This window comes from Centruroides sculpturatus, unplaced genomic scaffold (assembly GCF_000671375.1).
Source record: "Centruroides sculpturatus isolate CEXI.00-Female unplaced genomic scaffold, Cexi_2.0 scaffold848, whole genome shotgun sequence".
In the NCBI taxonomy this organism is placed as follows: Eukaryota; Metazoa; Arthropoda; class Arachnida; order Scorpiones; family Buthidae; genus Centruroides; species Centruroides sculpturatus.
In genome coordinates, this window is record NW_019385079.1 from 266372 (window position 1) to 335652 (window position 69281).

General features: G+C 30.5%; 4 protein-coding genes and 1 long non-coding RNA gene across 5 annotated transcripts; 4 read left to right on the forward strand and 1 right to left on the reverse strand.

Annotated features, from left to right (window-relative positions):
* The first annotated feature begins 5461 nt into the window (after window positions 1–5461).
* LOC111634348 lies at window positions 5462–7868 on the forward strand. The gene is made up of 8 exons (XM_023379103.1): window positions 5462–5703; window positions 5769–5866; window positions 5937–6084; window positions 6175–6288; window positions 6355–6432; window positions 6661–6853; window positions 7173–7459; window positions 7534–7868. Exons 1-8 carry the CDS (start codon window positions 5499–5501, stop codon window positions 7857–7859), a joined length of 1449 nt encoding a protein of 482 aa, XP_023234871.1. The 5' UTR covers window positions 5462–5498; the 3' UTR covers window positions 7860–7868.
* An 889-nt stretch (window positions 7869–8757) lies between these two features.
* On the forward strand, window positions 8758–58726 carry LOC111634334 (membrane-associated tyrosine- and threonine-specific cdc2-inhibitory kinase-like; the record flags this gene model as incomplete). The annotated part of the gene is made up of 15 exons (XM_023379088.1): window positions 8758–8916; window positions 9026–9138; window positions 28033–28165; window positions 29404–29501; window positions 30269–30351; window positions 31082–31207; window positions 36079–36154; window positions 36284–36406; window positions 38321–38412; window positions 38486–38592; window positions 38668–38771; window positions 38863–38904; window positions 38972–39140; window positions 39288–39396; window positions 58597–58726. Coding segments are annotated over exons 2-15 (1464 nt in total), but the record flags the coding sequence as incomplete, so codon positions are not given.
* Window positions 15254–17257, reverse strand: LOC111634340 (double-stranded RNA-specific editase Adar-like). Its single transcript, XM_023379096.1, has one exon. It carries the CDS (start codon window positions 17156–17158, stop codon window positions 15356–15358), a length of 1803 nt encoding a protein of 600 aa, XP_023234864.1. The 5' UTR covers window positions 17159–17257; the 3' UTR covers window positions 15254–15355.
* Window positions 47032–51619, forward strand: LOC111634341 (tigger transposable element-derived protein 4-like). Its single transcript, XM_023379097.1, has one exon. It carries the CDS (start codon window positions 47630–47632, stop codon window positions 49364–49366), a length of 1737 nt encoding a protein of 578 aa, XP_023234865.1. The 5' UTR covers window positions 47032–47629; the 3' UTR covers window positions 49367–51619.
* Window positions 58727–58755: 29 nt separating the features above from the next.
* Window positions 58756–59170, forward strand: LOC111634344. The gene is made up of 2 exons (XR_002758188.1): window positions 58756–58903; window positions 58970–59170. It is a non-coding gene; the product is annotated as an uncharacterized LOC111634344 (long non-coding RNA).
* Window positions 59171–69281: the final 10111 nt, after the last annotated feature.

Here is a 69281-nt window from a genome sequence, read left to right on the forward strand (position 1 = left end):
CATTTTAAAATTTTCACAACTCAATATTAAAAAATACACTATGATCTTGTATAAGGACTGTATATGATCATTTTATTACCTATAATCAAAATATTTTTGAAATTAATGAAAAATGATATGTTATCAAGTTACATCTTATAATTTATATGTTGAGAAATTGGCAATAATTTATTTTCAGAGAATTTAATAGTAGCAAGTTGATCTATCAATAAGACAACAAAATCTTGTACTCTTTTTCAGCATTAGTCTGTAAAAATAAGATTTGATAATATGATAGGTATTTTAAAACTTTCTCTTAATTATGATCAAATATATACCTAGACTGATATTTCAGCTACATGCTTTTTGCATTACCTTGTGTTTTTTACTTTAAAAATACTTGCAATATTTCCTATTATGAATTTGATAAGAAAGAAAAGGAAATTCTTCAATATTGGGCTTCTTTGAGATATAGTTAAACAGTGTGACTTGCTTGTTAAAATAATTTGTTATAGAATCTCTTTTTTCATTCTTAAGCATGGAAGAAATGAAACAAGATTGAGAGATAATTTTTTATGATTAAGCAATATTTCAATTAAATTCAAATGTGGAAAAAACACGAAGGTGTTCACAATTTTCCTTTTGACACCACAGTAACAACAATGTTATATGATAGAGTTGACCTTCAATTTGAAGCTCTCCTATTTCTTACCAAAAATGTCTAAAAAGTTCTCTGACATTAGGACAATTGTGAAGACCTTTGTTTTTTTCCATGTTAATTTTGTAAGTGAATTTATCATCCAGATTTATTTTTCATAAATGTAATTTTATATTGTACCACCAACAGAGAGGTTTTTAGACCACTTTTGCATGTAGAGACAAAAGAGAGCCTCAAAATAATGATAACTCTGCCATGTAACATTGTTAAGACAGTTATGAAGGAATATGGTTATTTTTTCTACATGTGAATTTTTAAATAATCCTGGATGATAAATGAATTTATCATCCGGTATTATTTTTAATATGTCAGTTATTTAGGCATGAAAAAAACAATTGTTCTAGTTCAAGTTTCTTAATTTAACATAACTGACTTCCTAAAAATTGACTACAGTATATTTGATCATAATTCTAATGTTTAGATCAGCAATTCTTAACCAGTGCTCTGCAAATCTGCCTTAAAAAAAAGGTTGTTTTATTGCATATTTATTCCAATGTATTACAACATATTACCTTATTCATAGCCAATTCCATATTTCTATTTTATTCAGTACAATGAAGTTTATTAGTTTATTGCTTCATTGTTTCCTGAGAATAATAAAGGTGGAATTGAATATCTCAATGCTAATGCTACAGGTAATAAAGTGAACAAATGGTGTTCCACGGCTTCAGAAAGGCCGAGAACCACTGGCTTAGATAGTAACGAGTTGTTTCAATATTGCAAAATAATTCAATTACTGTCATTCTATAGAGATATTACTGCAGTTTTACATCAACAATGACAGATTTTTTCTATAATAGAAACGTTCCTGAATTTCTTATATAAAACATTAATTCTATATGTAATTACAGAACATAATTGTTTAACTCACTGATATAGTAAACGGTAAGATTTTCTGATAGAATTTATTATTTCAATCATAAGACATGATGAGACCATACATGGAAGAAACTACTTTTCTAGCAGTCACACTTAAAATGCAAAACTTAGTACAATTATGAATATATTTGAATACTTGTTGTTTTGAATTAAATTATAAAAGATAAAATTATTTACATTAAAGATTTCTATTTACAATAAAAACAAAATTGATACAAATTTCTTTAAGTATATTAACTGTACATCTTAATTTTTCCTTGCTCATTATATCATTTAGATTTGAACAGTAATTCAAATGAAGAAATTTAGCATTTTCCCCATTTCACTGGGTGGAAATATAAGCACAATAATTGTAGAATATGTTCTACATGTAGAAGGATAATATAGCTGTCACCATCTTTTGACAATTGTTTCATAATATTTTTACAATAACTTGTTGGCTGTGTATATTGCTAATTCTCATAGTCTTTTAGAATGTCAGTTTTAAGTAAAAAAGTACATAAAATTTTTAATACCTACAGAATATTCTCTCATTAGTAAATTAATGATATGCACTAAAATAAGTTTGTGTTAAACTGAAATACTGTAACTCGTTTTCACTTCATCTTTATCATGTAACTTTTATTTCTTTAAGAAAATCTTTCTAGTTTTAATCAAAATACAAACAATGCTATTGCTAATAAATAGCACAAAATATTAGTATCACTACACTAGCAAAACAAAAATATTAATAAATGCACTGAAACTTCTACAGTGACTTTCAATAACAAAACCTTCAAATCCAGAATAAGCAGGAAAGAACCGGTTAAGAGCAGTATGTTGAAAAGTATTTTAAGTTTCCCACTGAGGGTGAGTAGTTTGTGCCTGCCACAAGGGAAAAAAAACATCTGGAGAAATCTTGTCATTCAAATTACATTGCCATAAAGTATATACGCTTAACCTCAACATATTGAATATTTTTTAAAAATTAAAATGAATAGCATAAATATACAGGTATCCTCGGTATTTTTTACTTTAAAAACTAGATTACTTAACTGAAACGTGGCGTGTTTAGTTTCAACTACATTGTAGTTAAGTATTAGTTTAATTACGTTCTAGTGCCTAATTTAGGGTTTAATGTTATGCGGGCTGCTAACATTTTGTGCCCCCCTTTACAAAAATATTTTCATCATAACGTAATAGTATTGTACTTTTATAATAAGAAATTATACAATTTTAGTGGAATTAATTGTAGTAAATTGTTGCAAAAAACCTCCTCTACTTTATCAACAAACTTTATTTATCAACCTCTTAACGTTTTTAACAAAAGAAGAAAAAGTTAAACCAAAAAATGGTCTGCCCTAGGCTATAGCTTTGTCAGCCTGTTTGGTAGACACTGATTACATTATTTGTTGACTACTATTCATTTATTGGTAACAAAATACAATATACACTCATATCTAGAAGTTATACATTTTACTTATTGGATTAAATAACAGAAAATAATTGGTTTATGTAATTTAGAATTTTACGTTTGGAAAAAGTTTTATTCTTTATCAAATTCTACTCGTACTTTAAAACTCATTTTTAAAAACAATTTGTAATTACACTCCTAGAAATGACATTGAATTTATAAAAAAAAAACGTAATGGCTCGTTTTATATGCTGGTTTACCTGAAACAATTAAATCGTAACAGCGAATCATTTCAATATTTTTCTTTTAGAAAAGAAATAATTCAATCGAAAACTTTGCGATATATTCCCATGTCCGCCTGTCCTTCCTTAAGCACCTTTCTACCCACGCTCGAGTCTGACTCGAGCAAGTCCCATAGCGTTACGAAAAATCGGTCTTTTAGGCCCTCCTGGAAAATTTTTTTTTCAATTTTTGGAATGTATTTTAGGTCTTCAAAATTTTTTCCCGCGCGAAAAAAATTTTATCGCGTTTTTAATTTACCGTAATGACGCACGATTCACGCTTTATTGCGTTTGAATTGTTTTTTAATGGGACTTTTTATCAAATTTAATTAATCGTTCTAAAGTTGTAGTGCACGGATTTGACTTCGGTAAAGTTATTTAAAGCTAGTTTCTGATATCAAAAACGACCTCCAATAGTTTTTTAATTTTTTAATTAATAGATTTTATTATATATAAGTTTAATTAAGTCGGGGGTCGGAAATCGCAATAAAAATTTTAATTTTTTAAAAATATTTAAAAATATAGGTCTAGCTAGTATTCACCCTACTTTAAACCCTTCTCCTCCCGAGACGTCTATGAGAATGCCCCGGGAAATACGACTCCAGCTGTGTAAACAATGACTCATCGGTGTCAAATTTCGCAGAAAGGCGAGATAAAGGATGTTAAACTTTGAAGCTTTTTCTTCAAAATTAACGCATTTCTTTCGTTTTTTTTCAGTTTTAAGTATTTTTTTATGCTTAATTAAAAATTCTAAAACAATGAGCGGCTCAAAAAGGGTTAATCTCGAGAATGGAGTTAGGCAGATGAAATTCGAGACAAATGTGGATAGCTTAGAAGCAGGATGCCCAGTTTAACTACACGTGTGCTTCCGGTTTAAACTGGAAATCATGTTATTTCAATTCAAACATTTTTCCCTGATTTTAGATAGATAACTAGCACGACTCTATTGCTAACAAGAAAAGTATTATGTACGGGAGCAAGACACTACTAAGAAAATTGAGAACATTGTGACGATGTCACAATAAATAATCGGTCATTATTATTTGGCTTTATATAACTAGCTATTAACCATCTTTATAGCCTATAGTTAAAAGTAATTTTATTAACAATCAACGAAAGAATTGCTAGTTAACGTTATTTCCAGTTACTTTGATTACATAATCATGAATTAAAACTAGCTGATAAAGCAAAATCAAATTATTTTGTAACTTTATAGGATTACAAAATAGTATTATTAATAATATGTTTTGGTAGTAGATTTTAATCTATTTTTATCCTAAACATTTCAAGTAAACATAGATTTCATTTTCTAATTTTCATGTTTAATGAATGGGAATGAAATGACAAATTTTTTGTAAAAAAAATCGACAAAGTCTTTATTATATATTTAATTAATTATAAATTAATGAGTGAAAAATTAATTATTCACAATCTAAAATTTAAGTAGAAATATAAGGTATACAATTATTTGTATTTTACAAAATCTAACAACGAGTTGCATAACTTTCCTGGCTGTTATAAGATTTTACTTTAAAAAAAAACTTTTATATTTAACTTTATTAAGAACCCAAAGAAAGGAAAAAACGAAGAATGTGATTTCATCTCTCTAATCTCAAAATGAAGACTTTTATAACAGTAATCCTCTGTTAACTCAGAATAATAAGGGGAGAAGGTAGCCGAGTTAGGAAAGTTCGAGTTACATGTGTGTTTTACAGGTAATTTATTACGATTAGCTCTATATACAGTCTTAAGTAACCTACCATGGCAATATAAAATATGGTATCTCAAAGACTTCCGAATATAGAAAACACTTAATTGCTCGTTAATTACAATTATTCTATTTCAAGAAATTTTAAATTACTCTATAATTTTTTGAAATAATTTATCCGAGATATTCGAAGGTTAAATTAACGGATCCCGAGGGTTTACTGCATTAAATTTAATCTTAATAGTAGGTTCGACCATAAAAATAACTCTCACGTTTATCTAAAAAAATTGATAGAACAGCAAAAACTGATTTTAAACTATAAACCAGGTTTCTCGATTTTTATATAGACTAATTACTATTATATTTTATACTGTTAGAATGAACTGAGAAATAAGACTCAGTATCTAACTTTACAGTAGTCATTAAAAAATTCAATGTATTTTACGGTATCTTGCTCCTAGTTTTCCTAGTTATTATTTAATGCTTTATTGTTACAACGCAATTGTTGATCATTTACTCTGAATGTGAAAAACGATATACATGGCATTAATAATGAGTTATATATTGCTTTTCTTTTCAATATTTTTACCTTTATCCGAAAGTGATGAATTGTCACATTATTTAGCTTATACACTTCGCATTGTAATGGACTGTGAGGCCGGTTATGATTTAACTGAACCAGTGATAGCATTTTCTCCATTGATGTTCATGAGAGCTGTGGCTGTTTTAAGAAGAATTCAAAATGGTGAGGGTAGCGGATAATACTTTCTATTTTGCATGAAACCTAATAGATTAACCATTTTATTTCAGCTTATAATTGCATTGACTTCAAAGTTTATCCTGATTTTAACGCAACTGATAAACGTTCTTGGAAGTTCTGTGTGTTAGGAGTGTGCAGTATAATGGGGGTATTTCTCTATCATTCTCAATCAATATTGTGTAATTAATTTTAATATTGCTATAAATATCTTAACACAGTTTTGCAGGTGTCCTAAATATATTTCTGGTGAAAACTGTGATACCTTTGACAGAAAATATTGGTTAATTTATTGTATGTTAATGTGTACAGAGAAACCATCATTAATATGTTTGTGTGATTCATATTTTTATAAAAAGTCTGTACAAAGTAAGTATTAATTATCAAATTCTTGCAAAAATTGAATAAATTGAATTACATAGAGTATTTAAAATTATTATAATTTTTAAAATTATTTAGCCAGTATATATTGGTACGATGAAGGATTGGAGTCTGCTTACAGACCAGCTCCTCCTGATTTTAAAGAAGATCCTCCTCTACCCGAACATTTGAAAATTGTAGCAGAAATAATGGGTAATTAAAATATAATTGAGGATATTAATGATAAAAATCGTTTTAATTATTGTAATTAATTTATAGATGATATTCAAGATTATCAAATTAATATGGAAGGTTATAAAGGAACGGATGGCATAGGAGATTTAGGACCATTCACTGGTAATGCTATACATATATATAATGAGTGTGTGTGTTATTTTTAATAAAATTAATGACTATACCTAGAACGATATATTGCATTTTCAAGTACTTTATTACTATTTTTAGTGAATGGTAGCAAAGTGCCTGAAAATGCTATACATTGTTCTTGCTACAAAGTATCTATCTCATTAAAACTGCAAAATTGCTATAGATTATTATTTTAATTACAGTATATTATATTTTCAGGTACTTTACCACCATTGGGTAAAGCAACTAAAGAAAAATATATTCCTACTACATTTTCTCGATTGCAATTTTTCACAACTAAAGCATTAACTTCAAAATATTTTGTCACGAAAAAAATACCAGAAACAACAACAAAATCTATATCTAGTACTATTAGTTACAGAAGTACTTTAATACCAACAACCACAAAAAGGTAAATTAACATGTTATCGCGCTTTGGAGCCACACTGTATTGTGACGAATTATTTCTGTAGGAAGAACATCAAACGATCTTTATTTTAACAACTGCCATAGTCGTGTTTTGGAACTTTTTTCTCATCTTCAAATGAGCCATATTGAAGAGGGAAGGAAAGTTTCTAAAAATCGTCTTCTACGGCAATTGATGAAATTGCCGTAGAAGACGAGAAAATAATGATTTGACGAAGCAAGCGATGATATAGATTGATATAGCTTTCTACTGAAATAATTCGTATTTTATAGAAAAAGTTCTCAATTTAATATTACATTTCTAGTCCTACCATAAAAACTACGTCTACTGAATCAAGAAGGCCTCATGAAAAAACTATCGAACACGTGACAACATCAAGATACAAAAATAAAACGGAACACGGCCCATCAGAAATAAGTAAATTAAATAAACAGTGTCCGCCATACTGCACTGCAATTCCTGGTCCCAAAGGACAAACTGAAACCGAACTGCTGTTCACCACTAAGAGAAATTATATTTACACTATTGGTAAAACATGGCCTTCGGGAAAATTAGTAAAACACAATTGCCTGAAATCAATTAACAGAAATGGTAATACAAAAAGGAAATCTTCAACCGCATAAACATTAATGAGAAAGTAACTTTAAGAACTGCGACTTTTTCAGATTTCGAAAAGGAAGAATTTGATATTGAAACAAACGAAATACCACAAGAAATGAAATACGAAAACAAATTTGTTTATAATACATCAGATACTGATCAAATTGACGCAGGTTCGGCCGAGGAATACTCCGAAAATGATGGATACGAATATGGAGACAAATATGCACAAATAAAATCGGATAGAAATAAGAACGACATCCGATACAGAAAAGAAAGAAACGAATTTCATTATTTTAACATTAAAAATAGCAGTTCTCCATCAAATCATATCTGGTATTATAATTTTATAACGTTATTCATTCTATATTTTTGTGTAATTCACCTTTAAACAATCAATACGCCTTCAAAATTATATCTATGTAGAAAAATTTGATTTGAATAAACTTATCATTTTTTTTTATTCTTTAATTTGTTAGTATTTTAATAGAGCTAACATTTAAAAATATTGCATACACAAGATATAAAAAATTGAAATACGCTTTGCGATATCTTCTAAAATGTTTTTCATCTTAGACACTTTGCTCTTATCGCCCAGCAAACAACTAAGAAGGCCTTTTTCTGTGTTGTGAGTTCGGCTATTAGAAGCATCCGGATGATGGAGTCCGTCATCAAACCGAGTCGTGAAAATTTGAGCAGATTCCGGCTGATTTTCACTGTTTGGATAGGAGATTCGAACCCGGATCTCCAAAATAACATAGTGGCGCCTATACTGTTGCAGCCATCCAGCCGTTTAATGTGTTAATTAAGCATTTCTTTTACAATACCGTCGTGATTTTAATTGACAGGCTTACAGCAAGCAAATAGAAGTTCATTTAATAAAACTGTTTTTGGCAATTAAAAAAGAGCGAGATCCGCAAAGATTCACTTAAAATTCCTTGTATCGTAGAATGGTTTTATTTTCAATGAACGATTCGGCATATCAAAGCTCCCTCGTTGTATATTGTTCCTGTTTCGTATATTCATTATATTATAACCCTATTTATTATTATGAGTTTAATTTATTAACCTAATTTGAATGCCATGTACAGTAGTGATCGGACACTCAATCTATAAATAAAAGTAAATTTAAATGGTTTAGATTCGACGATTCAAATTTGATATTATTTATAAAAATATTTTTTGAACAAAATTAATATATAAACTCGAAATATAAATAATAATAAAGATTCCTTAAATTTTGGCTAAATAATACGGTAACACTAACAAGTGTTTATTTAAAATTAAATATCGATGACGTAACACGAGCTTCGAGTTATCGAACCAATGAGAAGATCTGTCACATGTAGCGTAATGGCGGCCGAAGTCAACTTTTGATTCGAATTATGAAGTCGAATGGAAATTGGTATTGTTTTTATAATTATACCAATTAATTTCCACGACCGAAGGTATGTCCTCTACAATTCTCGAACGTAATATAATCGAAAAACCTTGATCTTTTTTAATGTCAACACTTTTAAAATGCGGCATCGGATAAAATATAAATGAAAATTTCAGGTAGAGCCTGTAGTTATTGACAAGTAAACATCTCTTTTCAAATGGCAACTTTGAAGTCTCCTCGACCGACTCCACGTTTTTTCAACGAACCGCAGACTTTTTCAACTAAAAAGGTTAAGAAAATTTCTTTATTTTTATTCATTTTTACAATTATTTCGTTTAAATTCAAATTATTCATTTGTGTCTGTAATTGACGAAAACGTGTTGAAAAAAATGTGTCAATTACAGAATGAGACAAAGTATAGAAATTTAGGATTTGTTATTTTATTTTATTATTTTTTGGTGTTTTAGATGAAAATCATATATTTTGGCCTTTGATTATATTATTAAGCTTTATAAAACTTTTTAAATTTTTAGAAAATAAATATTTGTAAACAATTTTAAAAGGATTTAAATCATAATTTTGAAATTTGCAAGTTATTAACAATGGTGAATCATGATTAATTTCCTTTTTTTATTTTGTGATATTCAGATGTAATAAAACATGACAAAAACTTAATTGTAGTGGCAAAACAACATGGTTTTCCTAGTTTCTATAATTTATCTTTCAAAATAAACTGTTATATTGTTACTTAAAAATATGAAATTTGTATGGTGATTCTGTTAAACTTTTTTGGGCGATACGTGTACTATGCCCAAATATCTGGTGCATTAACAGTTTTAAAAATTGTGCAGTTAATTGATGCGATCTTTCTCGCAACTTTTAAGGTTTTTACCATAAATTTTTCTTACGTGTTTACTTTAATATTTTATTACTCGATGGACCACCAGAATTTGACTTATCGTTTAAATGAAAATTATCGAAATTAATGTTCTTAAATTTGCTATTTCCAAATGTAACAAATATTTCTTAAACAAGTTATTGTTCATAGTACAGTTCATAAGTTTCAAAAGAAGGTTTATATAAGAGAAAACACCAGAAATAATTTTTTTATTTAAAATAGACTCCATTACAGTTGATACTGCTATGATCTGTTTTCTGATTGTTGCTTCACTGTTGAAAATTTCTTTTCTATATCTTTTATTATCCTCTTTTACATTGCTGCTGTTACAGAATTTATTAAAAATTATTGGCAAATTGCTTTTTGTATAATAACAGAATTGAAAATATCAAAAACTGTAGTTCTCCACATTTTACAAAACAGAATATGGGTGATGATATGAAATAGTTATAAACAATTCAAACAAACAGTTTAATATATAATAATACTGTCAAACTCAAAATTAACTATACATTATTCCACTATTCTAATAAATATATTTAAATATCAAGTTCAAATTAATTAATTTGTTAGTCTGTATATGTTTGATTTGTTTTACATGTTTAGCAACCAGTTTAACAAATATTTCATTCTATACTCTGGATTTATTTATATTTTTCACTTTTAATTATTTTTTCATTTGAAATATAAAAGCTGTCATATGTTAAAACTGCTACATTCAATGATATAATATCAGTGACAGTGACAATTTTATTTTCAGAAAACATTTTTTTTTTTTTTTTGTGCTTTTTAATGTAGAATGATAGTTTCAGTGAAATTTGAATATGAGCATCCAATCCTCAATTTCATTGTATGATGGCATTGAGGAAGTGAACTCTGTACATAATTAGGATTTTTTGGTACTTTTTGGTTAATGGGATGCCAGAAGACCATTGCGAAAGACTATTGTGTTTACCAATTTAGCCCATGTGACTGTGCCAGCTTCGAATATCCCACTTGATTGTTTGTGGAGTACTTGACGTTATACAGTTTTAAGGGGTGTGGGGGGCTTGCTCTCATTTGGGCATTGAGGTGCGAGCAATAGTTAGTACTGAGGCGCATGTCTATATGTGAACCATTTAGAATAGGCAGTAGTATACTGATACGTGTTAAAAACTGACCATTGGAGATGAATATCTCACAAAGGTTTAACAATTCTGAGGGTGATGTGAAACCCTCCATTTAGAGGGTTGAATCTTACCCATTGCTATATATATATTGGCTGGTTTCCTGCTAACTGAAACATACCAATTTTTTTTATACACTTTTTTTTTCTTTATTCGTTTTATCTGTAAGTTAACAAAACATATATTCATGCAGTTGCATATAATCATCATCATCATTAGCTTCAGCTTATTCTGCCATTTCAAATTATGGTGTAGCCTCCCTTACATAATAGTCCATCATTTGTGCCCATGTTTGCCTATCATTTGCTTCTCTCCACCATGTTGTGCCTGCTTGTTTCCTTATGTCATAGTCCCATCTTAAGTATGGATGTCCTTTGGGTCTCTTGATTCCCCGTGGATACCACATTGTGATTCTTGTGGACCATCTGTTGTCAGTCCTCTTTGCCAGATGTCCTGCCCATTGCCATTTGAGAGATTTAATTCTGTGGATCACATCAGTTACCTCGTTCTTTCCCTAATCCACTCTATTTTTTTGTGATCTCTCTTGGTTATTCCTAGCATGCATTGCTCCATTGACCTTTGACAACTTGGAGTTTCACTGTTATTTCTTTCTTTAGTGTCCAAGTTTCACATCTGTAAGCCATGACTGGTAGTATGCATTGATCGAATGCTCTTTTCATCAGGTGGATTGGCATTTTAGACCTGAAGATTTCAGAATTTTATCTGAATGTAGACCATGCTAGTTTGGTCCTCCTGTTGATTTCTGGAAGTAGTGAACCAGATTTGGATATTACTTGTTCCAGGTATATATATTCAACTACCATTTCTAGTGTGATGTCATTTATTGTTATTCTTGACTGTCTACTAGTTCATTGTACATGACTTTTGTTTTTGCCAAGTTCATTTTAAGGCCAATTTCATTGCTAACTTTGTCTAAATCACTGACTACTACTTGTAGTTCTGCAGATCTTTAGCTATCAGGCTGATAACATCAACAAATCTTAGATGGTTGAAGTGTTCTCCATCTGTAGATATACCTTTCTTCTTCCAGTCTGTTTTACGGAATACATTTTCTACGGTTACCATGAAGAGCTTGGGTGATATTGAGTCTCCTTTTTGAANAGTTACCTCTGTTCTTTCCCTAATCCACTCTATTTTTTTGTGATCTCTCTTGGTTATTCCTAGCATGCATTGCTCCATTAACCTTTCACAACTTGGAGTTTCACTGTTATTTCTTTCTTTAGTGTCCAAGTTTCACATCTGTAAGTCATGACTGGTAGTATGCATTGATCGAATGCTCTTTTCTTCAGGTGGATTCGCATTTTAGACCTGAAGATTTCAGAATTTTGTCTGAATGTAGACCATGCTAGTTTGATCCTCCTGTTGATTTCTGGAAGTAGTGAGCCAGATTTGGATATTACTTGTTCCAGGTATATATATTTAACTACCATTTCTAGTGTGATGTCATTTATTGTTATTCTTGATTGTCTACTAGTTCATTGTACATGACTTTTGTTTTTGCCAAGTTCATTTTAAGGCCAATTTCATTGCTAACTTTGTCTAAATCACTGACTACTACTTGTAGTTCTGCAGATCTTTAGCTATCAGGATGATAGCATCAACAAATCTTAGATGGTTGAAGTGTTCTCCATCTGTAGATATACCTTTCTTCTTCCAGTCTGTTTTACGGAATACATTTTCTACGGTTACCATGAAGAGCTTGGGTGATATTGAGTCTCCTTTTTGAATGCCTTTGGTTGTGGGAAATTCTGGAGTCTCATCATAAATTTTCACTTTAGCTTTTGCTTCTCTGTATATGTTGGCTAGAGTTTCTATGTATGGTTTGTCAATGCCTTGGTTGGTTATAGCCTCTATTAATTCTCTGGGTTATATGAAGTTGAAAGTCTTTTCGAAGTCAAAGAAGGCCATTGCTAGTTGTATTCGATATTCATTGGTATGGCTTAATAATTCTCTATGTTTGTATATGATCTATTGTACTGAAAACACTTCTAAAGCCAGCCTGTTCCCATGATTGTACAGCATCTAATGTGTTTTTTAATCTGTTGTTGATAATCTTCGTAAATATTTTGTAAATAATTGGGAGTAAGCTTATGAGTCTATAATTTTTAATGTCCTCTTTGCTGCCTTTCTTATGGGTGAATATTATATTTACACTGTTCCAATGATCTGGTATGTGTCTTGACCTTAGTCATTCTGTGTATTTATTTGCCAAGATTTTCCATGTCTTTCTGCCAGCATATTTCAACATTTCAGCTGTTATTCCGTCATTACCACCTTACCATTTTTCATAGTTTTGAGCACTGATTCTATTTCTTTCGTTAGAACTTCTGGGATGTTTTCTTCATTATTAAGTGCTTCTTCTCCAAGTGTCTCTGGGGCTTTGTATAATTCACTGTAAAACTTGGTTACTTCTTGAATTATTTTATTTCTGTGTGTGGTCCTGGTGTTTTTGTTTATCTGTGCAATTATTTTATTTCTTCCCCACAATTAGTGCTCTTTTTATCGTTTTATAACTTTTTCTATTTTCATTGCATTCTCAATCAGTTGTTCATTGTATTTCCTAATATCTTCTGTAATCTGTTCCTTAGTGCTTTACATAATTCTTTGTATTCTATCCTCTATGTATTAGTACTTGCTTTCATTTTCCATTTGTGTTTTAACTGATCTTCAGTTTTGTCGGACAGTTTCATGTGTTCATTTTTTTGCTGCAGTCCTCCTATCGTCTTAGCACAGTCGAGAATGATTGTCATAAGACAATCATTGGCGACTGTGCTAAGCTATTGACTTGGTCATGTAGACTTTCGTCTAGTGCCCTTTGATACTGATCTGAGTTTTCCATTAGGTTATTGATGTTGATTCCTAATATTCTTGGTTTTTTGACTAACTTAAGTCTTTCTAGTTTTAAATCAAGACAATTCTCAATCTGACTAGTCGATGGTCACTGTCTGTTTGGAATTTATTAAGAATGCTGACATCTTTAATTGTGTGGGTCTTGTTGGTAAGAATGTAGCCAATTTTGTTCTTAGTCACTGCGTTTGGTGCTTCTGATGTCCATTTCCTGTTGGGGTTCTTCTTGAAGAATGTATTTGATATATACATGTTCTGGTAACTTGCAAATTGCACCAGTCTTTCTCCTGTTTCGTTCCTTTCACCAAATCCAGTTGCATATATTAAATTATTGTAAATAATTANGATCAATTTGAACTTAAATTATAAAGGTTTAAAGAAAAGCGTCCCAAAGTAGAAGGATCTCCCCTAGATGAAAACCTATTCCAGGAAATTGGTTTGCTACGGGATTTGATTTTGAATGAAAGAGATGTAAATAACACACAAGACATATGCAATACATACTAAATAATAATTATAATGAGTTATTTCTAAATGTATTAACTGTGTTAAAACTTTTCTTTGCGTTGCCAGTTACTATAGCAAGTGCTGAGCGCTCTTTCAGCAAATTAAAATTAATAAAGAATTATTTCGATCCAGCATGTGTGCAGAACGCTTAATGCAATTGCTATATTAAGCATTGAAAAAGAAATTGCAAAAATTACAATTTTCCTTAAGTAATTCATGTATTAGCAAGAACAAAATCACGCTTTAAATAAACATGAATTAATATATGTTTGTGTTTGTAATTTTTTTTATTTTACAAAAAATGTAGGACCCAAATAGTTTCTTGCACCCGGGCCCCTTTATAGAGAAGGCCGGCCCTGACAGACATACACCACCATCATACAGAAACAACCCTCGAATGTTATTTTTTGTATTTCTCGACGTTTGGAGGTCCCGAATACGAAAATGGAAACCTCATAATGTACCCTTAAAATGGCCACCTTTCGGAAAGGCCTTTTTAAGGGTAATTGGCCCTTATTCGGGCATTACAGACTCGGAGAAAACACGGAAAACTCTACGCGACCAGGCACCAACCCACCAACGAACTCCCAGTGTTCGGGGAACGGAACCGCTCGGACACTGGTGGGCGGTAGGAATTTAGAAGAGATAGAAATTGTAACTCGTTAATGACGTTTTTCTATTTGCACCGTAATAAATAAAATCTAACATTAGTGTTGATAACGAGATAGCTGGATATCGGGCCTACAGAAAGTCGACAACATTCGTTGTAACGAACACAACTTTGAAATTTCGGGAATTAGTAGACCTATTCTCTGAAGTCGATTTCGACTAATGATTTTTCGGATAATCGATGCTCTAAGGTAAATTATTACTGTAGCTTCAAAAATTCTTATATCTGTATTAATACCGAATGAATCACATAATAGACGTCACAAATATACATATTTTATACATAATATAACGAGTAAAATGTTTTGAACAACTTTAATTCGTAAATTCAATTTCGAAGAAAAAGAACAACATTCATAAATGTAAATGAAAAAATACGGTATTTGGTAAAAGTTCCTTTAAAATGACAAGACGAAATCGTCCGGATGGGAACGTTTGGTCACCCACGTTCCTAAACCCGCATTTTGAAACGCTTCTTTCAAAATCTTTTTCGCTGCTTGATGATCGAGGGAAGATCGTTTCCAATCCAAATACGACTCGGGGTTTCCATTCGACCGTCCATCGGACACATTCGGAACTCTGTCGCATAAATTCCGAAAGCGATAAAAGAGTGCCGCCTTACTCAATCTGGAAATGTTTCCACCCGGTAATTTGCCCGTACTTGGATTTATAATTTCCGGTGTTTTAAATTCGACCGACCAATTAACGACGGAATCCGGAAGATTGGAGGAGTGGTAGTATTCGGGCTCTTTCACCCAGCATATTTTAGGTTTTCTTAAACGATAAGGTTCGGGCAATATCTGGAGCGATTTCTCGAAACGGCCCCACATAGCTCTGAATATATATCCGGGGTAAATTTCTCTTCCGATAATAATACTTTCCAGATATATCGGTTGTATAAAATGACTAAGCAGCGAGCCTTGAATTCCCAAAACGTTCCACGAGGCGATTTTATCGGAACACGACAGGGTGGTAAATTGCCGTTTGTTACGTTTTATTACTTCCACCGTTTGAATTCCGTCGTTACTTTCGATATAAAAAGATTCCTTTTGGAATTTATTTTTCCACCTCAAAACTCCGTAAGCGCCCCGCTGTAAAGATCGACCACTAAACTCTTCGGGGAAACACATTCTCGCATCACCACACGGTGGTTCGCTAACGTAAAGATGAAATTTTACGTCGGGTTTGAGTCGGTAAGCGGGCGTTCCGTCGCATTCGATAAAGATCGAACGGTTCTTCCGTCCGGTGGCCATCGATTCTAATTGTGAATAGAGAAAACTTGTCAAACATCTTCGTACGAGTACTTCGGCGTGACAATCGTTCAAAGACGTACCGTCCAAACTTACGTCTTTTCCAACATCGTCTTTTGTGCCGGCGCATACGGCAATAATTTCCATCTCCGAATCGCGGGTCATGGCGATTCCGGCCAGTACATTCCGTTCGGCGTAGTAACCCGTTACTTTTCGAAAGGTTTCGCCAATACCGCCGCATATTCTATTCGCCACCGAATAAAGGAGTACGTATTTCTCGGGCAAAGGTTGCCGATTCGTATTATTTTTCGAAAAATTGATACCGTACAAAGCGTACAAAGCCGATTCGGCAGCCGCGGCTTTGGCTAATTTTTTGCTTCGACCGGAGCCTTGGAATATCGTGTCGGCAATTTCGACGCTCATCCTGAACCTCTCCAAAATAACCGACTCCTTTTCTTCTATTAAATTAAATTTTAAATCCGGATGAAGTTCGTATAATAGCGCAACCGGATTTCTCCCCTTCGAATCGGTGTTGGTTACGACCCAATCCATTTCCTCGGAATATTCGGAGGACATCTTATCTGTTTGGCTTCGGAGAAGTCGAACTCGGTCAAAGTAGTCGACGTTCTTATTAGGAATATCTGTCGAATTACGAACGTAACCGAAAGCGGCTAATGCATTCTCCGTGGCTGCGTGTTTTGCCATTTGTTTAGAATGACCTTGGCCCGTGAATTCTTTATTATCGATTTTAATAGTTACCGTAAATGTGGGACGATGCGCCGGCCCTTCCATTTCCGTCGTAAACTGAAAATCGGGTTTCAATTCGTTTAATAGCCTCGAAGCATTTCCACGGCTGCCGGTCGGCGCTTCCGATCGTCCATCCAGCGAAGAAATGTCTTTTCTCTTTAACAATTCTGTCGAATTAATGTCGAAACCATCGCCGGCTTCCATTTTTATCTTGCAAATTTCAAAATACTGCCCGAAATTAAATTATTTTTATGTTCGAAATATTCCAGAATGTTCGATATAAACGCTTTCGTAATCCTTGATCGTGTTGCCAACCAAAAATAAAACGATAATCTTTATTGTTCTTATTGACTTTTTGACTTATCCTTATATATATTTGAATCTTGAAGTTGCTTATAAATAAAAACTTAAATATTAATATAGTTTAATTTAAACGGATTGGTCGTATTAGGTGGAAATATTCTCACGCGGCTGCCGCCGCATTTTGTGGTGGCGTTAGCGGAGTCGATTGATATATTGGTCCTCGCCCTATCCTCTCCAGCGGTTATTATTGTCCTAGCTGCAACCATCAGCTCTCACCCAACACCCCTTGAAATCGGGTCACGTTGGCATCAACATAAATGAAGAGGCAGACCAAGCCGCTAGTCACGACACTCCCATCGGCTTCTGGTGGAGACCTTACATGGCACGCCACCTCATATGCCAGATGCGGGAATCGATCATCCGCAACTACACCGATACCTGGCCTACCATTCATCGGGGAAAAGGTCGGAGATGGTCGCGACCTTTTCCCCGAAGACCTTTTCGCCCCTTGGATATACCATCACGTTTCGTCTCGCCACACAGAAACCCTATTGGCTAGACTTCGTACAGATACGGCCCCCCTGAACAACTTCCTCTATTCTCGACGCCAAAGCGCCTCGCCAGATTGCCCCCACTGTGGCTCGCCAGAAACTTCTGCACACTATTGGCTTGTCTGCCCGAAATACACACGGGCCCGCCAAGAGCTAGGCCGTCTTTTAACCGTGGACCTGACGATCGTCCGTACCTTAACTCCTATATACTGGCCTCATACCGACCTTCCTCCTCGCCAACATATCGAAATCTTGGAGCGTTTCGTTCACCGCACCAACCGCTTTACCTAAATTCCAAGCGGAGTAATTCGGAGAAAAAGCCAATAGGCTAGAGTCTCCATATTAATAAGATAGAAAGAAAGAAAGAACAAAGATCGGTGGCAGAGTGAACTCCGTCCCAGCACTTCGCGTGACCAGTACCTAAACACTGGGAGTACGGTCGTGGTTCGCGCCTCGCTCGGACGGGCTGGCCGTTTGGAGTTTTCCGGGTTTTATCTACGTCTGTAACGCCTAAATAGGGGCCAGTTTCCCTTAAAAGACCTCCCGGAAGTCGTTATTCCCGCGCGTAATAGCCAATTACTAATACTATCCACTGAATTTTCACTTTGCACGGAGCAAAATAACCGTTGTAGCTGACGCCCAACTTGTTATAACCAATATTGGTCCTTGCGTTATTCTCTCGAGTTGCCAATAGCTGGCGTTAGAGTCGCACTATGTCGAGAAGAAGTTGGTTTATCTAGTTAGTTAGTAGGTAGATTTCGAGCATTTTTGTAACTACAGTAGGCCCCCTATAATACGGTAGATACGTTCCGTTTTATATTAATTCCATGTTGTACTAGTCACTTAAATACACGAGCCAATCACAGCTCGGCTCGTGTGCAGTTTACGGACTACGGCTGTTTGAAAGGTTTTCTTTCATAAAATTACTCGATTCTAGACTAATTCGACTCAACCTTTCCAAATCACGTATAATTTTTTGGGAATAATCCGTATAAACTACGCTATAAACAAAAAAATTGTAGGATTACTTACCGAGTGCGCACCGTTCGACGACGCCATTGCTTAAGCTCGTTTTCGTGGCGGAGCGGCGCATCGAACGGCTGGCGCGTGTTTTCCGATAAGTTATTTTTCTGCGAAAAATTCTCTGAACTTTGGAGACATCATTAATATAAATATAACTTTTATGGCCGTTAATTAATTAATTAATAATAAATGGTTTTTAGTAGGTCCGCCGCTCGTTTAAACTCGACGGTTTGCGCAATATTCGCTATTGGTCTAGATTCGACCAATCCTGTGGCGACACGATTCGGCGATGACGTTTTACCGTATTATACGAGTCTCTTTTAGCGTGTTTACACGAATACGATCGCAATTTTTTCACCGTATTATATGAACCCGTTTTATAGGAGGTGTACTGTAATTATAAATACAAGTTAACTTAAAATGCGACTAAATATAAAATTACATTCGTCTTTATATTAACGCAGTTATGTTATGAGTAATGGAAAGATTCACACGAAGATACGTACCTTTCCTACAAGCAAAATTAAATCATTACGAACGGCTCTCGATAAAATATGGCCACGAATAAATTCCCTTGTCAAATAATTACGAGCATGGAGTGACTTGTATGCCTTCGTCCGATCCAGTGTGACAGCGTTAGTTGTTAGTTGTTAAAACCTAATAATTTACGTTCTATAGTTGGCCACGTGGTTAAAACGTTGGATGAAAAATCCATTTGTTTCATTTCGTATGGATCCCATCCGATAAAATAAGTTTTCTCTTTATATTTTATCAAATCATTACCTGTCAAATCGGCTGCAAAACCTGGTAAAATTCCTTTCTTTCGCGTTGACATAATAGTGATCGAGCGAGATAACGCGAAATCAGTAACTAATATGGCGCGCGCTTCTTTGCGCAGTCTCCGTATATGTGAGCGGAGTCGTGTGACGTCACGCGCACCCCTCTATAGAAAACTGGTAAATATTTGACGAAGACGTTTGCGCGGTGCACCAACGAAACAGTATTTAAATCTTACATTTATTAAACAATAAAACTTTTACTGGTAAATACTAAGTTGGCGCCTTTAATCGCTTATTTTCTGTTGATAAGGATAAAAATAGCCTTAATTCTATAGGGGTTTGCTACCGGCGTCTAATGTTTCTACGTTGACCTATTTACATACAGGGCCGGCCATCGGGGGGGTGCGGCGGNTATTTCTTAAACAAGTTATTGTTCATAGTACAGTTCATAAGTTTCAAAAGAAGGTTTATATAAGAGAAAACACCAGAAATAATTTTTTTATTTAATATAGACTCCGTTACAGTTGATACTGCAATGATCTGTTTTCTGATTGTTGCTTCACTGTTGAAAATTTCTTTTCTATATCTTTTATTATCCTCTTTTACATTGCTGATGTTGCAGAATTTGTTAAAAATTATTGGCAAATTGCTTTTTGCATAATAACAGAATTGAAAATATCAAAAACTGTAGTTCTCCACATTTTACAAAACAGAATATGGGTGATGATATGAAATAGTTATAAACAATTCAAACAAACAGTTTAATATATAATAATACTGTCAAACTCAAAATTAACTATACATTATTCCACTATTATAATAAATATATTTAAATATCAAGTTCAAATTAATTAGTTTATTTGTTAGTCTGTATATGTTTGATTTGTTTTACATGTTTAGCAACCAGTTTAACAAATATTTCATTCTATACTCTGGATTTATTTATATTTTTCACTTTTAATTATTTTTTCATTTGAAATATAAAAAAAAGCTGTCATGTGTTAAACCTGCTGCATTCAATGATATAATATCAGTGACAGTGACAATTTTATTTTCAGAAAACATTTTTTTTTTTTTTTTTTTTAATGTAGAATGATAGTTTCAGTGAAATTTGAATATGGGCATCCAGTCCTCAATTTCATTGTATGATGGCATTGAGGAAGTGAACTCTGTACATAATTAGGATTTTTTGGTACTTTTTGGTTAATGGGATGCCAGAAGACCATTGCGAAAGACTATTGTGTTTACCAATTTAGCCCATGTGACTGTGCCAGCTTCGAATATCCCACTTGATTGTTTGTGGAGTACTTGACGTTATACAGTTTTAAGGGGTGTGGGGGGCTTGCTCTCATTTGGGCATTGAGGTGCGAGCAATAGTTAGTACTGAGGCGCATGTCTATATGTGAACCATTTAGAATAGGCAGTAGTATACTGATACATGTTAAAAACTGACCATTGGAGATGAATATCTCACAAAGGTTTAACAATTCTGAGGGTGATGTGAAACCCTCCATTTAGAGGGTTGAATCTTACCCATTGCTATATATATATTGGCTGGTTTCCTGCTAACTGAAACATACCAATTTTTTTTATACACTTTTTTTTTCTTTATTCGTTTTATCTGTAAGTTAACAAAACATATATTCATGCAGTTGCATATAATCATCATCATCATTAGCTTCAGCTTATTCTGCCATTTCAAATTATGGTGTAGCCTCCCTTACATAATATTCCATCATTTGTGCCCATGCTTGACTATCATTTGCTTCTCTCCACCATGTTGTGCCTGCTTGTTTCCTTATGTCATAGTCCCATCTTAAGTATGGATGTCCTTTGGGTCTCTTGATTCCCCGTGGATACCACATTGTGATTCTTGTAGACCATCTGTTGTCAGTCCTCCTTGCCAGATGTCCTGCCCATTGCCATTTGAGAGATTTAATTCTGTGGATCACATCAGTTACCTCTGTTCTTTCCCTAATCCACTCTATTTTTTTGTGATCTCTCTTGGTTATTCCTAGCATGCATTGCTCCATTAACCTTTCACAACTTGGAGTTTCACTGTTATTTCTTTCTTTAGTGTCCAAGTTTCACATCTGTAAGTCACGACTGGTAGTATGCATTGATCGAATGCTCTTTTCTTCAGGTGGATTCGCATTTTAGACCTGAAGATTTCAGAATTTTGTCTGAATGTAGACCATGCTAGTTTGATCCTCCTGTTGATTTCTGGAAGTAGTGAGCCAGATTTGGATATTACTTGTTCCAGGTATATATATTTAACTACCATTTCTAGTGTGATGTCATTTATTGTTATTCTTGATTGTCTACTAGTTCATTGTACATGACTTTTGTTTTTGCCAAGTTCATTTTAAGGCCAATTTCATTGCTAACTTTGTCTAAATCACTGACTACTACTTGTAGTTCTGCAGATCTTTAGCTATCAGGCTGATAGCATCAACAAATCTTAGATGGTTGAGGTGTTCTCCATCTGTAGATATACCTTTCTTCTTCCAGTCTGTTTTACGGAATACATTTTCTAGGGTTGCCATGAAGAGCTTGGGTGATATTGAGTCTCCTTTTTGAATGCCTTTGGTTGTGGGAAATTCTGGAGTCTCATCATAAATTTTCACTTTAGCTTTTGCTTCTCTGTATATGTTGGCTAGAGTTTCTATGTATGGTTTGTCAATGCCTTGGTTGGTTATAGCCTCTATTAAATCTCTGGGTTATATGAAGTTGAAAGTCTTTTTGAAGTCAAAGAAGGCCATTGCTAGTGGTATTNGGTTTGTCAATGCCTTGGTTGGTTATAGCCTCTATTAAATCTCTGGGTTATATGAAGTTGAAAGTCTTTTTGAAGTCAAAGAAGGCCATTGCTAGTGGTATTCAATATTCATTGGTATGGCTTAATAATTCTCTGTGTTTGTATTCAATATATGTTCTATTGTACTGAAAACACTTCTAAAGCCAGCCTGTTCCCGTGGTTGTACAGCATCTAATGTGTTTTTTAATCTGTTGTTGATAATCTTCGTACATATTTTGTAAATAATTGGGAGTAAGCTTATGAGTCTATAATTTTTAATGTTCTCTTTGCTGCCTTTCTTATGGGTGAATATTATATTTACACTGTTCCAATGATCTGGTATGTGTCTTGACCTTAGTCATTCTGTGTATATATTTGCCAAGATTTTCCATGTCTTTCTGCCAGCATATTTCAACATTTCAGCTGTTATTCCGTCATTACCACCTTACCATTTTTTAATTCTGTGGATCACATCAATTACCTCTGTTCTTTCCCTAATCCACTCTATTTTTTTGTGATCTCTCTTGGTTATTCCTAGCATGCATTGCTCCATTAACCTTTCACAACTTGGAGTTTCACTGTTATTTCTTTCTTTAGTGTCCAAGTTTCACATCCGTAAGTCACGACTGGTAGTTTTGAGCACTGTTTCTATTTCTTTCGTTAGAACTTCTGGGATGTTTTCTTCATTGTTAAGTGCTTCTTCTCCAAGTGTCTCTGGGGCTTTGTATAATTTACTGTAAAACTTGGTTACTTCTTGAATTATTTCATTTCTGTTTGTGGTCCTGGTGTTTTTGTTTACCAGTGCAATTATTTTATTTTTTCCCCACAATTAGTGCTCTTTTTATCCTTTTATAACTTTTTCTATTTTCATTGCATTCTCAATCAGTTGTTCATTGTATTTCCTAATATCTTCTGTAATCTGTTTCTTAGTGCTTTACATAATTTTTTGTATTCTATTCTCTATGTATTAGTACTTGCTTTCATTTCCCATTTGTGTTTTAACTGATCTTCAGTTTTGTCGGACAGTTTCATGTGTTCATTTTTTTGCTGCAGTCCTCCTATCATCTTAGCACAGTCGAGAATGATTGTCATAAGGCAATCATTCTCAACTGTGCAAAGCTATTGACTTGGTCATGTAGACTTTCGTCTAGTGCCCTTTGATACTGATCTGAGTTTTCCATTAGGTTATGGATGTTGATTCCTAATATTCTTGGTTTTTTGACTAACTTAAGTCTTTCTAGTTTTAAATCTAAGACAATTCTCAATCTGACTAGTCGATGGTCACTGTGTGTTTGGAATTTATTAAGAATGCTGACGTCTTTAATTTAATTGTGTGGGTCTTGTTGGTAAGAATGTAGTCAATTTCGTTCTTAGTCACTGCGTTTGGTGCTTCTGATGTCCATTTCCTGTTGGGGTTTTTCTTGAAGAATGTATTTGATATACAGTAGAGCGTCGGTTATCCGAAGGAATTCCAGTCGACAAATTAAAATTTTCTCCAGTGCTGTGGCGCTGTAATCTTTGGCTATGTCTTGGACTACTCAAATATTTTACGTTTTTGATACTAAATTAACTTCTGAAGTATAATTTTTTATTGTTTTTATATTTTTCAATATATTTATTTTGTTTGTACAAAATAAAAAAATAATTTTTAACGATACAATAGTCTATGTTAGGCTTAACATCGACGAAAATTCAATGCGAAGCGACATGCAACGGAGAAAAGTTTCAACACAGGATAAATTAATATATTTTTTCGTACATAATTGGTTATCCGAAAAATAAGTTATCCGAACAACCCCAGTCCCCAATTGATTCGGATAAACGACGCTCTACTGTATACATGTTCTGGTAACTTGCAAATTGTACCAGTTTTGTTCCTTTCACCAAATCCAGTTGCATATATTAAATTGTTGTAAATAATTAAATCATTCTTAAGTGTTAATTGCCATAATAAACTTCTAATAATAATTTAATAATTAAACTCTGTTTACAGATGATCCTAGTTGAGGGAATAAAAATTGTCAAATATTCCATTTTTCAAATTAGAAAATAAACTTCACAATATTTTTGTCTAAAATAACAACACTATACAATTTTTTCTAGACTTTCTACACTCTTTCATAATGTAATAACACATAGAAGTATCTTAAATGAGTTTTAAATAATCACTTCAAGACTATTCTATTATTTTTATTTTTTCAACTATTGAGCTTAAACTTACTGTAACCTTGACTTAGATACATAAATATGTAATTATCATTCTTTTATTAATAGCTATCTTGTGTTTCATAGAGAGAAAATTTTAAAATGAAATATGCGTTATCATCATCATTTAGAAATTCAGAACATTTTAGTAAAATCATATATAAAACTATTGTTGTATTTACTTGAATAATGTGTGCACTTCCTTTTTTAAGATACTGGTTTAAAAAAAAATCTAACCATGTTNATTTTAGTAAAATCATATATAGAACTATTGTTGTATTTACTTGAATAATGTGTGCACTTCCTTTTTTAAGATACTGGTTTAAAAAAAAATCTAACCAGTTTACCAGTTTAATGTAATGCATATTTTACAAATTTTGCTATTTTATGGTTGTGACACAACAGCATGGTTGCTCTTGCTGTTTTGTAGCATTCAATATTGTGGCTCTCAGTTTATAGTATTAAAACAAAAATACTGAGAGAAAAAATATTATTCATATATCAGATAAAGATACATTACTACAAATTGCAGATAATGTTAGTTTATAATAAATTAACTTATTAATGAAACTAAGAGATGATATACTGTCGGTCTCAGATATAGATTTAATTTACTTTATTTAGCTTTATTTTCACAAAATTAGCTGCACATAAACATTTAATATTATTGCTCATAACTATCAACTATATTTATCACTAGCAAAATAAGTAAAATGTTTAGTAACTGAAAACTGGAAACAAGCTGAATTTCATGGATTGCACAGTCAGATTGCCATCAAAGTTGTTTCAACAATTTTGTGGCAATCTGACTTTTGATGCTGATTATTTTTTATATTTTTTTGAAAATAGTGTGCAGATTATCTGACTAAATATGGTAATATAATCAATTGCCAAACGATCGCCTAAATATCGGGCTATAACATGGCTAATTAAATGATTGGATTAAAATAAATTTACTTTAATCCAATCATTTAATTAGCCGTGTTATAGCCCGATATTTAGGTGATCGTTTGGCAATTGATTATATATTACTCGGGCTGTGAGTTGATGTTATTTATGGTAATATAGTTCAAATCAATTATCTAAGAAGAATTTTATAGAAAGAAGCATGTGCAGATATTATTCAAACAGAATTATCTCAATTATTATTGTTTTTTCTCTATCAGACTTTTGATGCTGATTATTTTTTATATTTTTTTGAAAATAGTGTGCAGATTATCTGACTAAATATGGTAATATAATTCAAATCAATTATCTAAGAAGAATTTTATAGAAAGAAGCATGTGCAGATATTATTCAAACAGAATTATCTCAATTATTATTGTTTTTTCNATAAACAAATGATCAAATTTATCAGATATGAAGTTTTGGAAAGCTTTCTAATAAATAATGCAAATATTATACTCTTGCAAAGTTTGAGTTTTTACTTTTCTGGATTTTTTTTTTATAACAAAGGGAAAGTATGGTGATCAGTCAAAAAATTACCCATGGATTTTACATTTTTGGACTCACGACCTTGAATTGCTGAGAAATATGAAAAATTTTGGAGATTTTTGTGTGGGGGAGCATGATTTTGTTCACTTATTTTGAAGCTTAATAACTCCTGTTTCTTTTTTTTGAAAATTTCTTAAATTTTTCAGGAAGATTTATGTATTAAGGCATTGATGCTATTAAATCAAATGATTAAAAATTGAGGGTATGGGGTAACTTGTCATATCTTGAGTGGTGGTTGATGATTTTACTTGTTATTAACATTTACAAATTTTTTTTTTTTAGAACTCATTTCTACTCTTAAAATTAAATGTTTTACCATTTTACAATAATTAATAATATGAGATTTTGTTTGGTGAATTGCTTTTTTGTTCTTACATTACAATATGAAACTATGAGCTCTAAATTTTGGCTCTGTGGAGGACTTATCACACATAGTCCTCCATATAGCCAAAATTTAGTGCTCATAGTTTCATATAAGATTTTGTTATAAAAATCTATAACAGTTGGTGCCACATATAATTTTAACTCTTTCCAGGAAAGTTACACAACTTGTTGCTGGATTTTTTTAAAAACTGTTAAAAGTTCAGTTTTGTAATTATCAATGAATGAAACAACTTTTTAATATCCAGCACAAGCTATTTGTCAAATTAATATTTTCAGGTTAGTTTTTAGCTCTTCATTGGGTTTAAACTTAAATCCAGTGAAGGAATGCCAATGTTTGGAAATGTTTAATACAGGGTAATTAAATTAATTTAAATAAGAACATAACTAATGAACTTAAAAAAATAAGAAAACCATACACTACAACATGGCTATACTGACAAAGTAACATCCAATGAAACATCCAAGTCCATCATTTTAAGTCCTGCAATAAGGATATGTACTTTTTTAACAAAAACTTCCATGTGCTGGAAATTAATCCAGTTCTTTTCCTATTGATGTATTCACTGTGTGGTCTTGTTTCTTTCAGAGACACTTCACAAATTTTGTCAATTCCTTCTCTTTATTAGGTCTTATGATTCTTTTTAATTATCTTAACAGTTCTCAGTAGTTAATAAATGATTAAACATGATGAATAAATTTTTAATAATTACTAAATCAGTAATGTTGTCATAAAAATTATATAGCAAATTAACATTATACTTTCAAAGAGAATTTAGCAATCATAATGAATTTTAATTGTTTAAATAGGAATGTAAATATTATATATTATATTTACATAAAATATATTAGAATTTGCAAATATATTAAATATAGTTAATATAATTTTGTCATAAATTACAGTAATATTAATCACAAAAGTGTAAAATTATCCAATAATATCACTCTTGTTTAAATTGTTTGTGTGAACTTTAATATTATTCAAATTTTTAAATATTGATCAGATATGTAATTCATTGTACAGTATGAATTACATATCTGTAATTCATACTGTACAATATGAATTACATATAATTATGTTTAAATTAATTATTTAAACATAATTAATTTAAACATTAATTATGTTTAAATTAATTAAACATGAGTTTAATTAATTTAAAGATGTCATTTGTAATGTAAATAAGAAATGTATGTTTAATGTAAATTTCTATTGATGATGATGATGATTTATGAAATACGAGAAAAAGTGATTGAATCTTAAGTAAATTAAATTTTTTAACATTAATTTAAAAAAAAACAATTATATTACCTCCTTAAAATATTGTGTTTATATATAATAATTTATAGTACAGTAATCATAATTATCCAAATTAAATTCTAATGTATATAAATCACTTTTAATATAATAATTTTTAATTTTGAAAGTTTCATATTTTGTAATGTTGTGTATATTTAGATATATCATATCAAAAATGATCACAAATGTACTGATGATTTAATTTATAATATTTTGTCTTAATTCTATATTGTTTCTTTCAAATTTTTCAGGCTAGAGCAACACCTAGAGAACAGTTACCTCCACGTCCACCTGTAAAAAGTGCTCCTCCAATAAGTAGAGTGTTTCCTCATAAGTATCTTGATCAAAGAGCACATGTTGTTAGCTTTAAGGGTTCAGATTCATGTATCCTTTTTTTTTAATTAATAAATATTGTTGTTAGTGAAATAATTATAATTCCAAAGGCATGTGCATCACCCAAAGTCAAAAGGCTCTAGCTCCAAAAAAAATTGAAAATCAGGTTGCAAACTTATCATACCTACTTAGTATCCTGTCCCAAAACTGTCCAATATCTAGGATGGAAAATGTTCTATAATAATTACAGAACATTTTCAATTTTTTATAGCTAGAGCCATTTATCTTTTGGCAGTACATATCTCTATATAATGCAATAGTTAAATTAAACTTATCATTAAGCATTTTTTCAATTATTGTTAATAAGAAAAAATAAAAATAGTTTCCAATTACATAGTTTAATTGTAAAATCACAATAATTTGAATAAATAGTTTAAATATTTATAGAAATATAATTTAGAAAAATACATAAATAAATAATAACAAAGTTTTAATAATTTTCTTTATCAAAATCTTACTTAAAATATTACTATTTAGTTTTCTTGCTGCTGTTTTAAATTTGTTCTGTAGAGCATCTTAATTGTTTCTCTCTGCACTCTGCAAAATTTTAATTAATGTTTAATGTTAATTTATATTAAAATAATATAAGAAAAAGAAAGTTTGCAAAAGTCACATCTTTATATCAAGTTGTCCAATAGAACAATATGTGTAAACATGAGTATTCATTGAACTGAAAAATTTGCTTTTTCTTTTTTTTTTTTTGTGTAAAATTATTTTAACATTTTTTTCTTATTTTCCAGTTTTTATTTTAATATTTTCATATAACAAATATTTTTCTTTGTGATAAAAATTTGATATTTTAAATTAAAATTTTATTATGACATTTTTCTACTAAAGAGATCTTTTTTTGTCAACTATGAAAATTTAAGATAATGAACAATAACAAAAATGGAATGGAAAATGAGAAAATTTTAGATTATTTCCATTAAAAAATGTTGTTAAAAGATTATAGTGTTCAACTTATTAATCATTTTAAAGTCTTATTGCAAAGTGCAGTCTTATTGCAAAGTATATTGTGTAAACCCAAAATTTATTTACAATATTGATATCAATGTACTAGAATGATTTGCAAAATTAAATTGCAAGCAATTTAGAAATAATAATAATTTGAAGAATTTTGCTGACATGATAATGATTAGTGCTATACTTATGAAATTCTTATAATTTGATTCTTTTTTAAATATTTAATTTCATATTGATGATATATTAATTCTTAATTTTACTAAAAGGTCTTTCCAATAAACATTACAATGAAACTAGTAATGAATTATATTTCGATCAATGTTTTGAAGTAGTTTGTAAATTAGGTGTTGGTTCTTTTGGTGAAGTAAGTATAATAATAATTCAAATCCAATTTTTTAAAATAAAAACTTTAGTTTTTAATTAAGATCCACTACCTCACTAACTGGTTATATGTAATAAAGACACTCAAAATTCCAAGACCAGTTAAAATTTCCAACAGACTTTACTCATATGACTGTTTTTATCCATTTAAAAACAGACTTTTTATCAATTTTTTTTTCTATTTAATAAGTTTTGTTTGGTTCTGCATTTGATATAGTTTACCTGATGTCTGTTTTTAAATGAATGGAAACATTCATATGAGTAAAGTCTATGAGGATTTTAACTGGTCTTAGTGTTTGTGAGTGTCTTTACTTTAGTTTTTTTTTTCTGTTGATCTAAACAATATTGTTTTTTTCTTCAAATATGTAATATTAATTATTTTAACAATACTTATATAACAATTTCTAATATTCAAAACTTTCAGAATAATAAATCTTTTATAATTTTTGAATAAAGCATCTAATTATTTGATATAATTTTAATGAAATTATGAGTTTTGTTAAATGACTTTGTATTTGAAAGTACTTTAAGAAAATAAGATATTATGGATTTAAATTAGTGATAACTACATTATAATCAATAATTTTTAATGTAATATGATTTATGCAATTGTAGTTATGTATTTAATTCAAAACATTAACTAAAACATTTTTGAAAATTATTTTCTATGAAATTAATACTTAGTTTTATTGACAATTTGATTAATGAAATAAAATATCATCATCTTTTAAAAAAATATTATAAATTTAGGTTTTTAAAGTCAGAAGTAAAGATGATGGAAAATATTATGCAGTAAAAAGATCAAGAGAAAGATTTAAAGGAGAATCTGATAGGTAAAAAAACAAACATAATTATTAATAACTTTTCTGTAGTGTGTAAAAATTTTATTTACTTAATAAAACAAGTTTAAAAAATTGAAATAAATTTATTTTGCAGTTTCATAAATGCAGTAGAGCATCGTTTATCCGAATGAATTGGGGGCTGGGGTTGTTCGGATAACTTATTTTTCAGATAACCAATTATGTACGAAAAAATATATTAACCTATCCCATGTTGAAATTTTTCTCCGTTGCATGTTACTTCATGTTGAATTTTCATTCATGTTAAGCCTAATGTAAACTTTTTAAAATAATAATTGTGGNTTTAGAAGTTGATCTAGTATCAAAAATGTTCGATTCAGCATGACACACAGTCCTCAGAAAAACACCACACAAAAGTGCCATGCTGCCAGCTAAAACACACACATCAACAAAAAAAAATATTGGAGTAGCCCAAGATATAGCCAAAGACTGCAGTGCCACAGCACTAACAAAATTTTAAATTTGCTGACTGGAATTCTTTCAGATAAATGACGCTCTAATGTATGTAAGAAAATAACAGAATTTTTTTATTTTGAGTAATTTTTTAACAATTAAAATAAATGAACTCATAATATATTCATTTTAAAATCTCATTTAGAATGAATATTTTTAATTAATCTGAATAAATATTAGGATGAAATCATAACTTTTTAATGTAATTTTATAAATACTTTAATTATAATATTAAATTAAATAACTTAAGACAAAGAAAGCTAGAAGAGGTGAAAAAGCATGAAGAACTTCCCAAGCATCCTAATTGTATATATTTTATTAAAGCATGGGAAGAAAGACAACATCTCTATATTCAGACTGAATTATGTGAAACAAGGTAAGCTGAAAAAATGAAAGCCACTAACATATAATGGGTGTCCAGAAAAAATCTGCACAAAATATCTCAGGCTTTTACTAATAGCCAATAATTTATAATTATGCTGCACATGTTATAATTTTAAAGTGCGTATGGAATGCTGAAGAACATTCTAGAATCTTTTTCTTCATTCAATTTTTCTTTCAAAATAGCAATCAAAGATGATGCTTTATGCCAAGAGTGTACAACTTTTATACATTAAATAAAACATTAGGGAAAAATTACTGTAAACCATTTTGCAAGTGAGGGAATTTCAAAATGGGTTATAAATAACATTGTCCAACATTCCAAGAGTGAATTACCACTATAGAGAAGAAAGGGGGTCTGGTAGAAAAGAGAAATTCTAACATAAAGGCAAATCGGGGATAGAAGAGAACCTTTTGAAGATTGCAACAAGGTTTCAAATTGATCTGTAACCGTAAAATTAAATCTTACACATTAATAGTTAACTTTGTGAGGCTTTGGAAACAAAAACACACATTAAATATCTAAAGAAACGGGTATTTCTGTATAGAATGGGGACACAACGATCACTGGAAAAAAGGAAATGTGGAAGTTCTCTGAAAACATTCATTTTGAATTGAATCTTCCACTCTCTCAACTTTACAATCAATGGTAATATTGGATTTTATCCCAGTGATATATTCTTAACACCTGCCAATGTAGTTTTCCAAGAAAAGGAAATTTGAGGGCAAAGTTTTGGTTTGGATTGCATTGGAACTGAAAGGATTGAGTCAAGCCCTAATTAGAAAATCAAGTTTTGCTATCAGTGTCCAGAAATATTTAAATGATTGTATATGATGTTACCTGATTCCTAAAATAAAGAAAAAACTATTCTGTTCTCAAGTAGAATGTCTTCTGGCTAGACCAAACAAGTTTCCATATACCAAAACCATACTGGATTATTGTGAGAGGACAACCTGAAAATATGCCAGAAATTAGGTCAATTGATGATTTTTGGGCAATTCCCAAGGCAGCTGTTTACAAAAAGAATAGAAGGCAAATAAACATGAATTAATTGATCAATTGTGTAAAAATACTGTCTGAAAAATTTAAATCAGTCTTATAGATAACTTACACTGCACACTTGAAGTTGGATTAATCATATTCAATAACATGGACTTGTAGAATTATAAAAATAAAAGATGATAATGTATAGTTTTTCATCATCTTTTCAAATGACTAGTTCATAGAGAATTTTTTTTACCAAGATAAAAACTATGTTACACAAACTTTTTGTGCAGAGTTTTTCCAGACACCTGTTAAAATATATACAGTGGAGCACCATTCATTTTATAATATTTTACATTTGTAAGTAATTTTTTTTGCTGGTTCCAAAACATCCCCATTCTTTTCAGTCCAAAATACAATATTTCATTTATACATCATTCCCTTTCTCATAAAGATAATGGATATTGCAATATTCTTTTAGAAAATATACTCAGAATTTCTAGATAATGTTTTTTTTTTGTTCTATTCTTATACCTCTCTTTACATTTCTGGAATTAAATGTGTGTAATTTATCCCAATGAATGTATTGTTTCTGAGAGAAGAATCAGAAAGTGCTTCACACCCATTAGCCTGGAATCTATCATTATATTGGAGAAATTTACATATTCATAGTAAATAGTTTCTAACAGGAAGATTGTTTATGAATTATGTTCCATTAAAAAAAATAAGTTTATTTCAGAAACTTTATTAGTTATAATTCTTAATTTTAATATAGTTTTTTTAAAGAAAATTTTAAAATTATAAAAAAAATTCTTTAGAGTGGTAAATGCCATTGCCAACAAATAAATATAAGTCTTGAGTAGACAAAAATCTTTTGAAATTTCTTGTAAACAATTAGCAACAATAATTATGCCTACTCCTATTTGACACTGATTTTTCAAAAAGAAAATGCACAATAAAAATGTATTATAGTTTCTAATAATAAAAACATAAAGTAAAAGATAAAATATGTTAAAAGTCATAATACTATAAATTTACTATAAGTAAACAAAAACTTAGTTCTCTAATCTTTGGTTATATCTTGAATTAATTTTCAATTCTACATCTTTTTCGGTTGTATGCCTCTTTGAGGGTCAATCTCTTGAAAGATGAGTAGATAAGTAAATGGTGCTCCACTCTGCAATAATTATTAATAAATAATAAAGTTCATATTTTAATTTATTTTTTAGCTGTGTTTATATATATACTTTTGAATGTTTTGCTAAAATAAGATTGCTTTGAAGAATATATTTTTAGATTAAAGAGATTAAATATGTTGACTCAAATTTGTCTATTAAATTAGAAACAATAAAATTAAAAACTAAAAGTTTGTTTTTTAATAATTATGTGTTTTAATGATTATTTAAGAAGATAGTATTATTAGTATAATTATTTAATTCTTAAAATAATTTGTCCTTGATATTTATGCAGTTTTTATCACTGCATAAAGCTTATGCATTTACTTTTGCATTGATTGTTTTCTTTATTGTTTTAAATTGTACACATATACAAAGAATGTAACTTAACCTGAGTAGAGTGAAAAATTTAAGATTCTACTTGCAGACAAATAAGTAAAATTGCTTCTGTTTATAATTGTCATTGTAGAGTATAACAAACTGTATTTTAAGAATGATATGGATCCTTGTCAGAAAAATTAAAGTAATTTGATAAGAGAACATACAGAAACAAGGTCTTTGCTGGAGTTAACCAGAAGTAGAATTAGTTCTTTGCTGCATCACACTGGCAAACTAGTGTCCTCAGATATGGCTCCAAATTTAAATTTAGATAGTCTTACTACAGTAATGAGTTTATAAAAGGTTGGTTTGGGGCCCTGTACATACTACTGTTTTGCTCACTCATATACAATATCACATTTTTCATATTAATGTGTAAAGATGAATAACCTCAATTTTCTGCTGAAGCAACTTGGTGCTTCAGCAGAAAATTGACACATCAGGTTTATAGATCACATCTTCTAGTTTAGAAAATCAGTTCCATTTTCTTGCAGTGATGGAATCTTTTTTAAATTGTATAGCTTTGGTGAGAAAGCTCCAGGTTTTCTAAGCAAACATAGCAGGTAAGTAAGTTCCTGCCACTTCACACTGTAAAAAAAAACATTTGGTGACTGATGGTATATATAATCTCTACATTTCTTTTAAAATTTAATATAGTATATAGCTCCAAAGACTATGTCAAAATTCAAGAGAATAATTATTTCCATTGAACAAAAACTTTAAATAGTAAACAAAATTGAAAACAGATCAATGCTAAAGTTTATAATGAATGATTATAATTTCAATACCATATTTTATCCAAAACAAAAAAAAACTTTTTTAATATTTAAATTAAGCTACTTTTTCCTTTTAAAATATGTTTTTTTTTTTTGAGAAATTTTGAATTATTTTTTTTTTATTCAACTGCTCTATTTTTATTCTACTGATGTTTTAAAAGCAACTTTTTGCATATCTAAATATTTTATATACAGGTAGCCCTCGGTTTATGCCGATTCACAATAATTCTGCTTCGCAATTCACTGTTTTGCGGTGTAATTCCCTGATTTTCCCTATGCCAGACTGATTTTCATTTCAGTGTTGAAGTATTTACTGAGCTGACATTGTACATTCATTAAAACAAAGATTTTTATTGAATATATTTATTTTTTCTGTTTAATATTATTGGATATGTATACATTTGCATTAAATATTAAAATGCTAAACGTTTAGGTTTTCACAAGTCAAGTTATTAAACTTAATAGTCCAATAAATGTCATTCAAATCTAGAGTGCTAATGAATGCGAATAGTTTGTATCCCATATCAGTTTGTTCAGGAAAACACCTTATGATACAGTAGCACTTTCGACAATCACAAATTATCGCTAGTGAGACGAAATCTACTTCTCATTGGCCAGACGATATCTAACTCTTTAGTGAGACAAAATCAACTTCAATTTTTCCGCCCAAACTGACCTTATATATGTGCTACAGCAGCTGGCAGTTGACCAATCAGCGTCTCTGCTCATCTGTAGTTATATTTTGGGTTAGCATATCCTTTCAACTATGGAAAGTTTGACAGATGAACTTTGTGAGTTAGACAATGATTGGGAGCAAAGTGCAAATGTAAAAAGGAGCATCATCGCACCCATTCGGCCATATTCCAAAATTATTGATGAAAGAAAACAAAAATCTAAACAATTACAAATGGATACTGTTTTCCAAAAAATGTAAGAGATCCGAAACTTTGAAATATCATTTGTTTTTCTTAAGATTTTTTAATAAAAACATTTTATTTTATCATAAAATACATTTTAAAAAATTAAATTTATAATATATGTATTTTGTATTATATTGTATTANAATATATTAATCTAATATAATTTTTAAAGATCTTAGTCCAGAATTAAGAAAAATCATTTGTTTAATGATGATGCCCAATTACAAAAAGAGACCAACAGCTGATGATATTTTAGCAATGCCAGTAATTCAAAAGGTAGGAACAGTAATCACAAAAATACATAGCTACAATTTCTAAAATAATGATTATTTAAAACAACTTTAAATAAAAACAAAAAAATTTTTAGGTTTTGAGGAGGAGACATATGTACATAAAAGGAATGAAAATTGTATGTATTCTAATGAAGTAATTTTAAAAACTTGAAATTCCATTAGTCTAATTAAATAAATTTTTAGCTGTGCAGTTTTACAAGACTATTTCATTGGTTATTTCTACTGCTGTTGTCGTTCTTGTCAGTAATGATGTATCCATTCAAAAAACTTCTACATAAGAAACGAAAGAATAAATTATGATCAAACTTATTATCAGTTAATAATAAATTTATATTACAGTCTCAGCAATTATACTGAACAAAATCATGATATTCCTGAATTAGTAGTGTGGAATTATTTAGTTGATCTCATTCAAGTATGTATTAAAGTATAATTAATATAGAAATAATACAATTCTTTAAAATAAGAACTTTATTAAAACTCTTAATATTATTAAGTCAATAAAGTTCATAATATTAATGTATTTTTATATTCATTTTTTTAGGCAGTGAAGCATCTTCATGATCATGATTTAATTCATCTAGATATTAAACCAGCTAATATATTCATTTCAAAAGATAACATTTGTAAATTAGGTGATTTTGGGCTAGTATTGAATTTAAAAAAGGTTTGTATTTCTGTAATAATTATTTTATTGAAAAATCAGTTGTTTGATAATTGTTTTATAAAATAAACATTGCATGCAATCAAATTTCTTATTTGTAACTCTTCTAATTTTTGTGTGCAATAAACTTGCATATAGCTGGAGTGTTGAAACTATTTTACAAGAATTTAAGTTGAATTACATAAGTTAATGGCACAGAAATCAATCCGATTACATTGTGGGATTTTTTATGTTTAAACAAAAAAAAAAACAAAGAAACATGTTCAGGCTCTATAAATTGATTGATGTTATATAAAAATGATAAATTTAAACTCATTTGTATATAATTTAAAATATTACATTGTGTAATTGTATGATAAATTATTGCATAATGTTTTCAAAACAGTAATAGGATAAATGAAACAATTTCAATATTCTGTTTGGATGGTCTGATGATTACAATTCATCAGGTCTTTATTTATAAGAAGCTTAATTTTGCTATAATTATTACAGTAAATCTTAGCTAACTTAGCCAAGTAGAGGGTAAAGATTGTCTGAGTTTATGAAAGTCAGTTAGTGGAATGTTCTCTCTGATAATATGGATATACAGTATACAATACAGTAATTTATTATGATAATCTCTATACATTTTTGGTGAGCTGGGAGTACTATTGAATTTATTATTACAGGATGTGAACTCAAAAGATTTCATGACAACACAATATACAACAATGTATGGTTTTCAGTAATTTATTTACTACAGTAAAATATTTCATGGTAATGCAAAGACTTCCAGAAATTGAAAATACTTGTTAATAATAATTTTTCTATTGTCAAGAAATTTTAAATTAGTTTCAAAAAAATTCTTTAGAGTTATGTAAAGTCTGAGTTAGTGGGGATTTACTGTGTTATTTTTGAAATTTAATGTATTTTAGGTGGTTTTGTTTCAAATATTTCATTTTTTCTGTTTTTATTTTATAAATTACATTTACAATGTATTGCTAATGGAAATAAAATGAAAGAAATGGGAGGAAATAAAATACAATGTCTGAGATTATGTCTTCTAAATTGCACATGGTTAAATTGTATGCTTTCAATTGCAACTTTGGAGGTATCTATGGCAATACAGGCTATGTAACATTATTATCAATTTAGCAATTTTGTGCAGAATATATGTCACTGAATGCTATATGCCAGAAATTATGGGAATCTTTGGAGTAGAACATTATTTATAAAGGTTGAAACCAGTTTTTAGTTAGAAAAGTGTGTACTTAAATAAATATAGCAAAAAATTTATTATTTTATTCTCATTAGATTTAATTTTGTTTAATTACAGTGTGTCCTATTGATTTAAGTAATGAACATGACTTATTTGTTTCCAAAATTCTTTATCAATTAATAATTATTTAAAATAAATATCTGTAAAGAGATGGCAAATGCTACCAAGTAAACAAGTTTTTGGTATATGTGTACTTTGTGCTGCAGTATAATTTTATAACAGTTTTGCAATAGTTTCATAAGATAATTATGCTGTAACAAAAAATTTTATATTTTTTTTATTTAACTAGAAACACATGTAAGAAAAATAAATTTACAGCTTTATTTAAAGTATCATTGTTTTACATTCAAGATGAGACTTGGCGCTCATTTTATCTTGAGCTTTCTGATGAAATGATCCTAAAGTAATAGTTATTGAAATCATAAAATAATACTTATTGTTTTAGAAAGTGTCAATCTATAAAATTAAATAATTTAGTTCAGTATTAATTTTTATGAGCTTAAATAAATAAAAAAAATTAACTTTCCTTATCATTCTTCCAACAATAATTTTTATCTTTGACTTACAAGTTAGTCAAAAATAGGAAGAATGACAAAACAAACATATCAAATTTTTTTTATTATTTATAAATTTTGCATATTTCATTCAAATTTTTTAAGAATGATTTATCTGAAGCTCAAGAAGGTGATCCTAAATATCTGGCCTTAGAATTAATGGAAGGAAAATTTTCAAAAGCGGCAGATATCTTCAGGTTGGTTGACTCATTTTCAAAGATTCTTAATAAATTATTTAGCTTTTTAATTAAATAATTTTATATTTAATAGTCTTGGAATAACAATTTTAGAGCTAGCTTGTGATTTGGATTTACCTCGAGGTGGACCAGGATGGCATCAGTTAAGACAAGGAAATATACCTAATGATTTTTTAAATTGTAAGAATTATTTAGTTGAAAACCTTCCACTTTAAATATTCTATAGAATATATTAATCTAATATAATTTTTAAAGATCTTAGTCCAGAATTAAGAAAAATCATTTGTTTAATGATGATGCCCAATTACAAAAAGAGACCAACAGCTGATGATATTTTAGCAATGCCAGTAATTCAAAAGGTAGGAACAGTAATCACAAAAATACATAGCTACAATTTCTAAAATAATGATTATTTAAAACAACTTTAAATAAAAACAAAAAAATTTTTAGGTTTTGAGGAGGAGACATATGTACATAAAAGGAATGAAAATTGTATGTATTCTAATGAAGTAATTTTAAAAACTTGAAATTCCATTAGTCTAATTAAATAAATTTTTAGCTGTGCAGTTTTACAAGACTATTTCATTGGTTATTTCTACTGCTGTTGTCGTTCTTGTCAGTAATGATGTATCCATTCAAAAAACTTCTACATAAGAAACGAAAGTTCTTCACTCCTCCATTAGATAGAAATCCTCATCCGTTGGAATGGGATCATAGCTTTTCTGATGGTAAATATAATTTAAAAATTTAAATGAAAATGTTTTTTTTATTAAATTATGATTATAAGGCTTTTCATTATCTAAAATTTTATACTTTATCTACAGTTGTAATTTTTAAATTTATATTAATAAATAATATAATTAATAAATTTATAGATGAAGTATTTGAAGAAGAAATAATGAATGCTTCTCAAAATTCTATGGCAGTTCCTCTATCAGATTCATCATCTAGTGATAGTAAAAATGGTAGCTTTTTAAATTCAAGGTAAATATATAGTTAAATGGAATTATTTATTTAATGACTAAATTTGCATATATAATATCTTATAGTAATAGTAAGACATTATCTGGACGTAAACTTTTATATCTTTTTTGTAATACAGTAATTATATTATATTAGATTGTACAGTACAATCTAACAATATCAGAGCAAAATAAAATCTACAATAGCTTTTCTTTCATTCTAACTGTGTTAAAAGATTTTTAATAGATTAATTTGTAGCAATGTATTATGAATTGTTAATAATTCACACCGGGGTTTGTAAAACTTATTATTTTTGGCAACTCATCATCATCTCAGTCTAAATTAAGTCAAATTTGCAGGACTATACTGTATTTATAAAAATATTAATTTATATCAAAATATTTATAAAACTTTATTTGTGAGTTATTTTCATGCTAATAAATTACTTATATCATGGAAATGGCTTTGGAAATGAAAGTACTAATATCAGTACAGTAATAAAATATATGCAATACACTTATGTGTATTGCATATATTTACAATATTTGCATATTTTTTTTTTACTTACATGATAAATGGAAGGAAAGAATTTATTCTTTTATTATTTTTGTTTTCATTATATTTGTTTCTTCAGTAGTTTCTTGTCGTTTTTTTTTAAGTCTTCATTTTTCTTAATATTCTTTTATGATAATTTTTGCAAATGTTTCTTCATCAAGTGTAATTTTTTACCGGTGTTTAATTCTTCCTGGATATGTATTTCATGAAATGTTGTATACTTAAGATATTTACAGTTACAATAAATATTAGAGCTTACTTTGTGAAGGCTGTGCTCATGAGCATATTGGGAATTTAATTGTTTCCAAATGGGAGGAACACTCATTTGGCAAGAATTAAAAAATTTAATATAAAATTCAACTGTATATTAAATATTTTTGTTCTTGCTTAGTTTCTCAAAGTCTGCTGTATTATATTACTCTATATAACTATATTGTAAAAATTTAAGCTGTTACCTATTAAATTTGATCTTAAATCGTTCATAAAAAACATTATTTTGTGTAGTAGTAGAAGAAGAAGTTTCATGATATAGATGGAAAAAAATGGAAAAAAATTGTGTGTGTGTGTTCTTATGTGACTATAGTCAAGTCCACTTAAAGCACCCTTAAGATTGCAGCATGATGCTTCCTTATCCAAATTGACATCACCTAGAGAGGTATTCATAATGTTGAATCTCTTCATTTCTTCATGTCTTATGAGCTCTATATATCACACTTGGAAACATTAAAATTCATTATCACATAATTGTACTGTACTTACTTATTGGTTTCCATTCTTATATCATCAATTTTATCATTTTATTGAAAATTCAGTAAATATAGGTATATGTATAAATATAGACATAAAAGAATGACCAGTCATTCTCATATGTCTTCCCAGAAATACAATAGGAAGCCTAACTGAAAAGATATGATGCACTTGCTTCAAAATTTCTTAATGTTCTCTATTAGGAGGGCATTAAGAAATTCATGTTTAGTATAAAAATAAATAAGTACAATACTGCAAGACTAAAGTTATTTTTTATCAAATCCTATTATGATAATTTACATAGTGCATGTAGTTCACTTCTATATATCATAATTATTCATATAATAAAAACCTAAACAAATTTAAATAAAGAAATCCATGATGTTATTTTGATACAATTACTTGCAGCTTTCTTTTTAATTAGTAATCAGTAAAATTTTCTTATAAATATTTTCTTGCTCTGCTTGGGTGAAATAGTGCATATTTATGAGAAACAGGTTTTGTTGATTCATGAACAGTTTCCATTTTGTCTTAATCTTGTTCAACCACTGAATCTTCCTCCACTTGCTTTCTTTTAACCTAGAGGTTCCCAAATATCTTTGACAGTCAACCCTTCAAGAATTTCTAAACTTTTTATCTACACTCTCTACTTTACTATTACATAATTATAATAGGACAAGCAAAAAGACACTTTTGTGATTTTTGTGACTTTTGTGAATTTTATTTAGTAAAATTAACTGATGTTGTCAATGTGACGGGTGTGCCTGGTGACTTGGCACTATTGGGTTTAAGATTAGTGAGTTTTAGCTTTAAATCTCCACAAAATTCTCTATCTAACCTGTTTCTCTGTTTTGTTAAGATGGAAATAATATGGCTGAAAACAATTTCAATTATATGCGAGATTGGAAATGCAAGAAAAAGGGGAAGTACCACATCAGAAAGTTTTGGATATTTTTGTACAACATTTATATTCATTCAAAAGTAACTTAGTCACATTTTTAAAAAGCATTTTAGCTTCAAGATTAACCGACAATTCAATAAGTTCATCTTGTAAGTTACATTTGATGTTTTCAACTTCTGCAGAAAATGGGACAATAACCCAAACTGGGATGTGTATATTTCTAAATCATAATTTATTTTCAATTGCTGTAAATTCAAAAAAGTATTGAAAATCTCTTCATAACAATAAAGATTTAAACAAGCCTAATTTGACTTGGAGGCATGAAAGTGTTGTCTGAGCTTGAATAATCATGACATAGACGAGTCCGAGTATCATTAAATCTTGCAAATAAGTCCACCAAGTAGAAAATATGGTTCTTATTTCTCTTCAGTTCATCACTCAAAAACAAATTAACATCTGTAAGAAACTAGTTGAGTCAAACAACTCAGCAAGTCTTTGTAAACTCACCTGTAGACAACCATCTTACTTCAGCTTGTAAGGGTAATTGGTTTGATAATTTATTGTTTTTTCACAAAATTTGCAAATAATTGTGATTTAAGAGGATGAGTTCTAATTTGATTAATAGATTTAATATACATCTTTAGTGTATCATGCAGCTTGTCACTGAGAATTTTTGCCACAGATGGTTGCAACACATAACGAATAGTATGTATACTGGAAACTTTTTCTTTAAGAAATGTAATGAACCACCATTGCAGTTGTGCCATCCGTTGCTGCTACTGTAATATTAGTAAGTGGAATATCATAATTATTTAAATATTCCTCCAATCACATGAAAATTGTCAACCTTGTTATATCACTTTCAAGATATTTTGCAAATAAAAATTCATCAATAATTTGATGTTTGATTTTACTGAAATATCTTATATAAGCCATAAGAATGGAAGAACTTCCAAAAGTGGATTAATCAAGTTGGATGGAAAACTTACTATGAGGCTCTGATACTACGTTTTTTTCTACATCTTCAGCTATTTCATCAATATGCCTTTTAATGGTATTCACACTCAATGGTAAGCATTTTAAAACAGGACCAGAGTCTTTTTTCATTATAGTTTCAATTACTACTTTAATTGCAGGAATAATAATGATCTCTGCAATTTTATATGGTTTTCCCTTTCTTGATATATTAAGAGAAATATTGTACAAGGCTGTTAATCCTCATCCATTGTAAGCTTCACCAGGCTCTTTCATAAATGATTTTATATTTGTCTATGTGTGCATTTTTTTTTTTTCAGTTTTTTACAAAAGTCCACATCTTTGTCCTTATTAGGATGGGCTCTTGGAAGATGATCTTTCATTTTTGCTGGTTTCATTGCATCCTTACTGAAAGGTTTTTCAGAGAAGACACATTGACCTCGTTTGGTTTGTTAATGAAGGAATAAATTCAAGGTTCATATATTCTAATGAAATTTGTATGCATTTCTTTTCAGAATCTGAAGCTACAATTGCAGTTACTGTAGCTGTAACAAAATAATTAAAATTGAAGTTAGTAAGTAAAAAGTAATGTCTCAATAATATACTCATGTATTTCTATATACCTATATGATATGCAAAACTAAACAGCTATGCTCAACACTTCAACACAGAGATGTGTAGTTTATGAATGAATAATTAAACTGAATGACTAAAGTTAGTAGTTCAGTCATAGCGGTGATCAACTCTTCACTTGCCTATATTAGATATTGTCCAGCTGTGAAAGTTGTGAAGACAAATTCAAATGTGAAAGGGGAAGAATATAGAAAGATAAGCAGCTGAAAATCTGTCTGCTCTTTGTTTCTGTTGATTTCTTTTTTGATAATAAGTAAAAAAAATAATATACAATGCAGTTATCATTTATACATTATTTATATAATACTGGGTTATTTATATAGTACTATCATTTACACTTATAATAATGTATTTATGTTATGTTATATACACTGTTGTATTTTATAAGTATATATGCATATTAGTTTCTTTTTAATGCAAAACATTATCTGTCTTGTTGAAATTTTTATTGCTTTTAGCTGATTCTAAAACCACTTATAACTTGTAAACATCCCCTCAGCTTTGCAGCTGTCACCCCTATTTTGTCACTAGACTTGTTCAGTTAGCACATGTGCATTTGCACTGATGGTCACAGTTATGGCAAATGGATTATATTTAGCTATTTATTACTGTATATTAGGAATTTTTTAATCAACTTTTTCATATTGACCCCTATTGACCACTTTGGGAATCCCTGTTTTAACCGTATTGCATATTTCAACAGATACTCAAGAAATACTGTAGTATAGAAAACTGTTGTGTGCATTAGTGGTGGTGATATATCACACAAGATTAAAAATATAAATGTTCTTTAGAATAATACTCCCTTATGTGGACTTCTGCTCTAAAAATTCTGTCAATATGGTACTTATTTAAATTGGACGTAGCTGTTCTGCTATCTAGTGCTCTGTTAACAGAGCCATTACATGTGAAACACAGGAAAAAAATTGGAAAAGTGATTTTTTAAGTGAACTGCTTTTTTATTCAATGTTCTGTTAAGTAAACTTGACTTTAAGCAAATTTTACTGTATTAGATATTGTAATCATTTTATACTTGTCTTTACTGATGATGATAACTGAACAATAACATTAAGTGGGTAAGTAAATAAGACTATATATTATTAATATGGGAAAATTTGTTGATTGACAATTACTCCTAAAGGGATATGTAAAAATTGATAAATTTTTAATTGTTGTTGTTATTAATTAACTATCCAATGTTGCTGGTTTTCCAATACCATTTTAACACCACTATATAATTGAAATGCCAGAAATTTAAACTTTTGTATTGTAGGCAAGTAGTGATTAAAATGATTAATGTTCTCAAGTTAATGTTCTAGTTAAGATTGATAATGCACAATTGGTATTGGTTATTGCCACATATTGAGACTGATAAGCTTTTTTTTTTTTTTCTATTTACCTGAAGATAAAAAAAATTTATAACCATATTCTGATTATAATAAATTAAGTTCTATAAGTGTATTTTAACTTGTTTAGGGATGTGTTAATTCTAATAATTAATGTTCTCAAGTTAATGTTCTAGTTAAGATTGATAATGCACAATTGGTATTGGTTATTGCCACATATTGAGACTGATAAGCTTTTTTTTTTTTTTCTATTTACCTGAAGATAAAAAAAATTTATAACCATATTCTGATTATAATAAATTAAGTTCTATAAGTGTATTTTAACTTGTTTAGGGATGTGTTAATTCTGATAACATTAAATTTACAATGAATGGATTCTACTATATTTTGAATAATATAAATATATTAGAACTGTCTGAATTTGTTCTGTAAAGTTTAAAGAACATTGTAATTGTAGTTTAAAGTCTTTTATTTTATGATCATATTACAGTACTTTGAAAACGGATGTAATTTTTTTAATATAGTTTGATAATTAAAGGTAAGCTAATTATTTTAGTTAATTATTTAAGTTAATTATTAAGTTAATTATTTAAGTAGAACAAGTTTAAATTACAATAAAATTTTATGAAGAAGGAAAGAAATTATTTCTGGCATTAAATATATAAGATAATTATATAGAATGCCAAAATGGAAATAAAATTTAAAAAAGTATTATGTCCATTTATTTTAATATTGTTATCTATTATGAATTACAAGACTAGGGAAACTATTCTGTTAATAATTAAAATACCCTGAAAGGAATAACAGATGTATTTCTCATATAATATAATTTTAGTTCTTATATTCATGTATTTAAATTTGGATTTATTTGATTCAAAAATACAAATGTTTTATTAACATGTTTTTTATATGGTTATTACTATATTGTGTTTTTGTAATTTGGCTAAAAAATGGGCTCATTGGCTATATTTTGGCTACTTAAATTATTTCATCGTTTATTTCATCCTAGAATGGCAAATCTACTGGTGTTATTTTTTTCACACAGTTTTATAGTTTATTTATTATTAGTAAAAATGGGCAAAGTATTCTCGGATATAAAGAGATTCTTAGTCAACTTTCAACTTAAATAGTTGTGGTTTGATAAGTACTTTTGGAATAGTAGCAAATTAGTAGTCATAATAAAACGGGACAAGAAGCAAACAACAATAATAATAATGAATAAAGATTGCCTAAACACCACAGCACAGTTGATTAGAACAAATTAAAAGCAGTACCAGCAGAATCTCTCTTTAACGGATCGCGGAACCACGATTTCTCGAAATACCGAATTTGTTTCTAAACCCATTTATTGTAAAGCGTTTTTTTTACGTTCAGTTAATATTTGGGTGTTTTCGGGAATTGGTAGAGTTCGTCGATGCACTCGAAGAATTGAACGAACAGCGATTGAGGAGGAAGGAGCCACCTAATAAAAATTCTGACGCTGGCCCAAATGTAGTGCCGAAATTTAACGAGGCCATCAGGTTTTTCCTTGTGAAGACCTTCCTGACGAGTTTCATCGTAAATGAATAGGCTGTGCTGTACAGTACTTGACATTGCGAATATCAGGCGGTCGTATTCAATAGTCAGAAAAGCGGCATAAAAAAAAGAATATAGACGAATTTTTTTAAGACGACCTAGTAAAATCAAGTAAGTGCTAATGTGCATACGTAATTTGCCTCTTTTTGTGCTTACAGTATATAGTTTCCGTCAGCTTCGTCGTGCCACACGTATGGCGTAATATAAGACCTTGTAACATAAGTGTTTCTATAGAATAAAGAGACTAATAATTTAAAATACAGTTAGTTTTTACATGTAAAGGGTTAAAAATAATTTTTGAATTACTGATATTGTCCTGGGTATGCAGAAAATCCATTGTTTGCGATATTATGGTTTCTCGGAACAACGGATGATTTTAACGACCCGATAGAACGAAATTCTACTTGTATATGGTATTTTGGATGATAAATTTAATAAATTAAAACACTTGGTTTGTTTTTTCTTTGTTATAACCAAAACAAACTGATGAAGGGTATTGATGTACTCGAAATGTACATATTGGTTTAATGAAATCTTTGTCAACTTTCAGATTAAATAACTGTTGTTTGATAATTTCTATGGAATAGCAGAAAATTAGAAGCTGTTAAGAATATTAGGAAAATTAGGATATTAAATAGGAAAATTAATTTCAATAGTCCATCTTGGCGAGATTATTTGTTCCATTTTTTTGCATATGATTATGTTCTAGACCAGTGTTTCTCAACGGGGGCAGTAAAATATTATATTATATAAGAATAATTCGATATTTTATTCGTTATATCGTACGATAATTAAACAAATAACATTATACTAGTCACTAGTCTATTCGATGCAGTACGAATTTGGCGTTAGCCTTGTCCCTCGGCATCGGAATTTTGTAGCGAAGGGGGCGATACTACGTAACAGTTTTATTGAAGGGGGCGACGATTCGTTAGAGGTTGAGAAACACTGTTCTAGACATAGCAGTGAATTACATTTTATGCATGTAGTTTGAGTCTTGGATGCTTATGTTCAAATCAATTTGTATGCCTGCTTCAAGCCTGTAAATTTGGCAGAAAACGTTAGTTCTGTGATTTATTGCTGGAAAAGTACGAAATGTGTGTTTCATGATTTTTATCGTCAAATCTCAAATTATTAAAAAAAAATTTTTTTGAGTTGGCTTCTAAGTACTTTTTAGAACGTTTTGGCTACAGAAGCTAGAAACATCTGGCAACGTGGAAGAAGTCGATTCAAGCGCCATCTCTATTTTATTTAAAAACGTGTAACTATCTATTTGGAAGAAAGTTTAATTTTTTTTTGCGTCTTACTGTCGATTACTATTTTTGTGTATGTTGACTAAATATTGTTTATGTAAAAATTGTAATAAAACGCAACTTGGACGTGAATAGTCTCCGAGGTACTAGATTAAACTACCGAAGGCAATCGGGACTAAACTATATTTTATAGAAATGACTTCATTCAGAATTCTAATTTATTATCTTCAGGTAAATAGGCATTTAAGTATCTCCGTGTTATCAGCAACATGCGCAAATTCATTAGTTATCAATTAGTGCTATCGGACTTGCCTCGAATTCTAATCGTTATTTGTTCGCCGTGCATTAGTTCGGTTCAAATTTTTGGAATTGTTTTGCTTCAGTTATTTGCCGTTGTTCAAATTGTTGACGATAATCTGTGTTTAAAACCTACAACGTCCGTCGGCATAATGGCTAAACAAGTTGTCAAGCGCAAAGATTTGTCTGTCAAAGAAAAACAAGAAATTTTACAACGTTATGACAAGTTGCCAGAAATGAGTCAACGAAAGGCTGCCGGACAGTTACAAATCTCGCAGCCACTTTTATGCAAGATTTTGAAAAACAGAGCAAGTATCGAAATGTTGGCACAGAAAAATGAGAACATAATTCGTAAGAGAAATCGAACCGGAAAAGATAGACAGGTCGAGTTGGCTTTAAAGAATTGGTTCAGTAACGTTCGTGAAAAAGATGTGCCCGTTAACGGGCCTCTGATGCGTCAAAAGGCGGAAGAGCTGGCCAAGGAAATGGGAAAGGACGATTTTGTTGCCACGGACGGTTGGTTTAGCCGGTGGAAGAAACGGGAGAATATCGTGTACGGACACGTTCCTGGCAGGGGAAAGAGTGCCGATTTCGAGGCGGCCGAGACGTGGAGTAAGATGGAGTGGCCGAAAATTATCATTAAATACGCACCAGAGAATATTTACAATGCGGATGAGATGCTGCTTTATTTTCGTGCAATGCCCGATTACGATTACATGATTAAGCGTGAAAGCGACAGAAAATTGGACTCGCTGAAGGAACACGTTACGGTTCTCTGCTGCGCTAATATGCGAGGTCAGAAACGAAGGCTTTTGGTGATTGGAAAAAAAATGAAATCTCTGTGTTTTAAGAATGTAAAGCATTTGCCGGTGGATTATCGCTCGAGTGCAAATGCTTGGATGACTACTACTATTTTTAACAACTGGTTAGTAAAATGGGATATGTGTCTGAAACGAAAAATTGTTTTGTTAGTAGATAACTATACGGCACATAGGTCTGTAAATACATCCTTAAAAAACATTAAAATAATCTTCTTTCCTGCAAACACGGCATCGCTGATTCAGCCGTGTGGTCAAGGAATTATAAGTAACCTAAAGGCTTACTATAGAAGAGAATTACATACGAGAATTTTAGAAGAATTAGATGATACTGAAAGTAAAATGAATGTAAATGATATTGCTAAAAGAATTTCTTTTCTTGATGCTCTACATCTTCTGGCAATGTCTTGGAAGCAAGTATCTAAGCAAACCATTGAAAACTGTTTCAAAAAAGTTATATTTTTTAAAATGGGTACAGAAACATCTGCAAACAAAGCTGATTTTGTTCAAGAAGAAATTGTAGATAAACTTCCAAAACATATGTCAAAAGAAGAGTCTGTTGAAGAAGAAATCATAGATAAACCTTTGCAGGGTATGTCGAAAGAAGAATTTGAATATTGGTTGGCTATTGATGAGGAAATTCAAATGATAACGTCAGGAATATGCCAAGGTGTTAATAAAGATGCTGAAGAATTAGCTGACGAAAATGAAACCATTCGGCAAGAATATAGTGTGGAGGACCCTCCGACAAATGCTCAGATGCGAGCAGCTCTTCGAGTACTTCGTAGTGGTGTGCAACACAGAGCTACTGAATTTCACAAACATTATGAATATGAGCTTTTTATTAATGAACTGTTGCAGAAAAAACAACAGACAAACAAGACTGTTTGAATTACTATATTTCTAGTAATAATTGTAATGTATTATTTGATGATTTATTAATTGTTTTTAGCATATTTTTTTTTAATATCAGAATCAATAAAAACAAATTTCTGATAATTGTAACCTTCTATATTTAACTGATATCATCAAGTATGCTAGCATCATCAATATTTGCAAATTTCAAAATGATTTACAATAAGTAATCTACTGTATTTTGGTATTATTATTGTTTGAGTGTTTCCTATTTGGCATACATACTGATGCCAAGTAGGAAACAAGTGCTATGCTGGATTAAAATCGAGACATAACTACAGAAATAAGTTTTGTTTGTGCTGTTTTTGTATGTTTATTAGTGAAGTATGTCTTGACATGAGAAAAACTAATCCCTACAGTAGACTGTCTCCACATTAGACTTTATTTTTTGTTTAATTATTACTTCATTTTTTTCCCAAAAATGTTACTTATGCAAAAAAGTTTTGATAGAAAAAAATACATTAAATCAAGCAAAACTGATGAGCTATCTCATCTAAAATAATATTTAATGGGAAATCAGCAAGCATATTTTTATTTAAAAAAATTAAAAAATAAAATAAAATTCTAATGTGGAGAGACAGTTCACTGTAGGGATTAGATATTTCTGATGTGGAGATATTAATATATACATACAAACAGTATTAGTATGGTATATGTTTAAGGATTTCTTGTTTGGTATGGAAGTCTTCTGTAGTATGATGTAGGTGCTTTTGTGAAGCTGTATGTTTTAAGACCAATATATATGGTATGCTAGTGCAAGAAAGGAAGGATTATTTTCACAATCAGTATTTTATCCATTCTTCACAGGTGCTTTAATTAATTCATGGGAAAGTTTTGAGTTTTACTAATTTGTTTAATGTATGTAGTTTGTATGTTGAGTGTTTGGAACAGCTATATAATCACAGATAAAACAATGCAATGCAACAGACTAGACATCACATTTATAAACAAACAAAACAAAGCCACATATGTAATATATGGCTTTGTCATTGTATATTGGGTGTTGTTTTCTACAATTATCTAAGCTGTGTATTTGTAGTATGGTACATGGCTGTAAAATAGTTTATCAATCTTTTGATTACTTCATTGTAAGTAGTCAATTTGTGTTAAAAGTTTACAATCCGGTGTGATGTGGAATTTTCTACAAATGATGTCAGTGACTGTTGTCTTTTAATGATGTGCTTATAGTAGTTTCTTGTATTTATTACCTGGTTGTTTAGGTAATCATAAACCTTTGTATTTCATACATTGATAATCTGATCACAATTTGGAACAATTGCTCAGTAGAAGACACTTCAAGACAATTAACAGCAATAAAGTGGGCATTACTCTGAAAATGGATCAAAAAAGTTTATCAGATAAACTTTATGGACATAACAGTGTAGTACAATATTGCTTTTTTTGCTACAAAAAGTGTACAGAAAGCCAGGTAGCATTGGCTCATATATTCACTGGTACTTCAAGGATTAGATGTCTCATAAACTGGCAGTTATAGGGCACTACTGAAAACAACAGTCACACACTCAATCTATCCTGGATACACAAACAAGAAATTGAGTTGATGATTGATGCATGCATGGGTCCTGCAAAAACTGATAGAGATTGGTTACAGCTTGTTGAAATTCAAACCGATAGACAAAAAAGGTAATCTATAAGTGAAATAAAGAAGTTAAAGCAATAACATGCAATAAAGCATTGCGAAACTATAGTAGAGATGATAACACTGTTAGTAAAAAATTAACATCCAAGTATTGATTAAAAGATTATCTTCAATTTTACAGATAATTAGAACAGATAGAGGTTGTGGAAAAAGTTAAAAATCTGGGAACCTATGCAATTAGATTAAGTAAAGGGAGTAACAAATTTTCTACATAGGATACATTTACAGATCTGTTAATCTCAGGGTCAGAGCATTTCAAATCCATTACCTGAAACCCACAAATGGTACAATTTTAATTGAGGGGCCCTAGATAAAGAAGTTTGTTAGAAACAATAATACTTAGCTGGTATAACACAAAGAAGTTAAGAATTCTGGAGCAATTTTTCATTTACATATTAAAAAAGCATATAAACATCATTAATGCACAGGACTTGATAGAACTGGACATCAGATGGAAACAAGAAATTGGGAGGATTTAATTGTTTATAGGACAGAAGAATAAAGGAGGAAGTTCAATATAAGGAAAGGGTGAAAAATTAGCACTTTTAGCTGATCTGGGAAGCAAGGTTAATACTCCACATATGTGGGATTGGTTTTTACAAATTAGAAGAAAAATGCGTTATTTCAAATATTTTTCAATTCTCAAAAACTGAAAGTTCAAATTTGGTTGGAATAGTGCTTAGATTTGTTAGGAAGCTGAAGCTTTCCTAAAAATATTCCTTCCTGGTATATTTAAACAGTTCACTTGAAATAAACATTTAATACAAATATTACCTCATGGGTTCTGGTTCCATATTATCATAATATGGAACCAGAACCCATGAGGTAATATTTGATAAAATCACCTGGATTCCTTTTTATTCTATTAAGTGTTTTGCATTTGAAAAATGTTGGGAACATTGGTCTCTAGACCAGATGTTTCCAACATTTTTCATGTATTCTTTTAAGAAAAGTTTTTCCATTGACTCTCCTCTCTTACATATACACAATGTGATCCAGACTACTCATAAACACCATTTTAAAGTAAACATAAGTGAGTTTCATCAAAAATTTTGATAAGTAAATCAGATATACTGTCAAATGTGATACTCAATTTTCCAAAATGGGCTATTCAGGCCTAAAGTTGAACTTTTAAATGCAACATGGTATTTTTTTAATTTAGATTTGGATTAAAAGCAAAAAATTTTAAATTTTGTTTTAAGCATGTTTTTTGAAAACACCTCCATTAAAGATTGAAAAATGATCTTGCAAGTGTGATGCACAGAGAAAATAATACTGCAAAAATAAGAAAATATCTCACAACAAAATATTTCTGTTAATACGTGGTACGATCCAAGTTTGGGACTGCAGTAATGTATGACAACAAAAGCATGTATTTGTAGTTACTGCATATGAAATGGATTATATCACATCATTCCTACGTATTCAGGTTGGTTTCGTCCATGTCACGTGATCAAACCGTGAGCACTGTTGTTTACTTTCAGAGATAGTTACCTTTGTTTTGCGATGTAATAAAATTGGAGTTTCAAGAACAGCTCTGCAACGTTAAATTTTGTCAGCATTTAGATAAAACACCTATGGAGACTTTAAACTTGCTAAGAAAGGTGTACAAATGGCATTGGTATTTTAAAGAGGACTGAGAATCAATCTGCCATCGCAGATTGATTCTCGGCCAGGTCAGCTAGAGCATTCATCAATCTGCGATGTCAGATGATGAACGCTCTGGCTGACCTTCGACTTCATGGAACAAGGAAAATGTTGAGTTGGTCTCTCAATGTGTTCTCAAAGATCACCGCCAAACCCTTGAAAAAATCGCTGCAGCTACTCGCTTATCAAAGACTAGTTGCCAGCGTATTTTAATGGAAGATCTTAACATGCACTGAGCAAAGAGAAAGTCATAATGGAGGTGTTTTTTGATTCTGAAGGAATAGTTCATTCAGAATTTATTCCTGAAGGAAGAACAGTAAACAAGGAGCATTATCTAGACATTTTTATGTCATTTGAGGGAATCCATTTGTTGTAAACAGCTACAGATCTGGCAAAGTGGAGACTGGTACCTTCTGCATGACAACGCACCTGCACATCAGTCCCAAATGGTCACACAGTTTCTCGCCAAAACTCAAATTAATGTGCTTCCACACCCTGCCTATTCACCGGACTTAGCCCCATGTGATTTTTATTTGTTTCCATTAATGAAAAAGCATTTGCAGGGACGCCATTTTGTGCCATCAGATGAGGTGAGAGCAACATCACAGGGAGCCTTATGGGAGGTTTCAAAAAATGGCTTCCAGCAGTTCTTCCAGAAGTTATACGAGTGCTGGCAAAAGTGTATCATTGTCCAAGGTGATTACTTTGGTTGTGCATTGGCAATATAAACTTTTTAAGGTAAGGAATTTTAAGACAAGTCCCCGAACTTTTGGATTGTACTACGTATATTGTCAGTTAAACAAAACATAATAAAGATATTGGCAATCATGTTTAATTTAATTGATGCTGAACTACCAAAAATTATTACAACTGCTACATATTACGTTTGTTTACTCTTAGTTCATAAGTAGTTCTATGAATTTTTTTCTTTACAATTCTTTTTATATGGGTCGTCAACAAAAAATTTTGTGTTTTGGAAATATCTATCAAATGTCTTTAAAAAAAATTAAAAATGCATAATGGTATGAATCTAGAGATTCTTACCATTACACATTTTACCCCAAAGTGGACTTAAGGCTTGGGCACCTAGCAGCTAAAGAGACTCATTATATGTATTTGGTTTGTTTAATACATGTGTTGTAAAGTCTGTGTAGTATTGTGTTCTAGTATTTTACTATGTTTCCTAAAAACTTATTGTATGTATTTTGTATAGGTGTGTATGCAGTAATATGTAGATGCTGTCACATGCATTCCTGTAATCAATTATGCTATGAGTAGGTTTATGTGCTTATTGTACAGGGTCTGTGAAAAGGTACTGTGCAGTGAGAAATTTGTAATAATAATAAATTTAGATGTTTAGCATTGCATACAAGGCCTGCAAGTTGTATGTCCCATGTCTCCACTTTGCAGTAGATGGCATTACTGCTTGCACAGATGTTCTGGTTTTAGACTACAGCTTTTAGAAGACTGCTGATTGGATAATCTCTCAAGGAATCTGGCCTTCTGTGTCTCAGCACCTCACTTCTGATTTTGCGATTGCTAGGGGTCAGTTCCAGTATTTGGTGTAGGAGAAACTGTAATAACTTATGTAAAACTTCACTTTAATTAGAACTGAAACCTCATATTAAATAATTCTTTAACTCTGCAATCTTACCTTTGCATGTGTATGAAAATACACTTGCAATTCAATGATCAAAATAGAATTATAACTTTGTCTTATTGGTTGCATAGATTGTCAAATGCATTTTGAACCAACTTTCATTTTAAGACCCCTCTTTTGTGTTGCAGTAACCATACATTTAAATACAAATATATGTAAATATATAACACAAAATTTTATTAATGTTGATACATAAAAAATGAATAAAAATTAATACCAATACATTAACCCAAAAATGCTTTGAACTGACCAAAAGAAATATTTACTTAAGCCTTTTACATTTCACAGTAACACTTTGGACACATTATATATGATATGATTAAATCTATGAGTAATTGTTCTATATATGCCATGTAGTTTCTATAACAGCCTTTTTTGTTACTCTGTGAGAATGTTGTTGTGTTCTATATGTTGGTATATTTTGTTTGTGATGCATGAAGTATTTTATAGTATATAAGAAAGCATATGATTGGTCCATATTGTATAGTGTCTCCATTAATCACAACAGAATCAGAAACACTTATAATAAGCTGAAACATATAATGGATTTTGAATAAGTTCTCATCAGACTATTGAGCACTTATTGAGTATTTCATTTATACAAGTTATATTTATATATAAGAATCCAGTGAGAAAACAGCTTTCCCACTTGTTCCACTTAAAATAAATTTATTTTACTACTATTACATTTAATACATGTGCTTGTAATCTGATTTTCCAAATCAGAAAATTTGGGTGAATCAAGAATAGTAAGTTATCCTGATGAAATGATTTGATATTTTATGAAACATATTTTTTGGTGTGGACAAATGCTAATTTAAAGAAAAGGGCAAAGCTAAACAATTATTAGGGAATTATGGGTTTTTTTGGTATCAGTTTAGGAAAATATTATACAGTAGTGGTAGCTTGACTTATGAGTTTAATTTGTTCCTCGACAGAACTTATAACTCAAATTACTTGTATGTCAAATCAATTTTCCCCATTGAAATGAATTGAAATGCCATTAATCTGTTCCAGACCCTCAAAACACTACAATTTTTTTGTTACATGTTTTTAAATAAGAAAAATGTACTTATAAATAACGAATATTGTATAAAAACACAATAGAATGTACTGCGATAAACTAGTTTTGCAGATGTGGCATTTGCTGCATAGATAAAGAAAGAAAAGATGGAAAATTTGAGAAATGAGAGATGATTACATCGTACATGACATGCAAGTGAACTAATGCCTATATCACTCAATCACATGTTTTTCTATAAGCTAGCCTGTCAGACATTGGAAGAGTAATGAAACTGACAAAATTTTGGTAGTTTTCCATCTTTTCCTTAATCTATGATTTGCTGTGGCATTCACTGCGCCAACTAGCGGTGGGGTATCTGAAGCTGGCTTGTAAGCCGAATTTTAGCTCTCAACTCAAAGCAAAAAATTGCCCAAGAGACTGCTCATATCTTGAAAAACTTGTAAGCTGGGACACTCGTGTGTCCCAGCTTACAAGTTTTTCTCTTCTTTTAATGTACAATGATACCTTGACTTATGTCAAGGTCCACTGTACATTAAAAGAAAATTTTTGAGATGAACTGGTATGGAAACAAATGATAATAAAAAAAGCTTGACATTTTAGTTTGTAGAGTTATTTGGCATAAAGTCAAACATGTTTCAGGTTGAAATATTCTCGATCACATTTTTAATGAAATTTCTATAAAATTTGATTGTATAATTTATAAAGGAGTTTGTTGTGGTTCCAGATAAGTTTATCTGGATGCTTCCTCCTTGTGCAATCCTTTTTTGAGCTTTGAAACTTTTTGTGAAAAATAGTTTTCTATTGCTTTTTCTCTTAAAACCTCACATCTTTATAGCTGAAAAAATAAAATGAATTAAACTTTACATTTTTTTCAATGATTTCTAAAAGAATGCATCATCAAGACCTCTAGGAGTGAGTGTGTACTCTTGAATGCATCTGTCTTAATTCAAAAGAAGAAAACATCGAAGTCCACAGCACACTTCATGCTCCAAAAAATCCCACCAAAACCTAATTAATAAAGCAACTTAAATTTCAACAATCAAATATCATCACTTCTGCTTAAAGATTTGAGAACTCATTATTTCAAAGTGTAAAATATTTCAGAAGGTTGAAAATTTCACTTAGCTGTTAAAATCACAAGATTTAATTTTAAAATTGAGTAAAGAAACATTGAGTTTACAAAAACTCAGATTTTCTTTACAAATTCTGTGTAAAATGAAACAATATTGCTACAAGTAAAAAAATTAAAATCTGTACTCTGATGCTGCATACTCTTATTTAATCTTATCTTATATAGAATGCTAATAAATTCATAAATTATTCATTCAAATAAAATTATAAAGCTTAGAATAATAATTATATTATATAGTAATATGACAGAATGCAATAAAAGTACAGTAATACTTATTAAAAAAGTTATCGTGGACACTTATACTAATATTTTGCACTGGGAGTAAAATCATAAAATAAAAATTCAAGATCTGAATGTGGTTAGTGTGTTTTAAGTCAGCTTGATGGCAAAAACTCCTATTTGCGCATAGGGATTTCTTAACATTGGAAGACATTTAAAGCAATAGAATAGTCCTAAAAATAATAGCCAGAAAAACAACTTCGTGGTATCTAATTAGTTGTTATAGATTATTTTATAAAATATAAATAAGTTATTTACTTATAAAATCAAACAAGATATGAGTAATTCTTGGAGGAACTTGAATAAAAATATTTATGATGCAAGTAATCTATTAAAATACTTAAACCATTATTTTCATCATTTATTATTTTATACATAAAATCTGGAAATTAATCTCACTTCTACTATGCATGGATCTGTATAAGGAAGATGACTTATGATTTTTAAATTAACTGCTTCTGAGATTTTGTCTTGTAAAGTTAGTGCAACTATTGGGCAAATAATAATCAATCAATGACTAACTTTATAAAAAAAAGGATGTCAAAACTGGGCTTAAGGATATCAAATGGTAATGGTACCATATCTATTCATGTTATGTATGCCCACAATACATAAGTCATGGGACATTAGTGCTTCACACACAAATCACACTATAGAAGGCAATCATACTTATAAATCAAACATTATATATGTTTCAGAATTTCTTCACTGACATATGTTTAGTATGACTGCCTTCTATAGTGTGATTTATGTGCTATTGTGAAGCACTAATGTTCCATGACTTGTTTAGTGTGGATATGATGCCTGTACAAGAAAGGATTATTGGCACAATATGTACAGTACCTCAACCATTCTCCACAAATGCCTTAATTCATTATTATTTTTTACTGTTTTTGAGGACAGTAATCACAATGTTATAAGTATTACTTTTATATTGAATAACAAATGTAGATAATGTTTGACAAATGTTTGTATATTTGTCTTTATGCGCATATATATATATATATACAGTATAATAAATGTTTCTTTATTTTTAGAGACTTTCATTTTTAAAGATATGTTTCAATATTAAGTTTGAGTATTTATGAAATGTTATTTGAAAATTACTTTGTTAAACATATTTAGAGTAAATGCCTAGTTTTAAAATGATTTCTTTTTCAAAATTAATATTTCCAGTTATGATATAAATTTTTTCTGTTCTAGTCATATTTTAATTTTAAAGAGTAATATATATTTTTTAATACGTTTTAGTAATAGTTAGTAAATGCAATTTTCCTGTTTTTTTTAAATACTCAAGTCTTTTATTATAATTTAATTAAAAGCAAAAAGGTGTAATTAAAATGGAATTATACTTTAAGAATATTATAATAAAATTGAAAATAATATACAGCTCTTCTGTTATTTCTATAGTTAGAAATAACAAAATGAATTAAGTTTTTTGCTCATACTATACTAATAATGCAGTGTTATAAAATTGACTTTGTTCAGAAAATTATTGACAAGTTATTTGATTAAATAATACAGGTGTTAATGACTTGATGACCATGATTTTTAAAAAGTACAGAAAATGATTTGAATAATAATATATGCCAAAACTTATATAAAATAATTTTGTTTCATATTTACAATAATGTCTTATTATATTGCCTTAACACAAGGAAAATAAATTATAAAGAAAATAATTGTGTATTGACAGTGATTCATATCTGAATTTTTTGTAATTATGGATGGTATTTAAAGATTGTTAAATTAAATTAAGTCCTGTGTATCAAACATCTAAACAATTATTTAAATATATTTTTAGTTTTCATGGCAGACTTTTAAATTCAACTCCAGCCGTGATTAAAAGGCCATCTCCTAACGTGTCTACTCCTTTTTCCGTTTCTGCCTATGAAATGGATTATATCACATCATTCCTACGTATAGCAGATGTTATATATATATATATAATTTTTCTTAAATATAGGAACAAAATGAATGAATTCCCTCTAGCTAGTCCTAGTTATAGAAAGATGATGGAAAGATCTGCAAAAAAAATCAGAGAGAACAGTTCTTTTAATGACGAGGAAGAAGTTTTAAATTTTAGTATCGGACCTAGAAATTTAATGAACGTAAGTAGAATGTTGTTCACAACAAAAATTTTATTTAAAATAAAATTAATTACAAAATATGTTTAGGTTTTCGAAGCAGCATCCGAGGAGACATGAATTATGTACAGATTAGTCAAACGCCTTTTTTTTTAATTGATCAAATTATGATTCTTTGGAATTGTATAGTCGTCTTCAACAATAATTTTTGCTGTATTTGTTCCGGCATCTGGCCAGACAGAAGCCAAGCAGGCTTGTGAGACACATTAACGTTTTACAACTGTGATTTAGATAGATTCTAAATAATAGCGCAGAGGTTTGACTGACATACGCACTAAAATAATAAGAATTTTAAATACTCTTAAAAAAAACTTTTTTTAAAAGACCTATTATCTTGTGCCTTAAGAAAATAATAATTACAATTGCTGAAAGGTTAAATAATAATTTAACCTTATTAAATCTTTTACACAAACGAATATCGCGATATTATTATAAACCAAAGTGTATATTTTTTAATTAAAATGTAGAGTGTAAGTCTTATCAGTCAAAATAAAGAAATAATTTTTTTAACACGGAGAAGATTAATTAATTAATTAAATTAATTGTTAAAAGCTGTAACGAGTAAATACGTGAAAATAAAAGCTTGTCAGTATCAATAAATGACGTTTGTGCAATTCACGGCTTCAAGGTTGAAACAACCTTCACCCCCTAGAATCGGAGCTATCTAGCTCTACTTCCCACTGTCAACAGACCTTGTCCCACATCCAATGTTCCATATTCCACCGATTTGACCTTCCACTGCCCTTGAATGTTACATTTCCACAGTCATGCAACACGACTATCCACCAGGTGCTCGTCCATTTTGGTATCGGGGGTGATCTAGCTCCGTATTAATAGTTAATAATAGGTTACGTAAGCTCGTTCGACCCTGTAGTTAATGTGTGTGTTTAAATATACATAAGCAGAAGAAAATCAATTTTTAACGCATCTAATTAAAGACGAAGGTACCTGAACTTCAAGGTTAGCTATATGTTAGGTCAAGGTTAGGTGTGACGTTCGGAGAGATCTCCCCGCGTAGTTGAAATCATTGATTTCATAATACTAGGGAAGTGGTTATATATAACTACAGAATGTTTTATTTTTCACATATAGGGATGTTTTGCGGTTTGAAGAACGCTAAAGTAACTTGTAAGATCGAACGCAAATCGATTTATTCCTTCCGGGCCGATGCATTGCTCCGAAAAATGCTTCATTTGAAAAGGTTAATCGTCGTTTTTATTTACTTTTCTTATCAAAATTTTTAAATTTAAAGAAAGATTTAGTTAATTGGTTATATTTTAGCATGCGAGTATTAGAATAATTGCGTTGGGCTTAAAGAGAAACTGAGTAGATAAATTATTGATTAATAGACATGATTTTTTAAAGCTTTGTCGAGGGATTAGAAAGGTACCTTTTTAAATAAGTTTTTCGGCAAATTTGTTGTTTCGAGAACGGGGTAAATTTTCGTCTTTTTATTCATAAAACCAGAATATATCAAATGTCTCAAATAATTTGTAAAAACCAATAAAAATGTAAATAACGTTAACGTCAGTGGTTGATCTCAATTAATTCTTGCTTCATAAATTTGAAAACGAATTGGCGTAATTACCAGTCAATAGATGGCGATATATTGTTCAATTTTATGAATGTAGCGAATTCCTTATAAGGGGCTTTCCATAAACGACGCCACACTGAAAGGGAAGTGAAGTTACGACCACTCACTCGAACAAGGGGAGTCGAACTTCAGTGGACGTTCATTTATTTCATTAAATTTTATACAGTATTTCAAAATTCTTGTATGTTTCGTTTCTACCTATGGTATCTATCATTCATAAGGTGATAAAGATTTTAAGGGGGTTGAGTTTTATCGGATGTCCGTTACGGTAGTAGTGGCCTGTGGTAAGATAAGTTCAACGAGGAAAAGCGCTAATCAACACTCGTCTTGTATTGACAGCGCATTGTTTTTACCAAACGAAATGATTAACACGTACGGGAGTTTCTTTTTAACACGGTCGATAACGTGGATAGCAATATAACTCTTATGATAAAGTTTCGTTGATTCATTGATTTGATCCTTTTTTTTTAAGAACTTGCGAATTATCTCATCGGAACTCTTCTGCTTGACACACAATTTTTAATCGTACTTTGTAAAATTGTACGTTTGTCAAAAGAGAAATAAATTCTAATATTATTAGACTAATAAATTTTATAATTATATAAATAGAATATAATGGATCTTGCATCATAAGCATAATATACATTATTTGCAGTCGATGAATATCGTAAAAAAGGTTATCCAGTGTACAGTACGTAAGGACTGCACATAAGAATGTTTAGTTTTTAAAACAACAATGTTGAAACAATGATGTTCTAATTAAATTTATTAGATTCTAAAAGATGCTATTGAAGGTTTATTGAAGGTTATACGGAACAAAATAGAATGAATAGTAACAATATTATAAAATGTTACCAATAATGAAAGTTACAAAAATACTGATGTTTTATAACAAACTTTTAAATCGGACTTGACTATACAGTGGTACCTCAGGTTACGAACGCCCCAGCATACGAAATTTTCAGGATACGATATGAAATTCGAACATATTTTTGCTCCACGATACGAACAAAAACTCACCATATGACATTACATTAGTTCGTATTTTTCATTTGTTTTTCTTACTACAGTTATCTTTTTTAATGTATTACTTGGCTTTAATTTGAGTATGTTTTTCGCGTTGGAACGAATTATTTGGTTTTACATGTAATCGTATGGGAAAAGATGATCCACCTTACGACATTTTCATGATACGATCTCAGTTTCGGAACGGATTAATTTCGTATCCTGAGGTACCACTGTATTAGTTTTTTCACGTTTGGCTGCCGTTTAAGCAATATTGGGAAGGCACGTTATGCATGTAAAGTGCATTAAATGAAATAAGCTTCATTGTTAAGTTTTAAGAATGATTAATTATGACTCGAAACCTCGTCATAGACAACATTCAAATATATAGAAGTTACATTCAACGAATTAAAGCCTCGAATATTTACTCGAATTCCCCAAAAATTATCTTGTAAGCTATTCGTTGTTATAATAATAACAACGAATAGCTTACAAGATAATTTTTATCTTGTACAATTTCTAGTTATAATAATAACTAGAAATTGACGGACCACACTATGAAAAAATAGAGATTGAAGAATTGAGAAGAGTAGCTAATATTTTTATAAATTACACTGTATATAGTCAGCTCAAGTAGAGTTGGCCCATTTTAGTATACTGTAGGGGAGATAGGACGATACGTCTCTCTTTTTGTTAATTTGTAATCAATAATATTTAATAGATGATGATAATACCGATATAATTAATCACAATAACTAAATAATCACGCTCGCTCGACCGCTTTTCGAGACAGAGTGAAGCCCTCGGAAGTTTAAGCGCATTCATAAACAATTCTATCACCCCTTACAGACGCAAAAATAAACCGATCCGAGAGCCAACTCTGGTTGCTCCGACTATATTTTATAGAAATATTATATATAAAAAATACAAGTAGCCTATACTTTTTATCCTAACGTAAGAATATAACCTCAATTTCACTTGGATTGGGCAAAAAATAAAAGTTAGAGAATATTCACAATATTATTATTATGTCAATTACACAGATATTATTATTAATGTCAATTACACAATCATTTTTGCAATGTAAATGTACTTATATCTGTCCAAATCATCAGTTACGTCGCCAGTATGTCGCTGGCAAATACTAATAGCCACGAATCCTGTATAAAGACAAAAGTTTCGTTGATATCCTGGCTTTTGGAATATTTGATTAAAGTGCTTTAAAAACGCCGAGTTTAGGAAAACACGAAATTTCGTATTGTCTACATGGCTAGATATATACTGTGCGGCCATGACTTACACCCTTTCTGATTGGCTACGCCATATTACTTCCACTTTCGAATTGTTACCTGCTTGTGTTTGTGGAAAATTATTCATTAACTCATTTTGTGCATTAATTAATAACAAGTAGTCATTGAAACTGTTATATAATTTATCTTGGAAAATGTATTCTTTATTTATAAATTAGAAAAATTCTAAATGGGATTAATAATAACTTGCTTTTTGTTCCTATTCTCATTACACTATAATACTCAGGTTACGAGACCCCCATAAAAACAGACCAATCACACTTTGGTTACTAATTTATTGACACTTATACTACTACTTAGTAAGTCAAAATGCATTTCGACTGTACGGTCGAAATGCATTTTGACTTACTAAGTAGTTGGTTATAATAACAAAATAATAATTGTTGAAAACAAACAGATTTAACATGATTATAGTGTCCCACACTTTGATGCTTTTACAGAATACATACTATAAAATGTTTTTAAAGAAGGTATTCCTACGGGTTTCAGACATTCCAAATACACGAAGCGTATATCATTGTATGGGTATAAATTATTTAAATTTAACTACTGTGAAAAAAAAAAAAATCCAACAACGAGTTGCTTAACTTTCCCGGCAACATTTAAAACTGCGTGTGCGACACCATCTGTTACGATATTAATTAATTAATATAAAATGGCAAAAAGCTTAATTTCGAGGATAGGGATAGGTTTTATAAAATATATATATTGTAAATGCTAATAACGAGTAAAGTCGTCATTAAATTAAGTCCGACCCTACTCGAGATACGACATACGACTCCTTTATCTCCCCACTCCTTCGACCTTTATCTACCAAAAATTAATAGCATCAATACAAGCCTTCCTGCCAAACTTCAGAATTTATCGATAAAAGACAAATGAGTTATTAAGCTCCAAAGAGGGTGAACAAAATCGTGCCCCCACATCCATACATACAAAAAAAACCCCGATTTAAAACAAATTTTTTTTTGCTTTTTTCGACGTTTCAAGATTTTTACATGTTTGACTCGGCACCTGAGTCCAAAAATGTAAAAATCTTGGGAGGGAGTCATTTTTGACCGATCACCATACTTTCCTATTGTTCCTATAACAGAAACGGGAAAGTAAAAGCATCAAAAATAAAACTGGAAGTTGTGAAAATTGCTTAAACTCAATTTACAATCTAGCCTTAAAGTCTGTTTTTATTTAAAATAGACTCCTTATAAATATAAGAATTCGATTTTTGATTTTGAAAATCGAAATACTTTCCATTACAACGTCATTGACAGAAATCCGCAATAGAAGGAATACGGCGGACGTACTGTACTGTACGTCGTAATCATTTCAAAATATTCGCGAACTCGTACATCCAAAAGCAATTAAACTTTCTATAAATAGATAACGGCGAATCGTAGGAATTCTTGCCAACACGGAAATTGCGTCCATACTGGCTGGCATCGTTGAAGTTGATGTCGGTAGTACGTTAAACTTATTTGTCGGAAGAATGTTTTTAATCATGAAATTTCATAATGTCAACAACAAAAGATTTTTATATAGTTAAAAAAAAAATCTCTTTTTCGACTAATAACTATAATTTGGATTGAAACGCCAATTATTTTGTAACAAATTATGTTCTGAATTGCAGATGCCATAGAGTTTTGTGTTTGTATACAGCAACGCAACTCGCGGGCGATCTGCCGAGGGGGGAGGGCTTTCTAAGAAAAACTGGCTTCCATTTAGGTATTACAAATGCAAAAAAAACCAGGAAAACACGCGGCCAGGCACGAATCCACGACCAACCGGTTTCATCCACTCGGTCGTTGGTGAACGAAATAAATACTACTCGGAGGACAAAAAGTGCTTTTGAGGAGCATCATAACGAAAGTTGCCTTGTCCACTTTCGTGAAAATATGAAATAAAAACCTATAAAGTGATGACAGAGCACGGTAACCTTTTTACAAATCATTCGAAACAGCGGTCCTAAACTCTATTGTTCGTATGCAATGAGAAACCTGCACTGTTATTCCAAAACTCCCGATATGCGGCACTAGACGTTTCAAAAGTTACCTTTTCCATTAAAGAATTTTGCGGGTGTTCTTTGTTCTTCTGACATTTTGCAGTGTGTGAACTGTAGCCAGCACAATCCTCTTTTTCTCTCAGAATAATAAAGACTAATTATTAGTTTTAAAAATATATACAATGGGGCAGAAATAATCTTTAAAAACAATAAAAACTAAAATCTTAAAAATTGTCGGTTTTTTTACTTCTCGACTGTTTCTTATATTCTTTTTGTTTTTCTTGTTTTGAAAAATAAAAAGAATATTTTTCTGAATTTCCTTGGTTCTTTGTCTCTGATAAAAGTCAGTCGATTTATATTAAAGGATAGATTACGGCGTCCATGTTTCATGATTTAGCCATAGCTGCTGGTGACATCCTTTTCCCTACACTCTGGCTGCATAAAGAATCGCGGCCGAACTTGAGGGTTTTTTAAAACTCTTTCCGTCCTGTGGGCACTAAGAGGGATTCTTTTAGCAAGCCTATTATAAGTTCGACCAAGCCCACAACGGGGCGGCCGGTTGGGGAGGGACGGGACCCGACATATCCGCACCGACCAACAGTTATTTCTATACATATATGTATAGAAATTCTCTACATATATGTATAGAATTTTCTATGCATAGAAATTCTCTGTATATGTATTCTCTACATAACAGTTTTAATTTGAAGATTATAAGTCAAAGGAGAAAGATGTACAGGGGGGTGTCATATCTCGAGTGGGGTCAAACTTAACGAAAATTCTACTCGTTATTAGTATTCAAATTTCTTTAAAAATTCATAAATAAAAATTATTTTTACGTAAATCTCGCAATAGATGAAGCCACACATATTTTTAAAATTTTTGTTTTTAAATAGAGAATTTAATCTTAATTTAAGAATATTTCTCATTTTAGGCTTTTATTATTATTTAAATTTTTTATCCAAGTATTATCGAAAATTATCGGACTTCCTTTCCGGTTTCCTTAGTTTTTTTAATCCTTCTTTTTTAAACAGTAACGATCCGTATGATGTAATTATCGAAATATATAAATTTTTACTAAATTTACTCTTTTAAATTTCTGTATTACGGAGAATGTCGCTTACCACGATAAATATTAAATAAACAGAAAAGTTAGACTCGTTAATACGTTACAGAAAGCGCACAGCCTATAATATTTAAGAGGCTTTTTACCTCTAAAATAATAGTAATTATCGAAATATATAAATTTTTATTAAATTTACTCTTTTAAATTTCTATATTACGAAGAATGTCGCTTACCACGATAAATATTAAATAAACAGAAAAGTTAGACTTGTTAATACGTTACAGAAAGCACACAGTCTATAATATTTAAGAGGCTTTTTTACCTCTAAAATAATAATAATAATAAATTTAAATGCTTTAGATCCTATTTAGACCTTAGTTATGTTTCTAATGTTCCATTCCTTTCCTGTGGTAAAGGCGAAAGCTAAGTCAATAAAGTTTATTATTAAAAACGTTTCTTTTACATCAATTTAGCCATTTTCTGAAGTAGGAAGAAACGATATTGCTGAATTTTTCATCTTTGCTGTATCAATTGTACAAGACGAAGTCTGGTTTAGTCTTATATCAATTTCCACTATTATTTAAATAGAATTTCATTTATATTGAAAAATCAAATCTGTATTTTCTACAATTAAAATATTCGCTCGATTTGTAATGTTAATAATACATTTTACGTAATTATTGAGAGTTTATTTGTTGGTACAATTTTCGCCGCAAATTATTTATTGAAGATGATTAACATAAAGAATTTCTTCGTTTTTATGACTTTATTTCTATTTTATCAAATTGGAATTGATGCCAGAGGCATATTTCGGACCGGAAACGAGAAGTCTCAATCAGCGGACGAATCAGACGGTGGCAAAATGCCGATTCGATCCCAGAAACTTTCAGAAAATGAAAACTACAATAAAAGGAGTCACTCTTTCACTTCCGAACTAAGTATTGAAAGAGAACCTAATCGGAAAAATGAAATCTTACCAAAATTTTATTTGAGAAGGAAGAAAATCTTTCCCGAGCAAATAAAGAACGAACGTAACGTGAAAATCATAGATGACGAAAGCGTCAGAAAATATCATTTAAGTAAAGATGTTCGATGGGATGATTATGAAATAGATAACCCACACATTAAATTTTTAAATCATCCGCGGAAATTATACTCGCCACAGGACGCCGTAAAAAGAAATAGAAAGAAAGCAACAGATGAAAAACAAGTTAATGGCGATTTTCGTGTAATGAATAGTACTAAGAATTCAGAATCGAATAAGTCCCAATTACAGGACTGGGGAAAGATCTATCTTCGTGTATTGTTCTACGTCGTTGCAATCGAAGGGGTAATTTTAACAACGTGCGCCCTCGTCTACGTAATAACAAAATTTATTGGATTCTGCCAACGGCGTCTGGAAATGTGGGTGTGCAATGTTACATCGGCACTCGTCAATCGAGAAAAATTGAAGAGGTCACAACTTGAAAATATTTTCGACACATACAAACCTCTCTTGATGAACGAAGACAAAGTTCCCATTCGCAATAAAGATGACGCTCGAGTAATTTACTTAACAAATGACAAGACAGAACAAGAATACGATAGCGAAGGAAAACTAGGCAATAAAGTGGATACGAAAGATTCTCCCACTTCGGACTATCCTACCAACTCAAATGTCTATTCAACTAATAGGAAGAAAGAGGGAGTAGTCAAATCGAAAATGGTCAATTTACTATCCTCTTTAAAGAAACCATCGATACCGGATTTGAGAAAATCTGAACGTTTATCTTTGTTCAGAAACAAGAAGAAATATAAACGTATTTCGACTTGTGATTACGAGAAGAAGGAGTCCACAGACGAGTCACCATCGTCTTTCACCGATTGCTTTGAAGAGAATCTTGTGGATGAGTCGAATATGACGGACTCTTACCGGAATATGATGAAGCTAAAGCAGTCGATAAGAGCACGTACTAAAGACAGCGCGTCCTATATGGACGAACTTTACAAAGTTTTATTCAAGGAGAGCGTAATAGGAAGGCATTTGGATGAAACTTTAAGGAACGCGAAGTGTGACAAAAGTTCTGATAAATTTAGACTGGATACACTTCGAATTCCTGTGCGTAGATATTTACTTAAAGAGGAAGACGAAACAGCTGAACCATTGCTGGAATCAAAGTCGGAGGATTTGCAGTTTGATTCTAGCAATGAATCTGTATGAAATATCGTTTAAAAATAAACAGTATTTTAAAAAGTTATCTAAAATTGTTTGGAATAATAGTGTGATTTTGTTTTTCGTCAATTCTGCACACATACTATTAAAATATGCGCATTAAAGAAAATTTTTAGCTATTGAATATACTAATCTCAGCTTAATTAAGATCTTGACTCTTACTTTCTCTGCTGTTATGTACGTAACAAGGGAAAGTATTGGAATCGTCGACTCTCATTGGAATGTCAAATTTGACTCTACGAATCTTTTGCAAATCTTCACGTTGTGGGACTTCGTGAATCCAAAAAGTAAAAAACTGAAAAAAAATTCCGTGGATGTGTGTGTGTTGGAGTCTATTTCGTTTAATTAATACTTCAGGACGGGGTAAAGATTAAGAAACGAAATTTGGTGTGATACTTTGTACTGTATATAAGGGGCACTGACGCCATTAAATTTTGCTGGTTAATGTGGTGGATGGAGGGGAGATAGATGCGTCATATCTCGAGAGGGGTGGGACTTAATGAAGGTTTTGCTCTTATTAGCATTTATAAATTTTGACAAAACGCATTTCTACCCTCAAAATTAAGCTTTTTGTCACTATAAAAAATTAAAATTTTTTATACCAAAATTTCATAACAGATGGAGCCAGACACATTTAATTTATTTAAGATTAATGGCGACTGGTATAAAAGTTTTTTAAAACAAAATCTCATAAAAGCCAGGAAAGTTACGTAACTCGTTGCTAGATTTTTTATGTGGTAAGTAAAAAAATGTTCGTAAATAAAACATTTTATCGTTGATAAAGTATATGTTTTGCAAATCGTTAGTACTTACTCAATATGTTACTTCAATGTTTTACTCAAACAGTTATTACAAGAAAAAATTAATATTATCAAATACAGTATAGTAGATTTTCTGTAATTCAACATATATCGGACCAGCGGATGCTGGATTACAGCAGACTGTCAGATTACTGGATTTTGTATATGTGTACAGTACATACCAGTGGCGTGCCGTCATTGGAAAGGGTGGATGCGCCGCTTCCCTTGTATTTTCTAAAAACTAAATACATATTAATTTAAATTATATGAAAATAATCGCACAATATTTTATTATAACCGCATTACGTATCTTATTACAATAATTAATTTCTATACTACATGTGAAAAAAAAAAAGTAA

What these genes read in the sequence shown, in the direction of transcription:
- LOC111634348 (XM_023379103.1), top strand. Translation starts at nt 5,499, where the DNA reads ATGGCATTAATAATGAGTTATATATTGCTTTTCTTTTCAATATTTTTA. An exon ending in TTTAAGAAGAATTCAAAATG is followed by an intron (nt 5,704 to 5,768) that starts GTGAGGGTAGCG and finishes ATTTTATTTCAG; the next exon opens with CTTATAATTGCATTGACTTC. An exon ending in AGATTTAGGACCATTCACTG is followed by an intron (nt 6,433 to 6,660) that starts GTAATGCTATAC and finishes TTATATTTTCAG; the next exon opens with GTACTTTACCACCATTGGGT.
- LOC111634341 (XM_023379097.1), top strand. Translation starts at nt 47,630, where the DNA reads ATGCGCAAATTCATTAGTTATCAATTAGTGCTATCGGACTTGCCTCGA.
- LOC111634340 (XM_023379096.1), bottom strand. Translation starts at nt 17,158, where the DNA reads ATGGAAGCCGGCGATGGTTTCGACATTAATTCGACAGAATTGTTAAAG.